At 46.2% G+C, this 65036-nt stretch overlaps 2 protein-coding genes across 5 annotated transcripts; one reads left to right on the top strand and one right to left on the bottom strand.

The window, feature by feature from the left end:
* Positions 1-32797: 32797 nt before the first annotated feature.
* On the bottom strand, positions 32798-42653 carry LOC123596360. Its single transcript, XM_045474919.1, has 8 exons — positions 42599-42653; positions 42376-42507; positions 41697-41916; positions 41497-41573; positions 40712-41205; positions 35420-35539; positions 34974-35013; positions 32798-34295 (listed from the first exon to the last, which is right to left on the bottom strand). Exons 1-8 carry the CDS (start codon positions 42651-42653, stop codon positions 34147-34149), a joined length of 1287 nt encoding a protein of 428 aa, XP_045330875.1. The 3' UTR covers positions 32798-34146.
* On the top strand, positions 42311-46058 carry HAND2 (heart and neural crest derivatives expressed 2). 4 transcript variants are annotated; one of them, XM_045462820.1, is made up of 4 exons: positions 42311-43826; positions 44071-44187; positions 44514-44570; positions 45187-46058. In XM_045462820.1, the coding sequence occupies exons 1-4, from the start codon at positions 43272-43274 to the stop codon at positions 45283-45285; spliced, it is 828 nt and encodes a 275-aa protein (XP_045318776.1). In that variant the 5' UTR covers positions 42311-43271; the 3' UTR covers positions 45286-46058. The 4 variants fall into 4 exon arrangements, with proteins under 4 accessions (XP_045318776.1, XP_045318785.1, XP_045318790.1 ...); XM_045462829.1 differs by lacking the exon at positions 44514-44570; XM_045462834.1 differs by lacking the exon at positions 44071-44187.
* The last annotated feature ends 18978 nt before the right edge of the window (positions 46059-65036 follow it).

The following is a 65036-nucleotide window of genomic DNA, read 5'->3' on the forward strand; positions in this document are numbered from 1 at the left end:
ATTGACTGAGTAGCACAGATAAAAATAAGACGAAAACAATGGCAAACTCCTGGGAAGAAACTAAAAGAATATCAGTAAGAACAGAAGGGAGAGTGTGCAATCCAGTCAACCGTCTTTTTTTTAGTGCTTTTATTTTTTTTTTAATTTTTTTTAACGTTTATTTATTTTTGAGACAGAGAGAGACAGAGCATGAACGGGGGAGGGTCAGAGAGAGGGAGACACAGAATCTGAAACAGGCTCCAGGCTCTGAGCTGTCAGCACAGAGCCCGACGCGGGGCTCGAACTCACGGACCGTGAGATCATGACCTGAGCCGAAGTCGGATGCTCAACCGACTGAGCCACCCAGGCACCCCCCCAGTCAACCATCTTAATTACACTACATCTAAAAGCCATTTTGATTTTTTCACCCTCAACAAAAATTTGGCTGAACTAATGAATCAACGGTCTCTTGTGGAAGCTGGCTTAAATCCTCCGGTAAACAAACAGAGAGAGAAAAAAGAACACAACGGTTAGGTAACATTACAGAATTTCTACATGATTTCTGAGAATCTATTTTTTGTATGAGACAGACAGTTTTTAAAAAATAGTCACTCCCAACATTTCTGTTCTGCAAGAAAATCACTGCTTCCTGTATTTCCCAACTTGCCCCCATACCTGTGGAATCAGAGAGACCTGAATTTCAATTCCTTCTTCATCATTAACAGGGGCTTCCATTTTCTGATCTGTAAAAATGGACTTGTGGTTATAGTAAGGATTAAATGAGAAAACATGCAAAAAGGCCTTGGAAAGGAGCAGACTGACACGCTCACTCACAAGCACACATTTCTAAACCACAACCCCACCCCTGTCCTCTGAGCTGGGCCCCTTAATATCAATATTAGTGAATATCAATGAATCTTAATATTCATTTGTATATTCTCCTACCATTCTTCGGCACTGGTGTATATTCAAGATTATGTCTAAAACACTGCACGTGTCCAAGTGAAAATGTGTTTCCTTATCTATTGTTCCTGAATTTTCCAAACCATTATTCGTTTGCTTAGGATGTTTGGAAATATGTAGACACAGCTTTAAGCTGTAAATTTCTAGAGAATAAGGAGCATCACACCAAAGGACGTGGCCTAATGGTCTTGTTTCTTGCAACTAGGAGAGTCCAGGACCAGATCTATCCACTGATGTTGGACAGCTCCTGGGAGTCAATCCCCACCTGTAAATGATGAGGGAAAGCTCTCGCAACAGGCAAAATTTGACATCCAGCAGTGGGTTCCACCCTCCACACTGCCAGTCAGTGCAATGGGGAGAAGAAGGCCAAATCTGATGCAAGCAAGGCACTAAAATTTGGGACAAGTTACCAAAAGAAGAACTTGAAAGATGGGGTCTTAGTCAAGGCCCTATGGTTACACATAACAGAAACCAACTCAACCCAGCTTAAGCAAACAAGATAGTTTCTTGGAAGAAACTGAGGTATCTGACGGAACCCAGACATGTTTCTGAGACTGGAAAGACATCAAGAACCCAGGCAGGCCTCCATTTCTCTCTATCTCTTCCTTTTTCTACCTACTGCCTTTCTTTGTGGTGGATTTAGCTGTCCAGAAGCAACTGTCATGTTTACGGCACTGAGGTACAGCCATTTGCAGAAACTAATTCCCTGGAAAAGATTCTGAAGGCCTTTGCTTGCATCAGATGATACTAACACGTCTGCCAGAGGCCCATGCCTGCACTGAAGTGAAGTTCTCAGGAAAAGAGGTCACCGGGAGGATGGTCACCATAAATATTCCAACTGCAAAAGAGATCACAAACTCTGGAACACACCAGCAATCGAAAGAAATGTGCTGAGCCTCAGCACATGGGGCATGTGGCAATAGGACCATCCGTGCATCATCTGCCTTAAGCAAAGCAAGTTCTTAAAACTGAGCCTGAGGGAAGGAGACCAGGTGACCCCAGCCACGGAAAAGGAACGATGCAGAGTTTTGGAAATCTAATTGGCATGCCCTTCCCAACATTTGTGGGATCCAGAGCAAGAGTGGAAACAAAGGCCCACCTATTATACGTATAAGTACTTAAAGCTATAGATCAAGCTTACAAGCCATTAAATGAAATATAGCTTATTCTCTGAAATTAACAAATATACCTTCCTAACGACTTAGGAAGCCAGGTGCCAATTTAGAATTCCCAGACTCCTCAGAGTTCCACACTGAGACATGACGGTAGGAGAGAGCTGGCCCAAGAGCCACGCCCCTTCCCCCAACTCCAGGCATCTGAGAGAGGCCTTACACAGCATGTGTGGACACCCCATCCTACACATCTACATTAGCCACCCCTTTTGCCCAGGGGATGAGAAGCACAGACCCTGGAAATAGGCTATTTAGGGAGAGAATTTCAGGGTCCTAGGAATCAAGGGCAAAGTTTCTCAAGCTTGGGACTATTGACACTTTGCCCTGGATAAGTCTTTGTTGCGCAAGGTACGGAGGAGTTTTTTCCACGCGTTATAGGACGTTTGGCAGCATCTATGGCTTCTACCTACTAAACGCAACTAGCATCCCTTGCCCCAAAATTGTAGCGACCAAACAGTCTCCTGGCATTGCCAAATATCGCCATAGGGACAAAATCACTCCCAGGTTAGAAGGACCATCCTAGAAAGGAAAGCTTTGTGCAGTGACACGCGGCAGGGCTGGAGGAGGGCTGGGATGAGGTGGGGGTCTCTCGAAAGTATTGGGGACCAGAACAGGGGTTGTGGGGCATCAAGCTCTATGTTGGCTATCTTCCCAGAATTATTTCCTCTGATCTTCCCAACAACTCAGCAAGGTAGGTATTATTAAGCCATTTTATGGATGAGGAAACTGAGGCTTGTGAATTTCACACATCTGGAAACTGACAGAACCAGTCATTCAGCCATCGGTCTCTCATGTGCCAGTTTGGGACTAAGTTAACATCAAGCCAAACTAGAATCTCAGCCATCAAAGTGACCTTAAATAGTCAAGTGACCCTACTCACTTCTCATTACATGTGGAGCAGACCTGTTGATACTCAGAAAATGGTATGTGATGATAAGGAATATAACAAGAAGTCTTTTCTCCTGTTTAGGAAAATACCCAAGAGATGAAGAGGTTATTCCTGACTTTAATACCAACACTATCTTTCTAAAAATATCATCTCTGAGTGGGAAAGAGCCACATCCCCATTCAAACTAATGAGGAAATGCTCTTTTGAACCCAGTAAGGATTTTGTCAGGTAAGATACATATAAATTAAGGTACAGAACTATGTGAGCAGGTGTATAAAATCCCTTAGGTACAGTTCTTTTAAAGCAGGAGGCATGTCGCGACGGGTTAAGCATCCAACTTCGGCTCAGGTCATGTTCTCACGGCTCATGGGTTCAAGCCCCGCATCGGGCTCGGTGCTGACAGCTCAGAGTCTGGAGCCTGCTTCGGATTCTGTGTCTCCTTCTCTCTCTGCCCCTCCCCTACCTGTGCTGCCCATCTCTCAAAAATAAACAAACACAAAAAAAAGAGCAAGAGGCATGTCTTCTTTATGTGACAGGTAAAATGCACTTAACAAATTCTGTTGAATGAATGAATGACTTTGGATTTCTCTAGATAATTTTGTTTAGTTCAAGAAACACACTTTCCTCCACCCACGGAAAAGTTTCCGGTTAATCACCTCAACTGTTTATTTAGTTTTAACTGCATAAAACCAATCTAAGAGAGAGCCTTGGAAAATAGGATATTTAAAAGTTTTAAAATAGGGGCGCCTGGGTGGCGCAGTCGGTTAAGCGTCCGGCTTCAGCCAGGTCACGATCTCGCGGTCCGTGAGTTCGAGCCCCGCGTCAGGCTCTGGGCTGATGGCTCAGAGCCTGGAGCCTGTTTCCGATTCTGTGTCTCCCTCTCTCTCTGCCCCTCCCCCGTTCATGCTCTCTCTCTGTCCCAAAAATAAATAAACGTTGAAAAAAAAAAATTAAAAAAAAAAAAAGGTTTTAAAATAAATTTTGTGCTTGGTGAAGTATAGTTCACATTATGCAGCATATCCAGCAACACTAAATAAGCACGTGTCATCAGAAAGCTGAAGCACATTAATAAACGCATTTGCATGCACTAGACCAAGGGTAATAGTACACAAGGGCAAAGGTTAAACAGTTGGAGGCCCTGGTTTAATAGCAGACCTGAACTGTTATTTAAATGTCACAAATGTCAGTGTTCGTCTTCAAATGGTATTACAGTAGGATTAGTGTCCTAAGCCTTGTTCCAATTTATGGAGAATCAGGGAGAATGATTCTCATCAACTTGGTCCAAAGCAGGAGAAGATTGATTTTCCTTTACCATTCAGTCTGCTTTTATGAGTTTTCCAGACCCTACCTCTCCCAGCCTGCCTCATGGATGGAAACTGCCAGATCTGCTTGGAGGCCATATGTGAGCAGTGAATCTGAAAGAGTTACGGCTCATTGAGAAACCAATGAAGAAAATCCTGCCACTATTGACCACCTCCCCCCAGCTGGGGCCCCCTGCAATTGTCCTAACCTTTAGTGGTTTAAACCCCCGGAACAAGTGTAAAACCCACCATGAGAAGGCAGAGACTACCAGAACCGGGATGGGGAAGCTCATCCTGTGTCTCCATCAGATCGTTTATCTTTGCTCAACCCCAAGAAGGTACATGATTCTGAAGCTCTTATAATCTTTACTAGAACTTCTGTTTGTTACGTTTAGTAGTAAAGCGCATGTATTTGAGCACCTACGCTGTGCCAAGTGCCACATCTCCCTTCATGTTCACAGAGCTGTAGGAGTTATTATTATTATGCCTGCTTAAATAATGAAGATAGGACTACAGGTCACACAACATAGCAAAGGTTACTTGAACCCAGGCACCCGCCAACAATTATATAAATGGAGCACCTTGCAGAGATGGAAAAAGCAAAAGATCTCAAGGCCGCAAAGCTTTATCCCTTAAAGAATTGCCCACCACGGACATGGGGCTGGAGAGCTCAAAAGGCTGTAGCATGTGAGGCCTCAGCCTCCATTAGGACACCCAGACTGGTACACCATTTGAGATTTCGAGCTGTCGAACAACCTTCAAATGAGAACACTGTCTGTCCTTGACATAGCCCTTTCCCCTTTAGAGCTTTGGATGTATCACAGGAGTGATTTCTCAAACAGAAGGTAGAGACTTTCCCACCACAAAGAGGACATAGGGCATGTCGGAGGAGGTCACGAAGACCGTACTGGGGGCCTCCTAAAGCTCTCAGAGGGGAATGGCAGAAAATGGCTGGCCAGGCAAACCAAAGGGAAGCAGCCATTTCTCTACTCCAGCCCTTTCCATCTCCCAGGCCTTTGAGATTTACTGTAATTTCAGAAGAGAAATGACTTTCTGGTTATGCTGAGGATGATGGCTGTGTGGTGGTGTGGGAAGTCTGCATGAGGTCCCAGAGGGTCCCCAATAAAAAATATTTGCACAAATAGCCACTGCAAGGCAAGGAATCAGACGTCAATCAAGATGTCCAGAGAAAAGGCACTGAGGGCAGCGAGGGCCGTCTCCACTCAGTTTGGAAAGAGGCGTACCATCTATTCCTTTTTTCATTTGAGGGTGATCAGGTGACACACATAAACAATAACATAGATACCTGTTGTTGAACTACATTGACTACCAACGAGATAACCTCAACATACCACAAGGTGGATGCCATGTTGCAAAAAAAAAAAAAAAAAAAAAAAAAAAAATATAGCTCACTATTTAATCAGTAATAATTAATCCTTTATATTCTGTGAACATGAAATGTACTGAACACTTACTGTATGTCAGGAATTATTAGGCACTTGCCCATACTCAATTTTTTTTTTTCTCACAACAGCCCTGGGAGGTAGGTGATGCTATTAACTCCTTTTGTACAAGAAACAATTGTGTCTCAGGGAAGCTACATGACTTTTCCGAAGTCCCAGGCTAAAAGATTCTGAACTGGGGTCTTCCAGTTCTAAAAATCTTGCTCTTTGCATTTCAGAACGCTGAGAGCTCAGCAAGGCAAACAGTCCATGTGGGCAGGTACAAAGAAGGGGGTTGTGAAAAGGTGATTATCAAGTAGAGATTTTTATTCTGACCAAACCTGGCCTGGGTCAGCTCAGGTTGCCAATATTGATAGTGTCAGGATGCTTCAAGGGGGATTCATATCAGGGCTGGAAGCCACAAACTGTGAGATCATGACCTGAGCCAAGATCAAGAGTCAATCGGTCAACCGAATGAGCCAGCCAGGCATCTCTATCTTCCTATTTTAAAAAGTATTATTGGAGCACGTGGGTGGCTCAGTCAGTTAAGCACCCAACTCTTAATTTCCACTCAGGTCATGATCTCATGGTCCATAATGTCATGCCCCACATCAGGCTCTCTGTTGACAGTGTTGAGTATTCTCTGCTTGGGATTCTCTCTCCTCTCTCTATCTCTCTCTCTGCTCCTTCCCTACTCATGCTCCCTCTCTTTCTCGCTCAAAATAAATAAATAAACATTAAAAAATTGTTCTTGAAGGAATTAGAACTTGGTACCAAGATCAATCAACCATCATGTCATTCTATATAATCCAAATTCACTTAATAATTATCAAATAACTCTCAATTTTGCTTGTGCAGATGTGTCTTCACTATGGTCATTCCTTCCATTAAAGTTTCTTGTTTTCAATAGTTCGTGCATACCTACAGACCCTAAACACTCACAGACACACACACACACACACACACACACGCACACACTAACAAATTAGATTTGAATAAGAGGAAGGAGGGACAGCAAAATTCAAAACAATTCTTGTTTGGCGTTTTCAAGGTAGCAATTATCCCATACTAGTTTCTTTAAGTCTACCTTTCTTGGAAAGCTTGTTTTTAAATTTAAACAAACTTGGAACCTCCTCTGGTAAAAAGTTTACACACACACAAAAAGAAAAAACTCAGCCCCAGAAATCACTGGGAAAAAAATTATAAGGTTTTGTTCTGGAATCTTATGCTACATTAGAAAAGAACTTACCGTATAGTATCATCTCAAATGATTTTTTTCCAAAAATAACAATATAAAAGTCTCTTTGAGCTGGAGTTCAGATTTGTGTTGTAAAGTGACCAGACTTTTATCCTGGTGTCTATGCCAGAAAACTTTACTTTGCTAAGAAACTTTAGCTCTCATCACTTTTAAATGTCTGCATCCCTCCTAAGATGTTTGGCAACCAATGTGTCCTAAGGAGTGAGCACATGCTATTTGACGGAGTAGTCACTTTGCTGAAGAAAAGTAGAAATCAAGAGATGGGGGACCCTCGTTCGAGGGCAGAGCAGTGCGGGCAAAGGGGTGGTAGGGAGAATCGGAATCCAGGAAAAAAATGTTCTTAGGCTACAAAAAGGCTTTTCAGCTTGTAACAAAAATCCAATTCAACTTACAAATTAACCTTTTCTTAGTTCACTAATAATCTGAAAATAATGTCTACATTAAGCTAGGAAGTAAAACCATTCAATTAAGGAATTAAAACTATCAATATGAACTAAGAACCTTCTGATGGTAAATGGTATAATAGCTCTTTTGTTAGTTTGTAAAATAAGTCCAGGAAATATTTTGATAGATTAATACTCAAATGAACAGCAAGTTAAATTTTTCCAGCACAGTAATACAGCCTGCTTTATTGAGCACCAAGCAGAAAGTTGCAAATGTCCCCGCTGGATAACAATCTCTACACTGTTAAATTTTAGCAGGTGGAACTCTGGCTTGCCAAAGACTCAAAATTAGGAAACTGCTCTTCCAGCCATGTCCAGACTGCCAACTCTCTATTTGGTGAGCTGAAAACTGTAGGAAGATTGTCCTTAAATATGTGATCAGATCTTGAACCAATCTTTTGTTTTCTATTACATTCCAAAGAGGTCTTTAGGCAGGGCAAATAACTCAACAGTCCACTATTAAGTGGATAAAGAAAGATGATGGAACATCAGTGAATGCTGATCATAAGATTTCTGAAGGCTGACTCTTGCTTCCACACACTTATCTAGTTTACCCAGAAGGCAGTAATGAGAATTACTAGACACATCAAAGAAAGGAGGCCCCTTTATTGGATAAAATAAAATAAAATAACTAAGCTACATATGGAGATTTACTTCACTATAGTATTTTCTTCCTCTAAGATGTCTTAAAATGTTTTAATTTAAATATTATATGCCATTTTATAAAGAGTTGTTTTATTGCTCCTGGACCCTAAAATAGTCATAAGTGTTATATTAACTCAGTGAGCCATGAAGAGATGAGCTGTAAAACCTTTCATACAGGACCGTGGTGGTTATCCACAACTGAATAATGAATTGCATGTCACACAATGCATGATAGTTATCTATGTTGCTGAAGTTATAGCTGAGGAATTATTGGTCTCTCTTATCTGAAAAACCAAATGTAGTGTGAGATCAAAGGAGGCAATAATTGTGCAGGAAACAACATCTTTAAAAAAATTCCTCTGAGGATGAGAAACTGATTTATAACGCTCAAGATTAGTAAATACTGAGCATCATTTTAGGTTACTCAAGTTGGATCAAACATTTTTAGCAATATGTCTAATGGATCATTTGCAGCAAGAAAAAAAAAACACACTACAAAGTTACAAAATTGCCAAATCGGGGATCCCTTCTGGGGACTGAACAAAACAGCGTATGAAGTTATTTTCAGCCCTGTACGTGGAAATGGAAAAAATCCATATAATACAACATAATTACATAAATGTCCTTCATTGGAGAGAGATGACCCTTGAAGCCCATTCCAGAAGCCCCACAGACCAAATCAGATCTCTGCAAAGGAGACAAGGGGGAATATCCGGGCCCTGCCAATTGAACTCACTCAATGTTTTCTAAACTGTCAGCCTCTGGTGACTCAAGAAACACCTGGTGCAGACTGATGGATGGTTCATATCAACTGCTGGTCAAGGAATAAGATACCAAGCCAGATTATTTAATCCATTTACCAAAGCACGCCAACAAAGAAAACTTTTGGAAGTCATTAACAACTGATTACCAAACATAATTTATTAACATCCTTAAAGGTCTGCAGAGATAGAAATGCTGAGTGTCTTTCCCATTTTGTTTGGGCTTCCCTAGTAAAAGTTTCTCACTCAAAAAATTCTCCATTCAAAACTTGATTTACGTGAAGTGAAAAATTAGGATACAAAACTTTCTATAATAACTTCCTAAACATTTAAAACTAGATGTTTGCAAAGAAGGAAAACAGGGATTGACAATGGCCATCTCTGAATGAGATTAGGAGTGATTTTTGTTTGCATTTTCATCTTCTCTTTCTTTTTCCTAGCTAAATACAATAAGCACATATTACCTTTATAAATTCAGACAAAAAAATTTTTTTTTTAATTTTTTTTTTCAACGTTTTTATTTATTTTTGGGACAGAGAGAGACAGAGCATGAACGGGGGAGGGGCAGAGAGAGAGGGAGACACAGAATCGGAAACAGGCTCCAGGTTCTGAGCCATCAGCCCAGAGCCCGACGCGGGGCTCGAACTCCCGGACCGCGAGATCGTGACCTGGCTGAAGTCGGACGCTCAACCGACTGCGCCACCCAGGCGCCCCCAAACAAGAATTTTTAAGAAACATCCACAATGTGGACTTCAACTTCAGATAATAGATGATTTTTCATTCCCCATTTTACTTAAGTTTTAATGCCTGCCTTTCCAAACACAATCATGTTTCTAAGACTTTCCATTTCTCTTTGTTGACTCTTTGGAATGTTCTACAAGCACTCAGGTCTCATTTGTTTTGCCGACCAATGGGGAAAAAATCCAGAAATGTTGTTGTGCAGTACTAGGTTAAGACTTTGGAAAGCCAAGTGAGGATTTGGTCTTCCAGCTATGCCGACAAGATAATAACAGCCAAAACTTTTCTCCTGATTCAGATATATAGTTTTTTATGATTATTTGCCTTTCTGTGATCTAACACAGATCTAGCCTTAATACTAATCAATTCTATACAATTTCCATTCTATAGTAAGATAATCTTGAAACAAACCACTTCCCTTTTACATTTTAAACAAAAGAACATGTATAATTAATACAGAATGCAAGAATACAAAAACAGCTATGAATGAGAAGTTTGCTTCATGTCAACCACTGCTAAGTTGGAATGACATTAATGTCATTTTTTTTACCTTCTGTGTTAGAGATGTTAATATAGATTAAGTCTTGTCCCTGAATGTTTATAGCCCTGTCTGGGATTTTGCTCACCTAGACCATATATACTACCTCGTACATGGACAGATACACACACACACACACACACACACACACACACACACACACACATTTCCTTTTTTCTCAAATTGATTGGGGGCTCCTTATGCCATTTTTCAGCTCCCTACCCCAGCAACCTCCCTCCTGACCTTGGTGCCTGGCACCAACGTTCAGCACATACTTTTGGCCTCTTGATTTGAAGGACTAAGCTTGACTTCACTTTCTCATCTTTAGCTATGTGCAGCCACAGTACTCTGTCATAACTGAGGAGGCAGAATGTGGGGTGAAAAGTCCAACAACCTGGGAGACAGGGAATCAGGAAGCCCGGTTCCAACTGCCTATCACCCATGTGCCCTTGGACAAGGCGTTTCACTCTCTAAGCTTTAGGTTCCTCATTTGTAAAATCAAAGTGCCAGACTAGGCAGACTAAGATCTATTCCAGCTCTTAGGCACTATGTTTCTACGTGTTTAGAATACCTAGTTTAGAACTCCACCAGTTCCAATGCAGCCACTTAAATTTAAATTAACTAAAATCAAACACAATAAATAATTCAGTTGCTCATTTGCATTAGCCCCATTCAGGTGCTCAAGAGTCATATTGACTAGTGACTACAGTATTAGCACAGATATGGAACATTTCTATCATTGCCAAAAGTTTAATTGGACAAATCTGATCTAAGGCGATAACATATATCATAGTTGTCCCTCTGGTGGTGTCCCAAGAAATCCAATTAACGTTTTAAGTATATTGCTCTCATTTCATTGCCAGCTTTAATACCGAATGCAATTCATACATTACAAATGCAGCATGTACATGTTTTAAATGACAATCACGTATGCTTCTTTTTCTTGAAAAAAAAAAATAGCAACAAATGTCTCAAGTAGAGTAGCAGGCTGGAAAACAGGAGCCTAGGATCCACCATTCCCATTCAAGTTCCCTAGTTCGCTGAACTGCTTCCCCACCCCTCACACTTGGCAATTTCCTGTGCGCATACCTTTTTTGCTTGTCCTGTTTCTTCCACTTGGAATGGTTTCTCTTTCTTCCCACCCCCCTCTCTAGGTCCAAATTCCTCAAGACCCTCTCCAGAGTTACTTTTGGCAAAGCTCAAAAGGACTATTCCAGATGCAGCCATGATAGCTTAGCAACAGGGGGCAGAATGGATAGTTTAAAGGGGCTGCATGAGGAAAATGCCTAGGCAGCCTGGTACTGTGCTTGCCTCAACTCTGTATCAAATATGCTAGTTTCGTGGCGCATGTGCTGACACTGGGACAGCCTGAGAAGGTGCAGGCTAAGCTCACCACAAAACACATGCTAAAAATGAGGGGACAGAATCAACCACGGGGGCGCCTGGGTGGTTCAGTCGGTTAAGCCTCCTACTTCAGCTTGGCTCACGATCTCACAGTTTGTGAGTTCCAGCCCTGCATCTGGCTCTCTGCTGTCAGTGCAGAGCCCACATCCCTTTGGATCTTCTTCCCCACCCCCGCCCCGCCCCCCCCCGCTCTTTCTGCCCCTCCCCCACTGGTGCACACGTGCTATCTTTCTCTCTCTCAAAAATAAACATTAAAAACAAACAAAAAAAATCAACCATGAAATAAGAGTCTTTGGGTCATGAGTTACACCTGAGGCAGTCTGCCCATCCTGTGCATCTGGAGAAACACCCAAAACAGCCCCACTGGACAGCATGGAAACAAATTATGCAAGTATGTAAAGTGTCAGCCCCAGCACTAAGGGGGGCAGCTGGCAGGGCATAGTCTTTTCATCAGCTCCCGACAATGTATCCAGTCAATGTAGACTTCGGATAAATCACTGTATTGTCAGTAAAATATTACATTGCATTTTTGTTATTCCAATTGTCTTGTGCTCCTGGACAAATGCCACTGTCTCTTGCCTACTGAAAGCAATGTCTTCCTCTTTAGAACTGCCATATTACATTGCATTTTTGTTATTCCAATTGTCTTGTCCAAATGCCACTGTCTCTTGCTTACTGAAAGCAATGTCTTCCTCTTTAGAACTGCCATAGCTTTCTAAAATGCTTTTATTCTCCCCTGTGCACTTCTTAATTCTCCTACAAGACTCTAAGGTATTTTCCAGAGTTTTAGCACAATGATTATCCACGAATAAATATGGAAGGTGACATGAGATAGATGAATCAGTGAACTGAATAAATTGATTTATGAATGAATGAAAACCCTGTAGTGAATCCTATTGCCATAGCCCAGAAATACACTGTCCTACCTTAACTCAGTCTTTCATCCATGACTTTCTTAACTTCTTTCTGTAAAGGTCACAACAACAAGAAATGTCCAACGGCAATTAACTACAAGGTTCAGCCATCCGTGTAGAGAGCAAGTTGAGAACTACTCAGGAAAGTACTGAGTACAGTTCTTTGGCTATACTCCTTGAATTTCACCTTATTTTCTACTTCTTATATCTTCATTGAAAATAGTTGTTAAAATTCTTCATTTCATACTTAATTGGATATCAAATAGAATTACCTGGAGATAGTCCATTCTTTAAATGGTACATGCTAGTAAGCACGAACTTGTTCTCACAAAAGTTCCACCTCAGTGACAGAAGAATTTTCCCCATCATTCGCAAAGCTAACAGCATCTAAAAATTACCCCTAACTGAAAAATATTATTCACAACCAAATATTTCACTCATGCAGTTGTCACGGGCTCATACTTTTTATGTAAGTCATTTTCTGTCATCTCAAACAGGCTATCTAGACTTTTTTCATTTTAAATTCTCTGCTTGGCTCTGGCATTGCCCAAAGGACACTTGTAACCCCCAGTCACACTATTCTAAAGCCTCTTCTTTGTTGGCTTTCCCTCAGTTCTTTAATTCTTACTATAGCTCTAGAATCCATTTCCTTCAAGTGTCTACACTATCATGTCAAGTGTAAAAGCAAAATAATTTATATTCTAATACCAGGAAAAAATGACTTAGACGTAGAGGTAACTTGGAACATTAAAATACTGAATGCGGAAAATACAATGTGGTAAGTTTTTCATGATTTTACCTCATTAAAGTTTCCATTTTTACCTGCAAATCCTACTTTGAGTTATTAAGTCTACCTATGTCCCTGCAGACATATAATACATGTATAAGGTTATTCATTTCAACATTGTCTATAAAAAAATGAAAAATTGGAAACTCAATGCCCACCAAGAGGGGACTGGATAAATAAATTATGGTATATCCATTCAATGGATAATAGGCAGATGTTAAAGAATAAGAATGCTTTCTGTGTAGTGCATTCCAAAATAATTTATTACATTGCTGTCTGTGATAGAAAATATTGGGAACCATGTCAAAGTCCATCAACAGGTGACTAGATAAATAATTTACAGTACATCGATTCAGTAGATGTACTTTACAACTGTGGGGGGGAATTAGACTATTCTGCATATATAAAATGGTCTCCAAGATATATTGAGTGAAAAACAAGCAAGAATAAGAGCAATGTTTATAGCGTGTTAACCCAGGGCGCCTGGATGTCTCAGTTGGTTAAGCGTCCAACTTCAGCTCAGGTCATGATCTCAGGGTTCATGGAGCCTGCTTCGGATTCTGTGTCTCCCTCTCTCTCTGTCCCTCCCCTGCTCATGCTCTGTCTGTCTCTCTTTCTCTCAAAAATGAATAAACAAATTTATTATGTATTTATTTATTTATTTATTTATAGTATGTTAACCTTTCATTAAAAGAGGGGAGGGTTTAAGATATAGGTGCATTAAAAAAAACTCCAGAAGAGTACACTGGAAACTAACAAAAATGGCCATAGAAGGGAGATAGAATTGGTACATGAGGGACAGAGGAGGAAGCAGAACTTCTCATAATGCGATAGTTTATGTTTTTCATTTTTAACCTTGTGAATGCATTATCTACTCAAAAAATTGCAAATATATATTTCCATTACCGTATCTTATTGTCTGTTTAATAATAAATGGATTTTAAGAGAATCTTCAATAATAGTATTCTCCATGTTTCTCTTGCCAAACTTCCCTGTGTACTCTGCCCTCCCCTCTTCTGTAACAAACACCTCTTCCGTGCTCATAAAGATCTGGCTGGGGAAAACAGCTGAGGCAGAGCACTTTGGAATGGAGTAGATCTTGATCCAAGACATGATGCGAAATAGTGAAGTAATTTGAGGGAATATGTGTGCCTAGGAATGAACGGTGGGATGTGTGGTCTGGGTAATGACCAAAATGTTGAATAATACAGAGTTAATTGGGGGCGCCTGGGTGGCGCAGTCGGTTAAGCGTCCGACTTCAGCCAGGTCACGATCTTGCGGTCCGTGAGTTCGAGCCCCGCGTCGGGCTCTGGGCTGACGGCTCGGAGCCTGGAGCCTGTTTCCGGTTCTGTGTCTCCCTCTCTCTCTGCCCCTCCCCCGTTCATGCTCTGTCTCTCTCTGTCCCAGGAATGGATAAACGTTGAAAAAAAAAAAAAAAAATACAGAGTTAATTGTAGCTGCTTCTTGCTAACGTTTTAATGGTCTAATTAGCAGAAAATTTAATATAAACGTTTTCATTCTTAAACAAAGATAATGATTTTTAACCACTCTCCGAAAAACTAAATAACGTTTTCTTTCACCAGCTTCAACAGGTTTTAAGAAAAAGGGGAAGGTAACTGAATACTCATACTGAATTTTTTTAATACTAAGCCAACTATTTAAATATTCAAGCCATTAATCTATATTTGGAAATATGTAATCATCTGAGGTTTATTTATTAAAAATAATTTACACCAAAAAAGCAATAATGCTTAAACTTGGTGTTCAAAAGGCCTTCTCAGCAAGAGGTATTAAAATGTCAACCTCATTTAAATGAGACATTATTGACCCCCATTAGTAGGACATGTGCATGGTTTGGCTTTCTCTAATGCTGGTGATGGATTTGCTCTTGTCCATCCACACACTCCTGCCATGTCGTCTTATGACCTGGGGCAGACATATGCTAGACAGCTGGCTGGACCAGGTCTGTGGCCACTGAACAAAGCAAACCTTTCTGGCCCACACAAAGATTGAACCTGTGACCTTGTTCTCATTAGCTCAATGCCCTAGCCACCTGAGCTAAACAGCCGCATACACACACACACACACACACACACACACACACACAAGTGAAGTTTGAACACTGTGTAGATAGATGTCTGTGTTTGGATATCAAAGCCAGGTATAATACAATATACAACAATGGACATAAAGCTGGTATTTAGGTATTAAAAGAGGGTATTATGGCTCTTATTAAGTTATATATCTTGTATCCCATTCCCCTCTATATCTTGTATCTCATGCCCCAGCAGCATTTTGCAAGGTGAGAACCAAAATATAATCACCTTAAAAGTTCTGTACCACAATTCAATATGGTACCAACCTTGAAGTAAAAAGAAATTGACCATCAAAATGGCACTTAACCAGAATGCATTAGGGGATCCCAGAAAGCAGTAGATTCCACATCTCATCTGATTTGTGTTCCGCTGAGCCTTGGACTTAAAGGAGGAGTAGAGATAAAAATAGTAGCTGACAGAGATATAGGTGAGAATAGGAGCCAATCATTTGTGGCCAGAAGACACAGAAGCTGTGTATCCGGGCAAAGCTTCATGAAAAAAACATCTGTGCTCAGCCAGTCTACAATTTTCCATTGAGTATCCAGGTGTTTTGTGTGTCACAGGGCCTCTGGTTACAGAGATCTACTAACAGGGAGGGGACTTCCACTTATAGAACATACAGTCATGGAGAGAGGCACTATGTCTAGATTATCAAGTTTCTCCTTAGCCCTGAATAGACAGTCATTCTGGTGCCAAGTTCCAAGGGTCACCATGACTGTAGACCCAATGCAATACTCGCTGAGTGTGGAAAATTCCAGATTAGTGAGAAATTTTACCACAACTGCCATATGAGTAGTTTCAGTGCCAAGGTTTTATGTCAAGGGATGAAATAAGGTTCCATCCATAAGTCCTTCCTCCTCCTTCACTTGAATGGACTCTCCATCAGGATCTGCTCAACATTACAAATACAACAAGCACAACATTAACCCCCAACCACTAGGAGACAACTGTACTCATATCTTGGGTCACAAGAAATATATTCCAAAAATACCATCCAAAAATACCATTTTAAAACTCCTTCCCTTTTGAAAGATATAATTCCCCTCAGCATAAAGTTCCAGTTCCTTACCCTGACATCCAACAGAAAGTCAGGGCTAAGTCTTCTTTGTCTTTGCATCTCCACAACTAACAGAGGGCTTCCCATATAAAATGAGCACAATAAATAATTGAATGAAGAAACAAGTGAATGACTAAATCTGATCCTGATTTATCTTTCCACATTATCTCATGTCACCCTCTTACTTCATCCTTCCTTCCAAGACTCCTAATAGTCTTCCCATTAATCCATGGACATAGGCGGCTCTCTCCTTCTTCTGTTTCTCTCCAATTAAGGGCATAGGCATTTATTATGTGTGTATGGTGTATTGCTTCCTGTATTTTATCTCATTTAAACCTGAAAACAGTCATTATACCCATTGTCCACAAGATGCTTAGAAAAGCTGAGTAGCTTCCCAAGATTACATAGCTACAGAACAACGGAACTAAGATTTGAACCCAGGTTTGAAGCCTGTCTGGCTCCAAAAAGAAACTCTTCTCCCAACTAGGGTATTCTTCCGCCTTCTTGTACCCAAATTCTGCCTTTCCAAAATTGGTCTTCCTCTCAAGGTTTAGTAAAAGCTGTAAGGAGAGAAATTCTTACCTGTTCACTCTACCCCATAACGGCCTTTCATTCACTTACCTTCATGTTATTAACACAATGTCTCAGATAACAACTAGAGACTACTTCAACACTCCATCTACTATTCCTTCGATTTCTCCTTTCAGCTTTTCACCAATCCAGTCCTTTTCAGCATAACTAAATTGTAAGCTCTAAGGACAGATTCCACAAGTTATAATTTGCTATATTTTTCCACAAGCATGGAAGGAGACCGCCATGCAACAAATGACTGACTGAAAGTGACTAATGTTGAAACCCCCATCCTCTCACCAATAATTTTTTTGCCAATTCCTATAGTCATGAAGAAACACTCCTTGAAGTATTCATCTCTTTTTTTTTTTAAGTTTATTTATTCATTTTGAGAGGGAGAGAGAGAGAGAGCACAAGGAGGGGACGGGCAGAGAGAATGAGAGACAGAATCCCCAAGCCGACTCTGTGCTGTCGGTGCACAGCCCGACATGGGGCTCAAACTCACGAACTGTGGGATCATGACCTGAGCAGAGTTCAAGAGTCGGATGCTTTATCCACTGAGCCACCCAGGTGACTCTGAAGTATTTATCTCTTAAGGCTATTGTAATTAAGATAGCCAACAAAGTTTGCAAAATTAAAAAAAAACTATGTTTGTAAAACATTTTAAGGCCTTTCATTATTAACCCTCTGGAGCATCTCTTCTTCTGAGATGTCTACCAAACCAGTGTTTGTGAGATCATCTTGTTAAGATTTCCTTTGTTTCCTTCAAATACTCTCATTTTCAAAGATTAATTACTTGATTGTAAAAGTGCACTCCAGAATGAAATCTAACCTATGAGTTCTTCACCTTAAGGTGAATGTTCTTAGCATTTTGTTTTGTTTTTGTTTTTTTCAAAAATAGAATGTCATCTGTTTCACCAATTTGAACACATTTTTATAGGAGAATTTAAAAAATAAGAATACAGAGGTTCCTGGATTGTAAGCACTTTTGAGTATTTGTAAAATACATTATGACTTTGATGCTTGAAAAAATATGAAGTGGTGCTTTTAGCTATAAATCAGCACCAGAAAATAAAGCTGAGCTAGAAGTTGGGATGTCTTTAGGACAAAATGTTTTTGATCATCCAAAATGTTGATCATTTGTGGGCCATAGAAAAGAAAGATTTATTATTTTTGAATGATATAATCTTCAGTAAGATAGAGTTGTATAATTTGAGAGAACATCAAACAGAATGTGGTTCTTATTAATATCACATAACCTTTCCTATAAAACTTTTCCTTTCTCCAGCCTAGCTCCCATTAGAACCAAACTAAACATGGTGACAGCTACAATTTAGGAAGGTGTTAGGCCAATAGTCTCCCCTTTTAAGAAACTGGATCATTAATTCAAGATCACATTACCAGTTTTCTTCATAAACCAAATACATGGGGACAGACTCAATTCTATAGGGTTTAATCACACACGAGTGACAAAAACCACAGAACACGGATCCTGATCAGCGGGGCCTTCAACCACAAATTCACTGTATCCACATATGTCACCTCCATTATCATTAGTATGAATAAAAAAAAAAACTCTAACTTATTTTACACATGTGGAAGAGGCTGGATCTCAGTGTTCGTGATTAGAAATATTCTTGTAGGGGCGCCTGGGTGGCGCAGTCAGTTAAGCGTCCGACTTCAGCCAGGACACGATCTCGCGGTCCGTGAGTTCGAGCCCCGCGTCAGGCTCTGGGCTGATGGCTCAGAGCCTGGAGCCTGTTTCCGATTCTGTGTCTCCCTCTCTCTCTGCCCCTCCCCCGTTCATGCTCTGTCTCTCTCTGTCCCCAAAATAAATAAACGTTGAAAAAAAAAAAAAGAAATATTCTTGTAAAAATTAAATTGTTTTTATTACCAAATGTGCTTATACATATCAATATGTTTTAGAATTTAATATCCTCCTCCTGAGTAAAATAAATAATTGTTTCCTGAACAATCTGTAACTTACTTATTTCCTATTAATCCTAAATCCTCATATAAATCTAAAGTTAACATTTTGGTCTTTGGATTTTTAAGAAAAGCAGTGAACTCTAGCATCTCAAGTTGGATTTGTTTTCGGTCTTGCATACAATAGGCATTCAATTAATACTTACTGAAGAATGAATTAATGAATCTCAATCACCTGAACTGGGGAACCCAACCCATAATCACAAAAGGGTGCACCCCAGAGGAGATCCCAGATGTTTTTTTTCAAAAATAGAAAGTTCAGTCCACGATAAAAGTCTCAAAAACTAGGCTCAGATCTGCTTCATGTAATCTATTCCACATAATTCTGAGTCTGAATCCCAAGACGAAATAATTTTAAGGTTTCCAAAAGATCCAGGCAAAATTAGTTGTGCAGAGATGAAAGATAATAGATGTGACTATATCTTTAGAAAAACTGGCTTGGACCTTCCTTTGTATAAAAGAAGAGAACTCTTGGAGTTTTCTCCTAAATCCCCTCTGGAAGCCATCTCTGAGTTGGTGAATGCAGAGTGATATTCCAGAGTTGTATGATTCTACATCAAAAATGGCCCAACACCAATGCATTCTAAGATCACCCTGCCCCCGACTTCCACCTCTACCGCCATTGTTACTGGCACAGCTTATATCCCAGTAGGGGACCTGCCCACCTTGCCTGTGACCTGAGATACACATCAGGGCACAGTGACGGTGCCTGACATTGAGGGGTCACATTTAAGTGAGCTGACCTTCCTAAACACTCAATGGAGAGCAGAAGGAAAAAGACAACCAAGGTTGTGTGGGAAGGAGTCGGGCTACCTATTTTTATTAAGGAGCTCATATGACAATCAATGTGCGATATATTTTAAATTTTTTTTTAACGCTTATTTATTTTTGAGACAGAGAGAGACAGAGCATGAACGGGGAAGGGTCAGAGAGAGGGAGACACAGAATCTGAAACAGGCTCCAGGCTCTGAGCTGTCAGCACAGAGCCCGACGCGGGGCTCGAACTCACGGACCACGAGATCATGACCTGAGCCAAAGTTGGCCGCTTAACCAACTGAGCCACCCAGGCGCCCCTCAATGTGCCATATAAATATTGACTAATACCTTCTCATAACATCAAGTACTTTATATAGTAAGTCATTAGCTTCACGGCCAATAGACTATAAACTCAAAGAATACAAACATCCATCTGGATTCACTAAAGTATCGCATACATAAAACCCAATGCCTGTGGTATACTAGATGTTTAATTAGTAAGTGGCAAGTGAACAAATGAGAGTGGATAAGAGAATGCAATCAAGAGCCAGTCTGCATGGGTTTCATTCCTTCCTGTTACTCAGTAGCTGTGTGACCCTAGTAACTTCCATGTGGTCTCGGTTTTTCATCTGTAAAATAGGGTCAATTGTATCATAGTAAAAATGAATGAGTTAATATGGGAAATGCACTTAACAAGGGGCCTGTCAGGGGCACCTGGGTGGCTCAGTCAGTTAAGCATCCAACTCTTGATTTCATCTCAGGTCATGAGGTCACAATCATGACATTGAACCCCTCATTGGCCTCAACACAGAGTGTTGGGATTCTGTCTCTCTCACACTATCTCTGCCCCTCCCGCCCCCCCCCTTGTTCTCTCCTTCTCTCTCTGTCAAAATAAATAAACTTAAAAAAAATAATAATAGGGCCTGACAACTATCAACAATAACCAAATTATGGAAAGAAACCAAATGTCAATTGACTGGTGACTGGATAAAGAAGATGTGGTACATAGATATACAATGGAATATTACTCAGCCATCAAAAAGAAGGAAATCTTGCCATTTGCAATGATGCGGATGGAACTACAGTGTATTATGCTAAGAGAAATAAGTCAGTTAGAGAAAGACAAGTACCATATGATTTCACTCATATGTGGAATTCAATAAACGAAACAGATGAACATAGGGGAAGGGAAGGAAAAATAAAATAAGATAAAAACAGAGAGGGAGGCAAACCATTAGAAACTTAACGATAGAGAACAAACTGAAGGTTGCTGAAGGGGAGGTGGTGGGGGGATGGGCTAACTGGGTGATAGACATTAAGGAGGGCACTTTTTCTGGGGCACTTGGGTGACTCAGTTAAGCACTCGACTTCGGCTCAGGTCATGGTCTCGTAGTTCATGGGTTCGGGCCCCACATTGGGCTCTCTGCTGTCAACACAGAGCCCGCTTCTGATCCTCTGTCTCCCTCTCTCTGCCCCTCCCCCTATCAAAAATAAATAAACATTAAAAACAAAAAGGAGGGCATTTGCTCTGATGAGCACTGGTGTTACATGTAAGTGATGAATCACTAAATTCTACTCCTGAAACCAATACTACACTATATGTTAACTAACTTGAACTTAAATAAAATCTTGAAAGAAAAAAAAAGAAAAGGGCCTGACATACAGTGTCATTACAATTATTATTCCAACCTCTAATTCCTTTTTTTTTTTATATGATCCGTATGCCCAACGTGGGGCTCGAACGCACAACCCTGAGCTCAAGAGTCCCATGTTCTACCGACTGAGCAAGTCAGGCACCCCCAACCTCTAATTCATGAGGTGGGGCAGAACAAGACCTTGACCAACTTCTAGGACTTCACACTCTCCTAGAGGTGCTCACTGCTCTGTGCAAACATTCACCCTGTAATAAAGCATCTTCCTTTTGCAAATGAGAAGACAAGGTCCACCACCCAGTAAAACGAATTCTCCAAAAGGCCTAATGTCTTATAACATTTAGAAATATTCTCCAGAGTAAGAAGCTTATCACCACTCTTGTCCTTAATAATTAAAAAAATAAATAAATAAAGTTGCATCCAAGTTACTAACCCAAAGTCTGCTGATATTAAACATAAAAAATCATTTCCCCACATGTGCATAATTTTCACAAAATGCCATCAGTGCAACTTTGACAGGTATGAGGAGACTCCCAATATTGCTAGCTGTTCACTGGGTTTAACCTCAGACAGTGATTCAGCTAAATGCTATATTGGATTTCATCGGTTCCATTTACACTGCCCCTGCAGTAATTCTCTGAGGGGTTTACGGTTATCTAGAAAGGCCCGAGTGCCTGGGTGTGTGCACTCGGGTCACTGTGGAAGGCCGTGTTAGTGGAACAGGAATGGGAACATCTTAAACCAAAACAGCTGCATCAGAAATGGTCAAGGCTTGGGAGCAATACGATAGCTGCTATTAAACCCCACTTTGAGCTTCCCCTGGCTTTGATGATCTCTTTCTTCCTCTCAAAAGTTGATCATTCTTTCCTTGACCTCGAATCAACCTCATAAAAGCCAAATTTCTGTTTTGGCTCATATGAAAGTTTTTGTTGTATTATTGTTGGTTTGGGGATTTTGACTGTGTTTGTTGTTTGTGTTTCCTTTGTCTATTTGGTCTGGGAAAACTATAAATTGAGGTGGACCAGTCATGCTACAGTCTCTTATATAGATATGGGATGAGGACTTTTTGTCCTCTGGCTTTCACCTGTTTCACATGGCCCCTGGCTCCCCTGGCACTTCCTCCTGGTAAGCAGCTGGAAATGTCTATGTGGGCCGCAATTTTTTTTTTCAGGCTGTGTAGTATCAATCACCTTTTTTTTTTAATATGAAATTTAGGGGCGCCTGGGTGGCGCAGTCGGTTAAGCGTCCGACTTCAGCCAGGTCACGATCTCGCGGTCCGTGAGTTCGAGCCCCGCGTCGGGCTCTGGGCTGATGGCTCAGAGCCTGGAGCCTGTTTCCGATTCTGTGTCTCCCTCTCTCTGCCCCTCCCCCGTTCATGCTCTGTCTCTCTCTGTCCCAAAAATAAATAAACGTTGAAAAAAAAAATTTAAAAAAAAAAAAAAAAAAAAGAAATTTATTGTCACATTGGTCTCCATACAACACCCAGTGCTCATCCCAACAGGTGCCCTCCTCAATGCCCATCACCCACCCTCCCTTCCCTCCTACCCCCCATCAACCCTCAGTTTATTCTCAGTTTTTAAGAGTCTCTTATGGTTTGGCTTCCTCCCTTTCTAACCTTTTTTTTCCCCTCCCCCTCCCCCATGGTCTTCTGTTAAGTTTTTCAGGATCCACATAAGAGGGAAAACATATGGTATCTGTCTTTCTCTGTATGGCTTATTTCACTTAGCATCACTCTCTCCAGTTCCATCCACGTGGCTACAAAGGGCCATATTTCATTCTTTCTCATTGCCACATAGTACTCCATTGTGTATATAAACCACAATTTTTTTATCCATTCATCAGTTGGTAGACATTTAGGCTCTTTCCATAATTTGGCTATTGTTGAGAGTGCTGCTATAAACATTGGGGTACAAGTGCCCCTATGCATCAGTACTCCTGTATCCCTTGGGTAAATTCCTAGCAGTGTTATTGCTGGGTCATAGGGTAGGTCTATTTTTAATTTTTTGAGGAACCTCCACACTGTTTTCCAGAGTGGCTGCACCAATTTGCATTCCCACCAACAGTGCAAGAGGGTTCCCATTTCTCCACATCCTCTCCAGCATCTATAGTCTCCTGACAATCACCTTTTTTTTATAGTTTATTTATTTTTTAGAGGTGGGGGGGGAGGGGCAGAGAAAGAGGGATACACAGAATCTGAAGCAGGCTTTAGGCTCTGAGCTGTCAGTACAGAGCCCAATGCAGGGCTCAAACTCATGAATCGGGAGATCATGACCTGAGCCAAAGTCAGATGCTTAACCAACTGAGCCACCCAGGTGTCCCTCAACTGTCTTTTTTGACATCTTTCATTCCACTGCAAGCTGGTTGAGTTGAAAGACTTCATTTTAGCATCCAACTACGGCATTCTTGAATAAATTGAGTTATACAGTATTATAAGAGAATAAGGGATTAAATACATCGTTAGAATAAAAAAATCTTTTTCAGTGTGACTGAAAAATTTAAGAATTAAATTTAAGAATTTAATGCACTTAGGGGCGCCTGGGTGGCTCAGTCAGTTAAGCGGCTGACTTGGGCTCAGGTCATGATCTCGCGTTCATGAGCTCAAGTCCCCTTTGGGCTCCGTGCTGATGCTCAGAGCCTGGAGCCTGCTTTGGATTCTGTGTCTCCCTCTCTCTCTGTCCCTCCCTCACTCGCAATCTCTCTCTCTCCCAAAAATAAACATTAAAAATTAAAAAAAAAAAAAAAAAGAAAGAAATGCACTTTAGGGGCTCCTGGGTGACTCAGTTGGTTAGGCATCAAACTTGGGTTCAGGTCATGCTCTCCCAGTTAGTAGGTTTGAGCCCCGCGTCCAGCTCTGTGCTAACAGCTCAGAGCCTGGAGCCTGCTTTGGATTCTGTGTCTCCCTCTCTCTGCCCCTCCCCGGCCCGTGCTCTGCCTCTCTCTCTCAAAAATAAATAGATGTTAGGGGCGCCTGGGTGGCGCAGTCGGTTAAGCATCCGACCTCAGCCAGGTCACGATCTCGCGGTCCGTGAGTTCGAGCCCCACGTCAGGCTCTGGGCTGATGGCTCAGAGCCTGGAGCCTGTTTCCGATTCTGTGTCTCCCTCTCTCTCTGCCCCTTCCCCGTTCATGCTCTCTCTCTGTCCCAAAAATAAATAAAAGTTGAAAAAAAAAATTAAAAAAAAAAAGAATTTAAAAAAATAAATAAATAAATAGATGTTAAAAAAAGAAAACAGAATTCAATGAGCTTTAAGTTCCTTGGAAAAGATGTGTGTGTTGTAGTAACAGTGATAGAACTGAATATATTATAAAAGAGCAGTTCTAGGGTCTTCTAATGCTGCAATGAGAGAAGTCATTTAAGTAAACTATAACTAACGTTCCCTGGATTAACATATGTTAGTTCCACCACTGTATTTAGCATTATCTTCTCTGAGGGTGGTATTTGATAAACCGTCACTTAGAGACTGCTCAATGATGTTGAAATGAATCCTGGGCTGACGTTGTCCAATTCATTGGGACTTTTTTCAGCTCCCAAAGACCACCTGGGACTCATTTCAATTCTCTGATGCCGTGTTACACATCAGCCACTCAAAGATACCTCTTGCTGTCAGCAAGTCCCCTGACTTATTTAACCCTTCCCCAGAATATGTCCTGAAATTCTCACGATGGAACCCCTATTCGCGGTGAAGGTATCTCCTCTGTGATGACTAAGTCACTCTCTGGCACTGGCAGGTGTTTGCAGAGGGTCCTGTGACTGTGCCTTTATCTTCTCAACAAATCATCGTTTTTTTATTTACACATAGAATTTCCATTATACCTCTCCAAAAATCAGAACATCCAAGCCTACTGCACGTAAGCAGTACTGTGTGGAGAATCAATATATCTTTGTATTCTGCATCTTAAGAATGACATCACTAATTCCATCTACAACATGTGCACTTATTGGATTTTTTTGATTAAATAGTACAGTATCGGGAAATACGAGTTCAAATGGAATACGGGGGAACAGAGAAAAAATAAGTTTAAAAGGACAAAGAGAAAAGAAGGATAAAAATAAATAAATACTCTTCTGTGACTTTAAGAATAGATGTGAGGGGCGCCTGGGTGGCGCAGTCAGTTAAGCGTCCGACTTCAGCCAGGTCATGATCTCGCGGTCCGTGAGTTCGAGCCCCGCGTCAGGCTCTGGGCTGATGGCTCAGAGCCTGGAGCCTGTTTCCGATTCTGTGTCCCCCTCTCTCTCTGCCCCTCCCCCGTTCATGCTCTGTCTCTCTCTGTCCCAAAAATAAATGTTGAAAAAAAAAATTAAAAAAAAAAAAAAAGAATAGATGTGATAATAAGACCCAATGTAACCTAGTTTCATCTTTTTAAGTTTATTTTATTTTATTTTGTTTTATTTTGTTTTGTTTTATTTTATTTTATTTTATTTTATTTTATTTTATTTTATTTTATTTTTAGTAATGTCTACACCCAACCTGGGGCTCAAACTCATGACCAGGAGACCAAGAGGTCCATGCTGTTCTGACTGAGCCAGCCGGGCGCCCATCTAGTTTCATCTTCTACTATGTAAGTGAGACAGCTGATGGACTAAAAAAAATAACAATGGTTTGCAAACTAGAAGTCCTACGATGAAGAGGTGACATTTTTTTCTTCCCCAAAATAGCAGTAAGAATTGCATGATAATCCATAATAAAGATCAGAAGGAAAAAATTCAGACCCAGTTTGAGTGGTGCACTGAAAATAATTCTTAAAGTTCACAACTCCCATTCTCAATCCCAACTTTCCCCTATTTTCAGGTCAGTTCTGGAAGCCACTGAAGGTCAGCCGACTTTCTTATTAAGCTTTTTATTTTGAGGTAATTATAGATTCTCATGCAGTTGTAACAAATAATAGAGACCCCTTGCTCCCTTTACCCAGGTTCTCCCTATGGTAACATGCAAAATTATAGTAAAATATCACAACCGGGATATCGACATTAATATGGCTAAGATACAGAACATTTGCATAACCACAAGGATCCCTCTTGTTGCCCTTCTGTAGCTGCACCCACTTCCTGCGACTCCCACTGCTGCTTAACCTCTAGTAAACCATTAATCTTTTCTCCATTTCTAAAACTTGGTCATTTCAAGAATGTTATGGAAATGGAACCATACAGGGTATAACCTTTTGTGGTGACCTTTTTTTTTTTTTTTAACCTGGTGTAATTCTCTAGAGATTCATTTGGGTTGTTGCCCTTACCAATAAGTTATTCCTTTTTTGTTGCTGAATAGTATTCCATGGTATGGATGTACCACGATGAACCCTACATGCTTCACTGTTAACGGAATGGTCAAGTTTGTTTATCCCTTGAAGGACCTCTGAGTTGTTCTCAGTTTGGGGCTGTCATGAACAAGCTGCCATAAGCTCTCACGTACAGGTTTCTCTGTGAACTGAAGTCTTCATCAATCTGGGATAAATGTTCAGGGGTCAATTGCTGAATCACATGATAGCTGCACATTTACTTTTGAAGAAACTGCCAAACTCTCTCCCAGACTGGCTGTGCCATTTTACATTCCCACCAGCAGCGTCTTTGTGATCAGTTTCCCTGCATCTTCGCCAGCATTTGGTGCTGTCACGGTTGATTTTTAGCCAAAGACAGAAAGCCAATTTGGGATAAAAACAGTTCACGAGGCTTTCAAATTTAATATATGTTGTTATTTCAACATTGCCCAGATACTGAAAATATGTATTTTTAATGGCCACTGTCTTTGGTTTGAACCCTACAACTTAAAACCTGTGCGCTTTAGACAAATTACTTAACACCTCTGAACTTTCATTTCCTTATATGTAAAACCTACCCCTTGAGGTAAAGAACTGTTTTAAAGGAATAGTGTGTGTAATTAGCACAGGGGAAAAATAAGTGCTCAATAAATGCGAAGTCCTTTTTTTACATTACTCCATTTGATCCTTATATATCCCAACGTACCTGCTTCCTCTTCATCCCTTCCCAGCACCACTTAGAACCATTGCGTCTGTCCAGTTTTGTAGCTCCATCTCCCTTCAGCTCAGACAAATATGAATACAATTCCAAAGTCAGTTAAGATGATGGGACAGAAACAGCATGATATTGCTTGCAGAAAACAAGTTCAAACACAGCTCTGCTGCCTACAAACTGTGTGAACTTGGGACAATTATTTCACCTCTCCAGTCAATGCCACCGACGGTTCATCTCTTCTATCTTCAGAATGGACAGAATCAGACCCTGTTTGTCGAAAACAAAGTCCAGGGCACCTAAGGGTCTCATTCATTCTGCTGTAGAACCTCAAAGGAGAGAAATGCCAGGAACCATAAGAATGGGGTGTAAGAAGACCATATTAGAAATTCTCTTTATGTATGTTTTTATGTAAACAATTAGAAATGAGTTCACCAACACCTTCACTTGGTCCTGGACATATATTCCTGAGGTGCATGTGGTATCCTTAGGGAAGGAGGAGGTCTCTACTGTGGAGGAGTTTATAGTGGCCTCCACACAAGCTCACATAGACCGAGATGTGTTATGGCTCAGTTAGGTGGACGCAGATTACATAATCCAGTTTTAACCAAACTCATCTTCACCAAATGGACAGAAGTTTTTGTTTTTGTTTTTTTTTTTAAAGCCCTACAGGGGTGCCTAGGTGGCTCAGTCATTTAAGCCTCCGACTCTTGGTTTCGGATCAAGTTGTGATCTCATGGTTCATGAGTTCAAGTCCCGCATTGGGCTCCACACTGGCAATGCTGAGCCTGCTTGGGATTCTTTCTCTCTCTCTCTCTCTCTCTCTCTCTCTCTCTCTCCCTCTCTTCTCTCTGCCTCTCCCCTGCTCTCTTGTGTGTGTGCATGCTCTCTCTAAACAACTAAAAACAACTTGAAGAAAAAGAGCCCTACAATGAACTTCGGATTAAAGATAATTCAAATACGGACATAAACCATCAAGAAAGTGGTAGAACAGACACTGGAAGAGCTTTAGTCAGCCACAAAACAAGGCAGAAACAATGACAACACAAATCAACCATTAAGTCAACCAAAGCATTTTCCAATGACCGAGACCACTTATAACGTGGATTTGCATCTACTGCCAATGATAAATGTATCTCCCCTGATGATACTGAATTTATCTCACCTGCAAATATTTAAACCTATTGTTCAATTCTTTATCTTGCCCATTGTTAGTTCACTTTTTGAGTGGGTTTATAATGTATATATCAGTAGAGTAGTGCAGATACATAATTTGCAAGTAAATATATACTTAAATGTTTTACTGTTAGAGTGCTCAATTAAAACAATGGGGAGACCATTGGGCCTAGAGTATTTCATTTCCTTCCTGTGTCGTTTTCCTCAGTTTAGACCTTTGTGTCAGGCACCCGCTGACCACACTACACATGGCCAAGATGGCAGTAAGCTAGATTTCCAGTCTGGCCATTGCTATCCCTAGGACCATCTTGCCATACCTTTCTAGAACTTCTGAAGACAGACAGAAGTCATTGCCTTTACCCTGTCGACATCGAGGTCTGCAAGCCAATGTAGGCTTCTCACACAAATCCCCGTGAAATCTGTGGGCTGTCAACTCAGAAAGGTACCTGTGGCATGCCACTTTTCAATGTTGTAGAGCTACGCCAAAACGAAGAGCTAATGTTTATTAAGCATTTACTCTATGCCAGACCCTCAACTAAGAGCCTCGTGGGAGTCATCTCACCACATGTTCATCATGACGCTGTAACAGTCTACAGTCATTATCCACCTTCTGAAGATGTGGTAACTGAAGCAGAGAATGGCTATTTTCCCAAGATCACACGCTGAAACATATTGTAGTCAGGATTCAAAACCGCCTCAGGGACTCCGGAGACTTGCTCTTAATCACCGTGTTATGCAGCTTTCCATGCATAATAATAGCTTAATTTCCATGTATTATTATGATGATTTATTAACAATTTACTCAAAATGCATTTTAAAAATTTGTCTCATTTTAAATGCGATTTTGCTCCATCTTGGGATCGAATATTCGCCAGAACACATCATTGATCTTGTAATAAACATCAAAATTAGTTACGATTAGATTTACAGGGATTACTTTGCCAGACTTTTTTAAATGTGTCTTTCCAATTCTTGAAAATATGGCTTTAGATTCTTTCTAACATGACGCAGGGCATAAACAATAATATAATAAAAGGTATATGGCTTACTATTTACTCATATGTATCTGAGATTATAAGCTAAAACTATTATTCAAGGCAATGAGAAAAATTCAGTGCGTAAACCAGTTGTTTCCACAGGTTCAGAGAGTGAACAACAGGACAAAAAACAGGAACAGCTGAGTGAGCTTTTCAATCATTAACGTAGCTATATTAATATCATATGATATTAAAGTATTTAAGGAGAGAAAAGCCCACTGAACTACAGCAACCCTTAAAATTCTGTGACTTTTAATAAAATATAGCAAGTAGAAACATGGCAGGGCAGGGGGTTGGGGGGTAAGGGAGCAGGCTGGAAATGTTCTTCTGAAGGCAAGTTTCTCTATAGGATTGTGTGCTCCTGCCTGTGTACCTTGAGGACTCCTGACGTTCCCTTCAAGATATCCTCATTACAAATACCTAGGTCACAGGGAATCAGGGTGACTCAGTCGGTTAAGCACCTGACTTCTTGATTTCAGCTCAGGTCATGATCTCATAGTTCATGAATTGGAGCCCTGTGTCAGGCTCCACAATGACAACACAGAGCCTGCTTGGGATTCTGCCTCTGTCTCTCTCTGTCTCTCAAAAAAGCAAACAAACAAAATAAACTTAAAAAAAAACAAAAAAAAAAAACCTAGGTCGTGATTTAAAGGCACTAAAATTTACAAAGTGCAGCTCACACCCCACAGATACAAATACTACTTTGGTCTCATGACTGTTTTACCTTTGACGAGCCATCATATTTATCGTTATAAACACTTCATTAAGTATCACTCTATCTGAAAAAAGAAAAATTCAGCATTCAAACAACTAAGCGCTTAAACAGCCCATATATAATTAATATTTGTATTAAAGCAAAAATAGTCACTCTATCAGATTCTGTAATTTTGTTGTTAATATCATCTTTACTTGAATAGTAAAAAAAAAAAATGCATAGAACTGAACAATGTTTGGAAAAACGAAAATAATTACTAGGAATATAAGGAGGCAGTTTCTGGCTCTATTTATCCCAGAATAATAAGAAAGTCCCCTGGTTTGTTCCTGGAAAAAAAAATTGTTTTTCAGTTTTTTTCTCAGCAACTTGGGAGTTTATGAAAATCATCTCATGGATATACTTCATTATTCCAGTTTAATACCAGTTTGAAAAAATTCGCTGCTTTTAGACATGTATTCCTTAAGAAAGAACAACGATACAGTGGATTAAAGGTCTTTATATTTTAAAGCAATATTTAAAAATCATGGAAGCTAGCGTTTTCCCATATACAAAAATCTACATATATCTCCTTAATTGGGCTTCTTCATCCGGTGAAAAATCTACTCTAAAAATCACCCAGTTGAAGAAAACAAAAACAATCTATTTCATTATATGGATCCGATTCATCACCCTCCTGTTTATAGAAAAAGAGCCAGATCCTGTCTAAGGAAATTATCTTTTCCAGATTTTATGTTTCTGCATTCCCTTTTATATTTTTCATCCCCCTTATCAAGCCATCATTCATAAAAGTACTCAGAAAAAGCACTCACTCGATTTTCCTGATTTCGCATTTTAGCAGAATTTCTTTTAGATGGACCACAAATGAACTCAAAAACTTCATTTTCTGGTAGATCCCACAACGGGTAGGCAGTCTGTCCATCCCACTGTCCATTTGTCACCCCACACAAATAGGGAATCCTATTACCTACAAAGGTATTAAGAAAGTGCTCCCAGCTGAAAGCATTTATCCAATTCCAATTGTTGTTTGGAAGTCTAAAATACTAAGAGTGGTATTGTTCCAGGAGCTACTGTCTAAAACAATGCAATGCCTGTTTAGAGCGAAAATTCAGTACTTGAAAATCTGAGTTGGTTTAAAAAATAATAACTGTGCATCCAAAAAAAGAATTCTTAAAGAAACATTTATATGCCAGGCACATGTTTTCAATTTTAATAACATTGGCTTACCTAAATAAATATGTAGAACCTAATAATTGTTCTCTATATTTTGATATTTTTTGTATATTATTCTATTTTAGTGAGTTTTCAAAGAAGCTAATGAATAACAATGTTGAAAAAATATGTATCTGTCAGCACAAAGTTGTTGTGGTTTATAGATACTGTGAAATGCAGTGTTGAAAAAAATTCTATTAAAAAGTAATTGAAAACTGCTCTGATTTAAAGAGAAATGAATGTAGCCATATCCTTATAGGATAATGCCAGATAAAAAGTAATCATGTTCCCTCTATAATTGTGTTTGTTGGCGTTTATATTAGAATAATAATGCTTTAAGGTTATTTTCATGGTTGTTCACTTAACATGGGATTAACATCAAAATCTTCATAATTATCTGAGATCACCCATTTGAAAGCAGTGTGGTAAAACATGTTAATGGTTAAGACATAGCAGTTTTAATACTAAACAGATTAACACACATGAAAGTAATATTATAATTTGTGCATTGGATAATATGCCAGACCAGTTTTGGGGTTTTTTTCTTTTGTTTTTTTTGGGTTTTTTTTTTTTTTTTTTTTTTTTTGGTGAAGACAGAATTCTCATGAAATGGTACCCTTTCTAGCTACTGCTTCCTATTTCTTGAGAGAGATACACGGGCGTGCATGACATATGAACTTGAAATATTATTGTGTGGCTTTGACATTGCACAACTTTATGAAGCCATTATTTCTGAGGTTTGCTTTAAATAAAACTGAAAATGAAAAATGTTACCATAGGAGGGTGATCCTGAAGAATGACGCTACAATCTAGGTGGGATTATAAACCAAAAAAAAAGTAAAGCTTTAAAGAGATTGCTGATTAACTAGAATAGCCATGAATTTATTTTATGCCCACCAGCAAACAAATGTAGGTCCATACCTTATGCATTTTGACATAATAATAAAGAAGCATATTTTAACGTGTACCCCAGAGTCCCCTAAAAATATTTCTCTGCCTCAACTCTCCCACCTCCTTCAGAAGCCAACAGGAGAGGAAAATGGGTAGTCATTTATAAGGTAATATGAAGTCATAAAATAATGACCCAAGTCATGTGCACCTCTCTGGAATCAGTGTGGAAATGGGCTTCCCATCCCAGACCTAATTATTCCATAATCCTCGTTGCATTTGCCTATGTGGGTTAGGGTGGGGTGTGAAACCTCGGAAACGAAATCGAATGTCACAAATGCAGGTGCCGCCCCCCAGACCTGAAGACTGTGCGTTAAAAGACAAGTATCTGTACAACCTCAGCTGTGCCTGAGAGGAGGGTGAAGGCGTCGGAATTTAAATCACGTTGTTTCCACTTATGCAGGGAAAATCCATAAAAAGAGATTTATTATCATATTTTCTCTTTGAAATGTATTTGTTTTTGACTTTAAAAGTGCTCCTCAGTACAGAGCAGAGTAAATATTACAATTTTGTTCAACAGCAGCCAAGACTTAATTGTCTGTGAAATACAAGGCTTAGGACCTGATTTGAGTTAACTACTGTTCTGCTGATACAAACTCTGCTGGCCGGCGCGGTGACCGAACGCACGCAGCGGCAGATTTACACCAGAGCCATCCCGCAAGAACTGGAGGGGGGGGGGGGGGGCAGGGGGGCAGCCAGGCGCCTGCAGGAGCCCATCCAAACCATTTGGAGCTTTGCTCTTCCTGCAGCAGATTTAAAGCGCCTTTGCACAAGAAGTCAAACAAGAATAAGCAGCTATGGAAAACATAACAAATCATGCTTGCAGTTTAACAGCAAGAAAGAAGGGGAAACCGGTAACCGCTAACAAATACCGAAGAAAGATGCAGTGGAGACGGAAGTGAGGGGCAAGGGAAGAGGGGGGGGAAAGGAGCCGGATAAGGACGCGACACTGGTTTCGGCAGGCGTACCGCACGTTTTATTGTTACTGTATGTCTCGCAGGGGCTCGGCCAGGAACCTGAGAAGTCCAGCCTCCTTCCAGGGCCGGCGCCCTTCGCACGCGGGCTTCGGGAGGGCTCCGCCGCCCGCCCCTCGCCCTCGCGCCACCTCCTCCAGCGCCACCCCCCTCCCTCCCGCGGGGCTGCGGGTCGCTTCCTCCGCCCGCCGAGGGTGCCGAGGAGAAAGCGGGCGGCTGCAGATTTGCCCCGGTGGCACCGCAGCCACAAGCCAAGCCGTAATTGCAAAGCAAACAAGGCTGAAATATTGGATTGGTCTCAATCGTGACAAGATCTACGCTTTTGCCGCCAATTTGTTTGTGCAGCTCTATTTAAAGGCACTTGATTGAGGAAATGTTGAAAATAGCGGTGAGGGTTTCCCTAATGAGACCTCAGGAGGGAAGCGGCGGCCTTCGCCCGCAGCCCAGGGCTCTGGATTGGCCGCGGGGGGCGGGGGGAGGGGTGCTCTTAACCCCTTCCTGCCCGCCTCCGGCGAAAGGTCCTCGGAGACGAGCTGGGGGAAGCTGGGGATCCGTCCCGCCCCAGAGCAGTGACCTCCCCTGGCCTAAGGTGCGGCGAACCGGCCTCCTTGGTGGCGGGCACCCCGGGCGGGAATGGGGAGCAAAAGGAGAACTTAACCAAGGTGAAGGAGGCGGCCCAACAGCCAAGGCAGGGCTGGAGGGCCGGCGGCCTAAATCCGGAGCAGCGCCCCTTGTCCCCCAACATTCCCGGGTGGCGGCCGCAGCCCCACATCTCACTCTCCAGCGCCCACGGTCCTGCGAGGCCTGAGGCCCTTGCGATCCCCGCGGAACCGCGGTTGCTCTTGGCTCGGGGCATTCAGGCAAGCGGTGACCTCCGACGCCACCTGGCCCGTCGCCGTCGTCGGGCTAGGTCTTGAGGAGGCTGGAAGGGAGGGGAGGAAGCTGAAGAGGCAGGAAGAGACAGCACATAAGTAATTATTGAGCGCAGCCTGTGTGTCAGGCGTCTCGCTCTCCAGTGCATCTTGATCTCATCTAATCTTCCCTACACACCCTCAAGGACGGTGTCATTAACCCATTGTTCAGATGAAGAAACTAAGGGTTACAGAGACGGATGACCTGGTTCGAGATCATGCAGCCAGTATTTGGGTGCCTGAGAGTCCACCCTGCCCAGCTCTGACTCTGGCGCTCAAGTTGTTGACAGGGGTTACCCGGGGAGGTCCGGGCTGGGGCTGGGTTTTTCATTCTCAGCGCTGATGCTGATGGCTCAGACCCACTGCAAGCGGGATCTATCCCGAGGAAGACTTTCCTGGTTCTCCCGAGAGAGTCTGGAGATGAAGGTCCGTTCCCTAAGGTCCACCTCCTAGCTCTGGTCGCTTTCAAAATAAAGAAAAGCAATCCACTTGCAATTGGGATACGCAGAATTCACCCACTGTCTCTAAGTCATCCCTTTGACACGAGCCGTTAAATCCCAGGCTGGGCCCAATGCATTGACTGGACTCTCAAGGAACCCACAGTCACTGGAGTCTACCGGAGAATATGTGAGGGGGGTGCACCGGAGAGGGGACTTAATGTGGGGGAGCAGAGAGAGGGAAAGCAATACCTGGAAAAGCTTCCTGGAGGAGGTGGCATTTAAACTGGGCCTAGAAGAAACAAAGTGAAGTGTGGATTCTTTAAAATGGGACAGACATGGATTGTTTGATAGCTATGCTAGCAAGTCAAGGAATGCCAGACTTCAGTCCGGGACAATCTCAGAGTCACAATTTCACCACCTGCTGCTGTTTCAGGACTGCCCCTCTAACTTGGAGAACTGTGAGTTGTTCAAGCCCTGAGCCAAAGTTCCAACCTCTCCTAGGATTGAAAAGCTGGGGCTTGGGCTTGACACCAGCAGCTAGACCTTGACCCTTCCGGAGACCTGGACTTGGGCCAAAAGGGATTGTCAAAGACAGGGGCAGCAAAATGGCACTAGGGACACTCTCACCAGAGTTCTGAACAATTAGAGTCACGCATTCCTGAGCTTTTCCTAGAGGGATCTGGTCAGAGATGTACCTTGGCCAATCTGAAGTCTCTTTCTGGAGTCACAAGCAGATGTAGGCTGGAAAACGAAGACTCCAGAGGGCAGGGGAGGGCTGGTTTCGGTTGGACTTCCCCGAGAATGATCTGCACCTTCTGTCAGCAAAACAAAAAAGCATCAGTCATACCAATTTAGTGAACCCTCTAAATGTGTTTTGAATGGAATGCTGCTTTTTTTTTTTTTTTTTTGTATGCAACCAATTCCTTCTTTTGAAGTTGGATGCTTCGCAAGCAGAATGCAATTCCATTTTTTGTTCCTCGAGGTTTTGGCCTGTGTTAACTTAAGTGAGCACTCACACAAGTACTAAGAAGAAAGCCATTCTTTTCTGGAAAATAGAACAAAGTAGCGCCTCTCCTATCACGGTGCAGATATATAATCTGTAACAACAAATTAGCCTCCTCGTGCTGCGCATTTCCAGCAAGCATCCTGCCTTCTCTGTTTATATTATAACTTCTCTGCCTGCAATTATTTTTATTTTAATTTTCTGTCACTTTAACAGAAACCAGAGCCTTCTCTTCTAATGTTTTGTACACAGCATGTTCATTTTGATAAGATGTTCTTTCCTATCCTCTTTTAGCTTGCCTTTCCTTGTTTAGAGTTCTGTATCAGGAGTTTCTAATATTTCTCCCTCTTTTTTTTTTTTTTTTTTTTAAGGAACTTGTCCCTGTCTTGCTTTATTTGTTTGTGTGAAATTTAGTTTGAAAGGAGATCAGAGAGAGCAGGAGGGGTTTGTAATAAGAGAATGACCGAATGACCCAAAGGCTGATTATCTATCATTAACTGGAGACTCGGTGTACCCAAATTACCAGAGAGACCTCAGTCTGCCGGATCCTTACCCAGCCAGAAAGGCAAGTGTGGAATGCACACAGCTGAAACAGGTCTCCGTGGCATTGCAAATGAAGACAGTGTGCTCACACATTTTGTTAAAGGCGTTTCCTTCAAAACTCAACTCAGGTTCAGTGGACGAATTTATTAGCTTCTGACACGTTGTGCACAGGTAAAATCCTTGCCGAAAGACTAACTTTAACATTTTGGTAACTAACATTTTTGTGTTGTTTCGTTCGACGCAAAATTGCAGCTAATTGTCTAAGCTCCGGAGAATATTGAGAAATCAAGCCAAGCTGCTTTTGATCTGCTCGTGCCGCTAAACCTAAACCTTGTAAAAATCGAGGTTTGCCATTAATATTGACAATAAAAGGGTTTCTTTTTGTTAACCTGAAACCTAACCATCCTGGCTCAAGTCCCTTGTCTAGAAGCAAAGGCCCTAGAATAAAGTAGAAAAGGGTTGCAAGAAACTGCCAGGGCTAAAAACAAAGCAAAACAAACAAAACAAACAAACAAAAAAAAAAAAAAAAAACGACATGAATTTGCAAAGGAAGCTTCCGAACAGGACTTCCTAAGAATTCTCGCTACACTGCAGTTACAACTGGGAATGCATGGGGCCTCCAGTCACAAACAAAACCTTCGCTCACTTAAATGGCTTGTCCAAAGCTCCACATTTTAAGTTGCCATTCGCTTTTGTATTTCATTCTGAACCCTCTTGCAGACTAGTTGAAGTTAACGACTGCTTATTTTCCCATAGACCGTGGATGCAATACAATTGCTTCCTCATCATCTGAATGTGGAGTGCTTTCCTTCTAGCTTGGAAGAAAATATTGCCAGTGTGTATGTAATTTGCTTGAAACAAAGTAGTTAGGAGAAATCCTGTGGCATGTATTTTCTCACACCACTGGTGCTCTAAACTATCTATGCTTCACTAGAAAGCAGCAATGATCAGATCTACCTTACCTCTTATAACAACATCAATAGCACCTCCTATATACACATCTTGCTGCCTCTAGGGAGGCCCTTTCAGGTGCATTCTCTTTTGTTCCCTTTTGTCGGAATAAGTATTTTAACTTGGATAACTGGCCAGGTATCAGTGAAAACCTCCCACAGCAGCAGCCCATCTGCCTGTTAATATGAAGATCTCGTCAGGGACCGTTTGAACAAAATGCAAATTCCCACTACGTGTAAGACTGGACAGTGACATTTTTCTTGCACATTGTACGTCTTAAACTTACACAGCGTTATTTGTCAATTATATCTCAGTGTTTTACAAAAATACTTATTTTTCTTAAAGGACGAAAGGAGAAGCCAGTATCTTATTCTTCACCAGTTTCAGGTTCAATGACCTGAAGGGATCAGAAACCTCAGAAATCCAAGCACTGCTCAAAGGCAAATTTGAAGTGGGGGGGGGGGGTAGAGAGGAGGAGGGAAGGAGGGAGAGAGAGAAAGAGGAAAGGGCTGGGAGGGAAGAAGGGAATATGAAAGAAAGGCTAAATGGAGGGGAGGCACCAAACAAGTCCCATTTTCTCCACTGACTTAAATGTTTCCCAATCAAAACTGGACTGAAAACAAAAACAAAAACAAAAACAAAAACACTGGACTGAAGGGAGTCGTAAGCAATCAGCCCCTCCACGGTCATTGCAGCTGAATCAGCCCCTCCCCCCCCCCCATCTCCACAGATCTGCTCTGGATTGGAAAGAAGAGGGGAGAGGAATCAGTCCCCAAATACCCCACCCCACCCCAAAATGCAAAAAGAAAGTGCTCAGAACAAATAAAATCTCATAAGAGCCATGGGCAACTTCTTGTGAAACAGATATAAGAGTCCAATCGAACGTGATCCTGCATTGTAGAAGTATCCTCTGAGCACCCCCACATTTCTGGAGTCACTGTCACTTGCCGTGTCTGTAGACAACCATTTCCCAAAAGGCAAACCAGAAAGGGAGGGACTATGGAACCCGAGTTGGGAGATCCTTTGCCGCCACTCAGACAGTATGCCTTATTCTCCATGTCCTGAAGGTTCTAAGACCAAGTGGCTAGCCTATAAAATGACTCAATCCCACCCTAATTCACACGAAATGCAAAGCCATCAGGGTGTCATAAGAAACAACTTCCTTGGCACAGGTGAGGCTGAGGTTACTTCTCCGAGAACACATTTCTTTTTCTGCCATCTTCTGGGTCTGGTGTTCTTTCTGGAGTTCTCGGCACTTTCTGGGGTTCACCTTATATAAGAGCGTTATAGATATTTAAATGAATGCCCCATCGCTCCAACTATGTTGGTCAGGAAAATAAGGTAAAACGAGATTTGAAAAACGATGAAGGGAATTGAGCCATAATTCCCGTAAACATAAAATGTGTGTTTATGGCCCTCTGGCCTGGTTCTTTTCAGGTCCAGTTTATTTTGAGTTCTCATGAGCAAACCATAAGATACAAACTGCCCTTGCCTTTGTAATAATAAATACCTCCGAGAGATCTGTATTTTCCCTAAAAACAGACTGAAGTTTTTTAAAAAAATATTTAGTTTAAAGCAGATTGATTTTAAAAGGAATATCTCACAAGACCAAAACGTTTGCAAGGGAGTTAGTTCTCAGCTTCTCCCAGGCTCTTTGAGTCTTTTCCAGAGGAAGGGGTGGGAGTGAAGGGAAAGAGCCAAGAGACATGGGCGCAGAACAAATTGTTGAACCCGGTTCTGTCTGTTTAGGTGGAGGCGGACGTATCGCGCGGTACAGGGGTAGACCATCAGCTACAGTGGAGACTGGACAAGGAATCACAGCATGTCTCCAAACGGGGGGCTGCCCACCTGGGTAAGACTGGTTGCAACTCAGCCCATGGCCTCAGAAAAGGAGAGGCAAGTTAGTACACCCTCACTAGGATTCCTCCTGCGGGCACCCAGGGTGGCCAACAGCCTGCAGCATCTCAGATGCTTGCGCCCTTTGAGTACTGGAACTTGTGCCCTTAGGGGGACAGCTCAGCACTGGAACTTGTGCCCTTAGGGGGACAGCTCAGCAGCGTGCACATTAGTGCAGTCCCTGGCTGACATCTCAGCTGGGAAATTCACCCTCCTCCCTTTCTTTTCCCACTGTTCTCCTCCGTCACTCTCCCCCCTCCCCCACTACCACCAGAAAGCAAAGACTGTCTAATCATCTAAACTGGGGGGTGGGGGGGGTGGGAGGGGGCAAACTTGAGGTGGATCTGCCTCACAGCTTTCCAAAGCAGCAGACTAACCCAGCACCCCCACTAGACCCGCAGCAAAAGGTACAAAAGAGGACTCTATGAGAAAAAAGGGGACTCGTTTGGTTGTGAATTGAGAATGGCCCTCAGCCAGTCTGGTCTCTGTGAGTTAATAACTACAGTTAAGGACCCTGGAGTTCACTCATTTGTCCCCTGCCTCCAAATTGCCTTTCTGAGGCTGTATGTAGTCGCTGGGTCTGGCTCTCCGAGCTACATGAAGCCCCAGACTGTTGCACAGCATTAATTAACTGATAATGACACTGTCAGTGAGGACTGATGCTCAGATTAGCATCTTTTACGACTTTTTTTTTTTCTTTTCTGTCCCGTGTTCTCCGTCTCTTTTATCACTTGCCGTGATATCTGGGGCCATGAGGAGATTTGCCCATTTTTGGTTTCAATTAAAAGAGCATGAGAAGGCTGAAAGTGGCCAATTCTGATGGCTTCGACACTGAGGCCACTCACCTCTGATGGACAGGGCATCCCAGTCCCCAACTCAGCCATTCTTCCTTTCAGTTCCCAAAACTCCCTCTGGGTCTGAAAGCAGCCTACCAACTTCTTTCCCTGAGCAGTTATCTGTTGCTAGCCTGGGTGCCACCATCATACTTTGTCTACCTGCTTCCAGGGCCTAGATGTGTTCTTATAAACAGACTTAAAAAAAAAAAAAAAAAAAAAAAAAAGAGTATCACATGTCAGAGGATTGAACTACCAGTATTTACACATTCAGGGTTTGCCTCCCTGGTGAAAATGTAAACAGAACCCCATCACACTACCTATATTCTTTCCTTGAAGAACAAGGTCTTTAAAACACCCTGCTTGTGCTAAAATCTCAGACCCATCCAAGTTGGGGGGTCGAGAGCTTCTAGCTCGCTATTTTGATCCATGCCCAAGTGGCACTTTACCAACAAATCTGATTTCAGCTTCTCCCCACCCCCTGCTCTCTGCCTTAAAATGCTATGCTGGGGGCATCCAGGGAAATTGACCCCTTGCGGAGGGGAGGGAAAGGGCCCGGAACGGACACTTCACTCCCACACTGGGTTTCCTAGCCCCTCTCCGAGGATCTTCCCTTGTCCTAACGCCCAGCCACGGAAATATCTGAACAGTATTTCTCCACACTGCTGCCCAGGGCTGCAAAGGCTGAGGGAGCCGGCCCTGCATCCCCCTCAGCACAGGAGGTGGGCGCCCCCACCACCCCTCCCGCCATTAGCACTGACCTCACTTTCCATCCCCAACCGCGGACTCCGCCGCCGAAAGCGCCCAGCGGGAGAGGAATGGACTGTCCTTTCCGAGTCCTTGGGGTGGGGCTCCCTTTGTGGGGTGGGGCTCCCTTGCCGGCCTGGGGCCTGACTCTGCCTGCTTCCAAAGTACAATATCCAAGGTGGAGTTAAAGGTCTCCCCTGGGTGACCCCAGCCAGGCCCAGTGGCGAGTCCCAGGCCGCCCTGGCCGGCCCACGCTTCTGTGCACCCTGCCTTGGGCTTCCTCTAATTGACGGCCGCGTGGGGTCCTGGTTGACACCCTTTTCCACACCAAACTCCTTCGGGCCGAATCCTGATCTGCATAGCCGGCTCCCTTTGCGACTCCCAACCAAGTCCTGAGGATGTTTCAGCTCCTGCCCCTGTCCATCCCCGCCCCAGCCGCTCTCCAGCTTCCTCAAGATGCTCACGCCACGCGGGCGCCGCGGCCCTGGTGCCCCGCGCGGCCCGCTGACTTACAAATGGAGATCCATTTTCCGTTATAATGCGTTCAAGATCACTAAGGCCAGCAGTCTAAACATCCACGAGCCGTCCTCCCGCTCTGCCTCTTAAACTGCTGTTTAATGGTTCCCCTCCGATAACTAAACCTGCTTTCCACAGATGCCCGCTTTTATGGGAGAGTCAGGAATGCAGAGATATATTTATATGTTTGTTCATAAAAACTGGAAAATAAGCTCTGAACACGCTGTAAAAAATATTCAGTTACTTACCAAACAGGCTAGTTAAACCAGGGGAACAGTGATACCGGCCACACCACGAATTCGGGGGATCGAGGTGCCTGCGCGTTGAAATCGTCCAAGGTCGTCGCTGGGGCTGGTGTCCCTGAAGAACATGGAAAGAAGGGTATTTACAACCGGCTTGACCGTCCGTCCGTTGGTCTTAACCATGATCCTCAAAAGCAGCCACGATAACAGGAGCCACCTCAGACGGCCCTGGCCAGGGTACCGTGGTGGGTAAGTAAGGAGACCTCGAGGCGGGCACTCCCAGCCTGCGCCCACGTCGGAGCCGCAGCCTTTCCGCGCCGCGCCCGCTGCGCGCCTCGGCGAGAAGACAGCGCCGGCCCCCAACCGCCCCTTTGCAGGGACCCCGCCGCCCTCCGCCTCTGCGCTCGGCCCCCGCGCAAAAATAGCACGCGGCTGCCTGCTGATTTTCTTGCCTCGGTTACCTACAAAAACACCTCCAAAAGAAATATCTGCGTCCCCTCCACCTTTTTTTGTTTGTTTGTTTTTAACCAGAAAAGAAAGCAGAGTGATACTATACCTGGTTTGAGATTCTTCAATATTTGAGACGGGGGGGGGGGGGGGGGGGGGGGCGGGATAATTTAATAGGACAGCATCTGTTAAACACTTGCATTAACCTCTAGCTGATAAAAAAGTTTTTTTAACCCTGCCCCCCCTCGTTTTAATTATCTTATGGTTATGAAGGGGCAGCCAATCCTGGAAGAGGACTTCGACAATTAGCAACGAGAACATCAAAAAGTTTTATTGCGGAGAGCGAGAGGCACCGCCCCTGCCGCCCCGGGATTGGCGTGAGGAGCCTCTGACGACATATATTAACCCGAGCAGCCCTAAAGATGTAGCTGTACATGGAGATCTTGCTGGGAAAATCCGCTTCCTCCCCTCACGCCGTCCAGCCCAGGAGAACCGCCGCCGCCGCCGCCACCCAGGAGCTCCCTCGGCCACTGCGCGGACCCCGCCGAGAACCCGAGCCGCCGCCTTCGCGCTCCGAGGCGCCCGCAGGGCCCCAGATCCTTCCCCTGAAGGAAGGAGAGGATCTGAGAAAATGGATGCACTGAGAGCTCTCTGAAAACCCTCCGAGGGAGCCCGGGAGGAGTGAGGACACGTTACCCGCTGCAAAAATCACATTTCCAGGACCAAAAACAACAACAACCAAAAATTTCATTAAAACAATAAGCGCCCAAGAACCCAGACCGGGCTGGTGGGGGGAGGGGAAGGGGCGGGAAGGGGAGGGTCGCACGGAGGTAGCTTCACAGTGAGCAGCCGACCCCGCCGCCTCCCTGCAGAGCCGGGCCGGCCCTTCCACCCGCGGCTCGGACTCGCCCTGGGATTCCGAGTTAGCTTCGGTGCCGGGATCGCGGCCGCGGTGGAGGCCGGCAACTCCGCGAAGCAGCCTCGCGGGAGCCCGGGCACCTTTGCATGAGCACGAGAGGATTCTGCCTCCCCGCAGCTGCCCGGGAAGCAGGAGCCGGCGAGCGGGCCGGGGAGCCAGGCGGGAGCCGGCGGCGGCCGCGGCCAGGGGCGCACGGTGCCGGGACCAGCTCGCCGCGCCCTATGGGGAGCCGGCGACCGCAGTGCTGCTGAGGCAGGCCCGGCGGGCCAGGCGGGGGATCGGGGCCCGGGCTGCAGCAGCCCCCTCTGCGGCTGCCGGGCCGGCCCGGGCGCCCGAGGGCTGGGGGGCGGGGGGTGGGGGAGGCCGCCCAGCGCCGAAGCGGGGGCCCCGGCCGAGGGCGCGGCGGGGCTGCGCGCACGCTGGGGCGCGTGGAGGGGCGCGGAGGGCGATATGAGTCTGGTGGGGGGCTTCCCCCACCACCCGGTGGTGCACCATGAGGGCTATCCGTTCGCCGCCGCCGCCGCCGCCGCCGCTGCCGCCGCCGCCAGCCGCTGCAGCCACGAGGAGAACCCCTACTTCCATGGCTGGCTCATCGGCCACCCCGAGATGTCGCCCCCCGACTATAGCATGGCCCTGTCCTACAGCCCCGAGTACGCCAGCGGCGCCGCCGGCCTGGACCACTCCCATTACGGGGGGGTGCCGCCGGGCGCCGGGCCCCCGGGCCTAGGGGGGCCGCGCCCGGTGAAGCGCCGGGGCACTGCTAACCGCAAGGAGCGGCGCAGGACTCAGAGCATCAACAGCGCCTTCGCCGAACTGCGCGAGTGTATCCCCAACGTGCCCGCCGACACCAAACTCTCCAAGATCAAGACGCTGCGCCTGGCCACCAGCTACATCGCCTACCTCATGGACCTGCTGGCCAAGGACGACCAGAATGGCGAGGCGGAGGCCTTCAAGGCGGAGATCAAGAAGACAGATGTGAAAGAAGAGAAGAGGAAGAAGGAGCTGGTCAGTACCAGGGGGCAGGGGGCAGAGGGGGTGCGGGGTTCGGGGGAGCGGTACCACCAGGCTCCTTCCAGTTGGGCTGAGCAATGACATCCCCCCTCCTTTGCCAGCATCCTAAGCCAAAGTTGTTAAAACCAGGTTATGGAAAGAAGCTGAGGAGATGGGGGAGGACGGCAGCAGGAGGAGGAGGTTAAGAGGGATGCTCCGCGCTGGTGATCTTCCCTCCGGGTTACCGCTGTTCCCACAGGCACTTTGGGCATGCCTTTCGAACTCAGGGTCCCTCCTGATCTTTCGATTGCACTGGCCCAGTCATTCCGTGTCTTTTAGAGCCTTCGTTTGGCCTCCAATCCGATCTTGCTTTCAGGTATTTCTAAAATAAGTCGCCTGCAAGCGCTCTAGATCCCAATTATTCCACTATCGGCCCCTTATCCCTCCCTGGAGAACTAGGCCACCGCTGATGGTAAGAGAGTTTTAAGGCTGTTCTCATCGCAGTGCCCAGAAGACATAGAGGTAAACGTAAATAATAAGTACTCTTAACTTCAAAATGCAGCTCAGGTTTCTCTTTGGCGATGAGGTTATACTGAAACTTCCCAGATGAGTGTACTTCGTGGGTCTTTCTTGTTTTATTCCCCTGAGCATTTTAAGACAAACAGTAAATACTAATATGGTCGCTGTCATTGTTGTTATCAGGAACACAGAACTATAACTGAAAAGCAGTTTTCTCCAGTTCCGACCAAGTGCCCACAGGTTGGTGGTGTTCAGAGCAGGGCTAGTGCCATGGAGGACCTGGGAAATAATCCCATTTGTCTAGTTTTTCTTCTTTGGGGCCTGTGGCGCTTTAGTCTGTGCATAATCGAGTGACCTCTGGAATAACTGGGGATTTCAGAGGCCTTGGAGGAGAGGCACTGCCGAGTTGGTGGCCCAGAGCCCCTTGCCGGCCAGCCCAGGCCAGGGCAGAAGAAACGTCTCCCCCATCTACCCTAGAGCTCGAATCTGGGATTGCGATTGAAAACAGGGAAACCAGATTTAGCGCCGACCCCCGCTCACGCCCCTACATCTGGAGTCAGAGAAAAGGCCCCCAGCCCCTCCATAAACGACTTGGAAACGGCTGGTTGTTTATAAGCTTGCCTATCCGGTAGTTGAGCGTTGCAGGAGCGTGGAAGGCCTGGGCGGTAGCTAGGGCTGCGCAAACCTTCGTCGTTTTCCTGCCGGGGCTGACTTGAAACCATCCCCTTCTCATCCCTTACTCGTTCTTTCATTCTCTCCTTTTCTCCCCGGAAAGTGCGGGGGGGTGGCGTGGAACCAGGTCTCCTTTCTGAATTTCTCTTTCCACTTTTCTCTCCTTCGCCTCTCCTCTGCCCAGAACGAAATCTTGAAAAGCACAGTGAGCAGCAACGACAAGAAAACCAAAGGCCGGACGGGCTGGCCGCAGCACGTCTGGGCCCTGGAGCTCAAGCAGTGAGGAGGAGGAGGAGGAGGAGAGCGCGAGTGAGCCGGGGCCCAGGAGCCGGAAGCAGACCCAGGACTCCGGGCAAGCTCTCCACGCTCCGCTCTGAGGACTTCTTGCATTTGGAATCATCCGGTTTATTTATGTGCAATTTGCCTCCCCTCTCTTTGCCCCCCTTTGAGGCATCCGCTCCCCACCTCCCCCTCCAAAAAAAAAAAGTGGATATTTGAAGAAAAGCATTCCATATTTTAATATGAAGAGGACACTCCCGCGTGGTAAGGGATCCCGTCGTCTCGTAGATTCTCTTGTGTGTGAATGTTCCCTCAAGGCTGTGTAGACACCAGCGTTGCTCCCACCCCACTTACCCAACCCCTTCCAGATAAAGACAGCAGACAATAGTGTGTATGTAAAGTGTATCTTTAATACTTGGCCTTTGGATATAAATATTCCTGGGGATTATAAAGTTTTATTTCAAAGCAGAAAACGGGGCCGCTAACATTTCAGTTGGGGTCGGTATCTAGTGCTGTCTTTTCATCTGTGGTCGTTCCCTATTCGAAGATGTTTCCAACAGCTACTTGTTTTGTGCACTTCCGTCCTCTAAAACTAAGTGGAATTTAATTAATATTGAAGGTGTAAACGTTGTAAGTATTCAATAAACCACTGTGTGTTTTTTTTACAAAAACCCCAATCTTTTAATGGTTGATACCTCAGAAGAGTTTTGAAAACAAAACTGTTATACTTGTTTTCATAATATTTAAAATATTCAGAAGTAAACTAAATTATCATGATTGCCTCTAACTTTATTTGAAAGAGTCAGTAGTTCCGATCAGTCATCAACGTGAGCTCCCGCCCTCCCAGGGAAGTGGCCTGGGTGAAAATCCTACTAAAGGACCTGGGCTCCTTCCTACTCCTCTGGTCTGTAGTAGGAAGATCTGGGGCCGAGGGACCTTGGCAGTTCGCTGGAAAGGTAGAAAGTTGTCCTTGTTTTCCTGAAATCAACCAGATGCCATTCTGTGGGGACTTTGGTTTTTGTTTGGGGGGCACCTTTTAGGTGGAGGAGGTTTGAGGAAGATCCCAGGCGCTATTGCAGCCGCAGGAAATAGTCTTAGAGTCTTTAATTCAAAATATAAGGTTTTCATCTAGGAAAAGAAAAAAAGAGGAAAAGAGGAGGTTTTTGCTTGTAGTCTTCATCAGGGGGATTCTCCTCTGAGCCGGCCAGGGGAGGAGAAGAGCTGGGGGGGGGGGGGGGAAGGTGCATGATTAGGTAACAAGGAATTTTACGTCAAGTAAGAAATCGCTAACACAACCAAGGATTTAAAGGGGGGTGAAGGGGGGGTCTGGATTTACAAGGAGCTACAAGGAACTCAATATTAACTGTGCGGTGACTGAAGTCTTCCCGGCCCCAGGCCAGCCGAGCAAGAGGCTCCCTCCCTCGGCTACCAGCCGCGGGGGACTTTACCCGTCTGAGGATTGGTCTCCAGGAGTCCCAGCACATCCCGAAAGGAAGTCCCTGAGGCCTCCTTTGCCCGTAGTCTCGGCTAGAGCCGGAATCTGCTCTAGGAACCAGAGAAACTGAAGTGCCATAAAGGACTCCGCAGGCCAGGGAGGGGAGGGAGGAGGGGAGAGATGAAGTTGGGGGGGGGGAGTGGAGAAAGGTGAAACGTATTAAAAAGCGGTTTGTTTCATGAAACGCCACGTATATAAATCTGGTGTTAGGGAGGTTTGCCAGAGGGTTTCCATCTTGGAACCCATCCTCGGGGTGATGTTCGCACCTCGGCTCCAGGCACAGACCCTCCCCCCGATACCCCAGAGGTTCCCACGGCTCGCGGGCGCCCACTTTGAGTCTGCCGCCTGCAGCGGGCAAATTCGCAAGTGCTGGGAGAGAGACGAGCAAGTGGCTCTGTGGGTTCCTTCTGCGGGCAGCTGACAACGCGAGGGCGAGGGGTTAGAACAACTCGGCCAAAGCGATCTGAACTTTCTCCCCTCGGGTCAGGCGGCGCTGGGCGGACGTGGTGGGCGCGGGATGTGTTTACAGACACTTGCCTTTGTTTATAGCACGAGGTGGGGGGGCGTAGGGAGGCGCGCCCTGATTTTCTATTACTCTCGGGATTCCTGATGGTTTGACTGAGTGGCTCTCTCCCTTCCCTGTCTCCAGCGGCCTTTTGCATCTTTACTATAATCCGTTCGAGAGAGAGAGAGAGAGAGAGAGAGAGAGAGACTTCAACATCCTAGGGGTGGAAGAAAAGAGATTACCAAAACAGTGGAGTGAGTGGTGGCGGAGGTGGTGAGGTTTTTAAAACAGGAATTGGAGAGAAGTTATCTTCAACACGCAAGTGTGCCTGCGCTTGCCTTTACATCTGGGTCTTAATGCACTTTTGCAGGTCTAACACTTTTTCTGGTTTATTAAACACCAGCAGAGGAGATCCAGAAGACCCTGGCAGCGGCATCGCTATGGGGCAGCTTGCTGCTACGCATGCTTTAAAACCCGCGCTGCAGAAATCCGTCCTCTTTGTCTGGCCCGGGCCAGGCGCTGCCCGCCTCCTCTCCTGCCTGCCGGCGCAGTTCCTCTGGCCCAGCAGCACCCGGCCGCGACACCTCAACCATCTCGACATTGCAACCTGTGGGAAATCCCAACCGGCCAGACGTCCAGCAGACCCAACGCCTCCGGGGGCCGAAACACTGACCGGATGCACACCCTAAGTGTCAAGACACCCCAGATTTTCCATCTGCACGGTCGCCCAGGACATCCCAACCTTTCCAACGCTCCCCGCCACCCAACATCCCTACCCCACGTTGTCAAGTACCGGGAAGTGAGTGCTGTGCTGGGCAGGAGTGTCTTCCGAGTTTCCATGTTTTTCTCTTCTACGCATTCATTTCTCTTTTAACTCCCTTTCTTCTTTGCTTAAAGAAAAAAAAAAAAGTTTCCAACCTCTTGCCTTGCAGAATCGGCTAAAAGGCCTCTGTTTTAATTGCTCGGATAATGTGGTTGCTGCCATTTTGTTAAAAGCAATCACTCCTGCAGCGAAATCACAAGCTCTCTAGACAGGCCGGAGCCGACAAAAATGCAGGATTTGACGTTAAAAGCTAAATGGGAAGCTGGGGCGGCGGAAGGTAAATTGATGGTAGATCTGGCTGTCAGGGGCCGGCCCCAGACCGCCTCGCAGGCCGAACGCCTGATAACCCTTGAGCCCTGGCGGGGAGAGGGCTCGCCCGCTGTGTGTGTGTGTGTGTGTGTGTGTGTGTGTGTGTGTGTGTGTGCGCGCGCGCGCGCGCGCTCGGGGGGGGGGGGGGGCGCACGCGCGTGTTCCTACAGACCCATTCTCAACTTCTTGGGAAGTAACCTGGAAAACTCAACAGAGTGGGACCTGAGCACACTCCTTGCTCCCAGTCACAATTTTCCAGGACTTTCACCGCCCCCTCCCCCAGCTGGGACACCGACGGCAGCTTTAAGAGCTTTTTTTCAGGTCGAAATTATGAAAATAAGACAGCAACGTCACTAGTGGTTCTTCCTGCCTTCTAAATCCCCGCCCGACCCTCTGGGGGCTCGGTGGGAAGCTCTAGAATCGGAGTGGGTTAGCCCTTAGGTCTGGGCACCTAGGGAGGGTGGGCCTCCTGGCCTAGGCCGCCCATCTCAGGACCAGGTGGTCTGGTCGTCCCCGCGACGCGGTGGGTGCAGCCCTGTCGCCAGAGAGGGTAGCAAGTGGGCGAGAGTCTGGGTGGAGGGTGGCTCGATCCCTTCCTCCTCATCTATGCCACTACTGGCTGCTGCCTGCTGCTGGCGAGGATCACAGAGCTGGTATCCCACCGGTTGATAAGGAAGCTGGAGGGGGGAGTTGTGTGCGGATTTCGCAGGAAGGGGTGCCTAGGGTGAGAGTGAGCTCAAAATCAAAGCCACCGGGAGCGGAAGGAGGCCTGTAAGCTACTTCCGAGACTTCAGTTTTGCAGAGAGAACCCCAGCCGGTTGCAAGGGCTTGAGGTGTGCGCGCAGACGACGACGCACTGGCCAAAGGATGCCACAATAGCCAGAACTGCATTTGCGCTACGGGTCTACAAAGCGCGGGAAACCTCTCAACTATTCCTGTAGCTTTAAAGAAATGCTGTGTCTAACACTGCGCGTGCGGATCGCAATTTTCTCTTCCACAGCCGCCTTTCGTTCTCTCTGCGCGCGAGTCCCACCCACGCGCCTGGATTTGGAAAAAGAACTGGTGGTAGGTGCCAAGCGGAGATGATCTGCAAAGGAGGCTTACGGCTTAGGCCTCGTGGAGGGCCGAATCTGGACCCTTGGCCTTGCTGGTCTTCTCTGGATCTGTTGACCTGAGGAAACCCATTCCTTCCACGCAGCCCAACACCTACGGTCCATCCCCTTGCGCGAGGAATAGGCACTAACGAGTCTCAGCGACGCACTGGATTCCTGGCCTGTAGCAGCCCGTGGATCCCTCGGAGAGAAAGACCTTAGAGCCGCCCTCAGACCTCGGCTCGAAACTCCCAGTATCCCCCTTCCTGAGCAAGCTCAACCTTGGTGTAGGGTTTATGTCTACAGGGTAGCGGGGAGGGGGGTGGGGAGGTGGGAAAAAGAAGCATTTTTTTTAACTGTTTAGGAAGGGGAGGAGGGGAGAGGGGGTAACTCCAGGAGAGGAAACGAATCGCACATTTCCGGGGGCTGGACAGCTCGGAGCGCGCAGCTCTACCCTCCAGCTTCTGCCCCACGCGTACTTTCCGCACAGCTACTGTCTGCCGGCTTCTAATTGGCCTCTAACAGCTCCGCGGCTTCGGCCAGTCAGGCTCGTGGAAGTTAAAGTGCACTGTATCTGACTTACACGCGCACAGAAGTTCGACTTCTCTCCCTGTTCTCGCTCCACCCTGCCCAAGTCAGTTTCCTTCGAGGATCCCGTCCCCCGCCTCTCCCCTAAACGTGACCCCCCTACGCACACATTCCCTTCAAATTCTCCCGGCATTTGGGCCGCTTTGATGATCAGATGGTAGAGCCCTGATTACAAATTTATTCCCGGCCGCTCCGTCCGTCTTTATCTCCGCTATTAGGGACATCTGGGAGTGATTAGCGCCGCGCCCGCGCCCGGCCGCGCTGCCTATCTCGCCGCGGCGGGGCCCGGAGCCTCGCTGACGTCAGGGCAGACGGCTCGGAGCCATCCCAGCCGAGCTGGGTGTAATCGGCGGCCGCGCGGCCAAGTCCTCCCTGGGCCAGGCCGGCAGCTGGAACGCGCCGCCTGCTTGCGCACAGGGACTTTCTAAATATGTATTTTTAGCCCAGAAGACGTTTTTGTTTTTCTTGTTGGAGGTAAGGAGGGGCCAGTTACAGTTTCTACTGGCCCCCTCCTCACTTTAAATGTTCCAACTCGCTGCGTCTGGTGCTTTCAGCCTGGAAAAGCCTCCCACAGAGGGCCCTGACTTGCGGGCGCTCCTCTCTCTCTGCCCCAGGGTGCCGCTCTCCTACACCAACAGCTGCGGCCAGGGCCGCGGTGCCCGTGCCGGCAAGAGGCAAGAGAGGCGGCTCTTGGGGCTGCCCTTTCCGCACCGGTACCCGCTTGGGCCCCACAGGCCTCAGGCCAAAATAGTAGGAGTTTCTGCCTACTGAGGTGTCCGGACAGACGCTAATTACCAAACAGGCCACCTCTCCGAACCTTTGTCTCTGCACCTGCTGTTAAAGGCCAATGGAGCCAAAGGACAGAGACGCTAAACCTTCTTCTGTCCACCCTCCCGCTTTCCCCAGTGCGAGTGGTTTGGGCTGAAACAAAGACTGGCAGCAGCTTGTCTCCTACTGTGTCCCAGTGCCCAGAGCAGAGGCTGGTTTCATTTGTACCATTCCAGAAGGGGAGAGGACCCCCTGGACCTCCGACTTTAGCGTCCTGCGGCACCGTCTGATCTCTAGGATGAATCCAACTCCAGAGCACTTTAGGTCGGAGCTGATCACAGTAGTTACCCAAAATCTCTGAAGAACTTGATAAAATTATAAATTCAGGCCTCATTTTCACCCCACCTTTACCAGAAATTCTGATTCAGCAGGTCAGGTCAGAGAAATGAAGGCTTCAGCTTCCAAAACTCCCTCCCCTCCCCCCCCACCTGGTGTTCAGGAACCACTGCCTGAGGCCACACACACCTACGGCATGCAGCCGATTCCTCAGTCTGGGCTCTCAACCACCGCTGTGAAACACTGGACCCTAGGGATGAGGATGGCTTTATCAAGGATGGGGGAGGGGAGGGCAAGGCCTGCAGGATTCAGAGTCTCCACAGGGAGAGAACTGGCCTCATCATGGATCAGTCCTACATCTCGATTGAATCGGGCAATGCAAGGACTCAAAGCAAACCCAGAAGATGTTATTTATTTACACACAGGTTGCAAAGCCCAAGCCAGTGCTTACAGTGAATTTAGCTAGAGGGAAAATAATTCATAGCCCATGATTTGAAGGTAGTGACAAGAAGATCTGTTGGGGGGGGGGGAGGGGAGATATCAACAATAAACAGGGAATCTGGTAGAGAAAATTTCCCAAACATTCACCCCTCTTCAATTCTTTGAGGCAACTCAGTACACTAAATTCCAAAGTGTCTTCGTGTAATCTACAGCGGATGAGGACCATTTCCTCCTAAGTCAGTGAAAATGTCACATTTGAGAGAGTTTGGCTCCCCCTTCTACCCACCCTTATCCCTGGCAGAAGGGGAAGAAAACATTGAGCTGGGCAGTGAGTGGGAGAGTTTGGGGGCTAGGAATGGAGAAAGGGACTTTAAGACAACTGAATCCTTAATGACTGGAGGAGGAGGGGCCTAACTGCTTTTAGGGGGGAGGGGCAGATAATAGCTGCATACTGTAGTTTGCCACGGGTGCTGGTAAGTGGCTTCTCCAAGATCTTCCTTAATGATGGAGTACTCAGACAAGCGGGCAGTTTTCCGAATCATACAGACCATTAAAAAACAAAGCTAACAACAAACACCCACATTACTTTTGCCTATAATACCTTTTTATTAATACTTTCTTGCACACAACTCATCATGAACAACCAAGCCCAGCCTGATGCATCCCTGTGACCAGATGGAGTGTTTCAAAACATCATTCCTTATTGTAGAACGAAATCATCATGGCAAACAAGAACTAGACTTAGGGAGACCTGCAGATTTTTCTGTAAGAAGTGGGGTCATTCGCTGTTCACTTGTTTGCTGCTCCAACAGCTGACAGGATTTGAAACAAACAGTTTTTTTATTTACTCGGGGGCAGAGTTTTCAACTTTTATTGTAAGTCACCTACGGAAGAGCCCAAAAAAAAAAAAAAATTCTAAACCAAAGTGGTGGTTAATAGCTCCTTCCTGAAAAGATGGAAGCCCATGGCCACTGAGGCCAGTGCCTGGTTGGCTTCTACCCAAAGTGGGTTGTGGTTGCTTTATGCTGACCTGTTTGCCTTTAGGATAAGGCAGAAACGCAGGAACAGAAAAATGCGTGTTTGTTGCTTTTATTTTTAAAGACGAACATGCATCGCAAGTCTGTAACTAGAATTTGGCGGAGAAGAAAGCTGGTGCGGTTTTAAGGGGAGAAAGTGGCCGCCGGGCCGCCTGACCATCGCCTTTGCTTTGCAAATCTGGTTTTCATATTCTCGCTCAGTAATTACCCAAAGCCATAACTGTCTCTGAAATTATTCATTAAAGTCATTTTCAGGGATTCTCACAGGATGACTCTTTTACGTTTATGATCTTCTGAGAGCAATGACATCAGCCTCTGTCTCCTTTCCGCTTTTAATTAATGTGCTAGTTAGAGGAGAGGGGCCGTTGCTGTGTCCGTGGGGAGGGGGGCGGGCGGGGGGGGGGGGGGGGTTGGTGGATTTGCTGGCCGTTCTGCTCCCGGCGCGGTCAGCTGAGCTCCGGCGCGCAGACATCCTTTGATTAAGGAGGGTATTTCGGGGAGTGCAGGCTGTGCAGAAGATCACGTCTGTGCCCTGTGGTGCTGTCAGCAGTGACAGATCCCAGATGGGGCCGCTACTGTATGGCAGATTGAGTTTCTCAGCAGAAAACTCACCCTCCCTCCTAAACGTCTTCAAAAACCTTCTCCAGATACTACAGGTCGCTTCGTGTGAAACTGAAAAAGTCCATCAGCAAAGTCAGTTTTGCGTGCTTGTGTATGTCAGCCCCCCCCCCCCCCCCACTTTTCCTTCCTCTTCTGTTTTCTCGGCACTTCCTCCTCCTCCGAGCATCTTGGACACGCTAGGCTACCCGGCTGCTAGGAGCGCAGATCTGGTGGGCCTGGTGGTTCCTGTTCGCACGACCCACGGCGCCGCGCGGTCGACACAGCACCGAGGGGCCCCGAAGGCAATCCGGTGGGTAGAGGCACGGCGTCTGGGACGTGGGGGCAACGTGGAGCACTCCAGGCAGCTGGGGTGCGCCGCAAGGCCGAACACTCCCTGTGGGGAAGGGATGGGGGAGAGGATTGACTCTAAGGCGGTAGCAGAGAGTACCAGCTCTTGGCTCCTGCCTCCCCGTCCTTGTTTTCCACAGCGGAGCGCCGTCCCGCCAGCTTGGGCAATTTCGAGGGGCAGCGTCGAGCCTAAGAACGGGGGGTGGGCGGGGGGGGGGGCGGGTGGCGCTGTCTGCAGGGATCGCGAAGCGGTGTGAAGGCCAGGTACTGGAGCCGTCCGGGGCCCAGCCAGATCCGGGATGGGGAGAAGCGGGACATGAAAGTCTTGGCTGCGACCCCAGCCGGGAAACTGGACTAGGGCATCTCCAAGGTGAGAGGGGGCGCAGGGAGACCTGGGGTTCTAAGTAATAAACATCTGCCCAGTTGAGACTTGCCAGTCTGGGTCTCGAGGTTCGCATCCCTGGGCCCACACGGGGTTGGAAACTAAGTTGCAGAAACAGTTGGACTTATTATAAGCCTTTATTTAAAAAATAAACAAATGCCGCGTGTCCCTGCTTCCTCGAAGGCGACAGAGTCCTTCTCTCCTCCCTACCCTTCCCGAGGATTCCTAGGCCGGCTCCCGGGAGCAGTAGTGGTCGGGAAAGCCGGGATGAAAGGCGGAGAGGAAGGGCGCAGGACACTCTGATTCTGCTCTAAATGTCTAGATCCTACCCATTCATACCCCCACGGTATGGGGTATGGAATTTGGCGTGTTCCCATGGGCCTGGGCCGGGAGGGGGGTGAAAAAGAGAAAAGGCAGTAAGGACAAAAACCTAGAGACTTTGGCTTTAATGTAAACGTAAGCAATTTTTTTCCCCTTCAAAATACCCATGCAGCCGCCTCCACCTACTCCCACACCCCCTCCAAGTGAGGGCAGTTTGGAGAGCCTCCATTCGGTTTACAAAAGAGCCTCTAGGGAACCCAGAGAGAGAAGCTAAAAATACCGCAGACGCGAGGCCCAAGTCCGGGAGGAGGTAGCCGCCTCCCCCAGCCCTACCCTGCCCAGGAGGGGACCGGCTGTCAGGTCCCCTTCTTTGAGCCAAGGGCCAGAGCCGGGCTTGGCTGGGCGCCCTCCCTGCAGCCGCCCGGCCAGTTTCGCCTGGTCTTTGCGCCCTGAGCAGGCTATTTTGTAGCCATGCGGTTGCTCTTAGAGAAGGATTCCAGTCCAATCGCCAGTAAAAATGAGATGTTACACTTTCTGACGCTTTCCATTCCGCCTCCTCGGCAGACTCAGTTTTAAAGACTCACTTTTAAAAAGAAAAGAGGTGAGACCAGTGGATCCCGCTTTACGTCAACAATAATCCGGTCACGCGCGTATTGTCCCCCAATCTGTATAATGATCTATATGGACGCATGCAGTTGTTTCCAGTTTGGGCACACAAGCTAATTTGGGAGAAACCTGTGAACTCCTGTTGCAGCCCTCTTCCGAAATAATAATAATAAAAAAAAAATCTAGCAGTTATTTCCCCCACAGACCCCCCTAGGTTATCAGGTAAAACCACAAAACTCTTTATATAAAAGCAAAACACACACTAAATTTCAAAACTCCCGCTCGCCCCCTTTATAAGGCAGCTTTTATTTTCACGGCCCACGCTGGATGAAAGTGGTTTATTTTGATTTTTTCCCCCCTTGTACCCACACGCCTTGTAAAAAGTTCCTGCGCACTGGCCCGGCCCCCCTCTGATGACCGCAGGGCCTTGCTTCCAGACTGCAGCCCCCCGCCACTTGGTTTTTAAGTCCTCGCCTGGAGCCGAGGTGTAATTGTGACCCCGCCCGAGCAGCGAGCCTCCCGGGGGGACGTTTGGCCCGGCCTGCGTTGGGGCCGGGACCTCCCAAGTGGCGGACCTGGGAGCCCAGAGCTGCGCGGTACTCTCCCTCCCTGCCTCCTCCCTCACTCCCTCCCCTGCGGATTTTGCTGGTTTTCTCCCCGGCTCAACAGCTCTCCTGCGCCACAGCGCAGAACGTCTCTTTCCCATTGCTTTTCTGGTTTTGTCTCGCCCGATTCCTCTCTAGCACCTTTTTACCGCTCTCTCCGTCGCCTTCACGCTGAAATCCCAGGCCCAGAGAAGCAAAGCGAGGCTTTGTTGGAATCTGGGGGAGCGAACTAGGAGCCTCTGGCCCCTGGGCGCCGCGGCGGAGTCGCAACAGGGCGCGCTTCTGCGTAACGTCAGCGCGCTGGGTAATTTACCTTCCCTGGGCGTCTGTCAATATGAGTAATTTCCAGCGGGGTCAAAATGCCTTTCTCCGGCAGTCCATCTTGGAGCGCTCTCTTACGCAGCAGACCGGGTTAGTTGTTTTGTTTCCAGCCCTAGGAATAAATACTCCTGGGGGCGTCCCTGCCGGGGCAGCCGGAGAGGAGTAGCGGAATATACACGGTGTCAGACGCAGTTTTGCTTGAACTACGAATTGTGATTAGGTCTAAACGACAGCGACCTGCTTGCTCTTTAGTTCACATTACCTAACTCGTCCTTGATACCAATGCTTTCTTTAGAAACAGGAAATCGAAAAAGAGAGCAATAATTAATTGTTCCAGTTTTTCTCTGTCGCGTGTGGATCCCATAGAAACATCGTCTCCGCATTTCGGGGTGTGATTTAAACGTAGAATACGCGCGTGTGTCTTGCTAATCTGGCCTAAACAGACAATATATCATCCGGGTGGTATTTTACAATAATTTCGAAACTTCTACAGCCTTCTAAGTGTGAAATCAGTGCCGTGGATTTAAGTATTCCCTGGGACTCGATACAGGCTAATGATGCTGGTTGCATAACTCCGACTCACTCTTGAGAAATGTGCTGGAAGAAACCAACGTGGCTAGCTAAACTGAGGCAGGGCAAATCCCAGTCTGCAACGTTCCCTCCTGACTGCAACAGGGGCCGCAGACGAGGCGAGCCCTCGCCTTTGAGAGCACGGAGTCGGATCTCTTGGATGTTGGGGGAGGTAAACTTTTCCAGTCCAGGAATGGGGTCCAGTGGGAACCGAAAGTCGTCAACCTCTTTCCCTGCCACCTAGGCTCAGGTACTGAAGCCCCAACTAAAAATCTTCCACGAGTTAAATGTGTAATGAACTTCTGAAAACTTCTGAAAATTTGTAATGAACTTCTCCCCCATCCCACTTCTTGTGGTCTTTAGGCAAGCAAGTACTTGGACTTGGGGCAATTAGGCGCTCCGGTGGAACCCAAAAGAAATGTAAGAACTAAAAACAACGAAGCAGAATCCCTAGGAAGCCTCACGGAGGATGGTTTCTACTCGCCTGTCCCTGAACTCTGCTCTCCTCAGGGGTGGCATACCCCTCCGCCCCAAGACCCTACCTCCCAACCCCCCCACCCCCGCCCCGCCGCCGGACTCGCACGCGCGCGCGCGCGCGCACACACACACGCACACACACCTCTTGCGCTCTCTTTCCTCTGTTGGTGCATTTATGACCTAATGAAAGTATATCCTTTAGGGAAAATTCTGTCTATAAAACGTGAAATATGAAGAACCAGTTTGGATATTTCCACTCCGGGCCAGGCCTGATCTTGAAGTTTTTTAGCATGAACACCTTGACTCCTTCTGCTGCTTCCATAATCACTATTATTTTCACTAAATGATAAGAATTGGTTCTAAGCGACCTGTGCCCATTCCACTATGGAAGGAAGAAATGTCTCCAGCCTGAAGATGTATCTTTATTTGGGTAAAGGCATGCCTTAGGGGGGAAAATTTTTACTGCCTATCCCTTGTCATCTTTGGAAAGCCCTGGCACCATATGTTCCAACTTCTGGGAACAGCTGGGGAAACCAAGGGCTCTTTCAACTCCCTTCCCTTTCCTTCCTACCCCCTCCCCTTTCCCCAAATGCCACCTTTTGGGGTTTCGCAAACATTGACCAGTTCTTTCTCCTGGTCCATCTTCTGAAATCTCTCTTGGTTTCTAATAAAAGAATACCTCCTTGGAAATCACGTAGTTAACCACCTGTTTTTGTGGGAAAAGGTGATCTGATTTTGTGTTTCGGGAGGATTTGTTTATCAACACAGGTGGGTAGAGCTAAGATTATTCCCTATTCGTTTTCTGTATACCATACCTTGAAATAAGAGTTTTTAAAAGCCCCTTTCGTTTTGCAATTTGACCTTTGCCATGAGATTGGTTTCGGTTGTTTACTAGCAGGGGCTATGCAACAAGAAAAACCGCAGGAGATGTAAACACTAATGTTAGCTGATGAACTGCATCCCCCAGTAGGGTGGAGTGGTTTGTTTGAATATTGTTTAAGGAGCATGGCAGTTTGGACTTCAAGTCTTTATGGCGTTCAAGGGCCATCTAAGGACCTGGGGGTGGATTGGGTTGGTTGTGTTAACATCACTAAAGGAATTTATACTCTCCTTTTTTTTTTTTTAATTTAGCCTGAAAATATTGTTTCCTGCGTAGAATTTGCCTAATAAAAACTTTTGCACCTGGCTAAAGCCTAGGGAAAGGAGCAGACATCCTAGGACAAGGTGTTTAGCCCACCTCAGAAGACTGTCAGGGTGTGCTTGGAGGGGGAGCCACCGAGGGCAGCCATTTTCAGGGAAGGATCTTGTCCTCTTCATCCAAGGGAGGCAAATGGTCCATTTTCAAGTGCCTATTAGGAAATTTCAGTCTTTTTTCGGTTGTGTTCTAGCTTAACCTTTGTACTTAGGACTGAGGGCTCAGCCAGTCCAACAAGTATGTGAAACCTGACTTAATGGGAGGAGCAAATAGCTTTAAACTGACAAATATTCTCATCTGGGAACAGGAGAGGAATATTTGAGGAGACGAGTACTGTGCATTTTGCTCACCTAAAGTTTTATACTTCTGCATACATCTGCACAAAATATTATTTTCTAGTCCTATTTCAAGCTTATGACCCATGAAGCAAAACAGCAAGTTTATTGCATGTTTTTCTAGATCTCCTCTAGATCCTCCTCCCTAATATGTGATATTATGTCTACGTATATTTAGCATCTAGCATCTTTCATATATGTCCTGATCAGGTTAATTTCTTTTTAAAAAAAATTTTTTTTTTAATGTTTATTTATTTCTGAGACAGAGAGACAGAGCATGAGTCGGGGAGGGGCAGAGAGAGAGGGAGACACAGAATCCGAAACAGGCTCCAGGCTCTGAGCTGTCAGCAAGGAGCCTGACACGGGGCTCGAACTCACAGACGGCGAGATCATGACCTGAGCCGAAGCTGGACGCTCGACCGACTGAGCCACCCAGGCGCCCCCGATCAGGTTAATTTCTAAGGACTATGCAGTACATTCTCATGGTTCAAAAATATACCAAAAGGCACATGTGAATAGTCTTACTGTCAATATCTGTCCAGGTGCTTCTCCCATTGTACATTTCTTGCATATCTTTCCTGAGCTCCCCAATCCATAGAAAAGCAAATAGGAATATAATCTCTATGGATCTAGAATGATGCAAGTTGCTACATATGTATCCGTTTTGCTGATCTGGAGGGCTTGAGATGGGTGGGGTGGGGAGAGATCCCTGGAAGCTTTGAAGAACTTTGTGTTTTTAAGTTTATTTACTTATTTTGAGAGAGGGAGAGGGGGCACACCCGGAGTGGCAGAGAGAGAGGGAGAGAGAATTCCAAGCAGGTCCCTCACTGTGAGCATGACGTGGGGCTGGAACACAAGAGCTGTGAGATCACAGCCTGAGCCGAAATGCAAAGAGTCAGGCACTTAACCGACTGAGCCACCCAGGCGCCCCTAGAAGCTTTGAAGAACTTTAAAGAGGCTCGAACCAAATACAATCTGGCCAGGGTGTAAGATGCCTCCTGATTGTAATTAAAAGTATCTGGGAAGGAAAAGACGGGGCACATGCAGAACAAACGATTTCTAAAGCTCCAAACTGGGTTGTTTTTTCTCTGTGGCTGAGTCCAAAGAATAAAGAAACAGGAAAGAAGGGAAGGAAGAAAAGCAAGCAGAAATAGTGAGGTTATAACATTCTAGAGTTGTGGGGATATGGCTCCTCATCGTTGGAGGAAAACACATCAGAACATGAATTGGAAAGGACTAAATTGTTACGCGTCAAATTAGTAATGAATTCCTTCCCTCTATAAGAGAGGTTTTGCCATGTTCTAGCCTGTAGATATTTTGTATGGATTATAACTAATGGGGAAAGGGACTGACACGGGCACACATATTATAAAACAACAGATACATGTTGCAGTGTAATAAGTAAGCAGATGCAGACTTGAGAGACCCCAGGCATTTTGTCCTTTACAATTCAACAAGAGACGATGATAAAGCCAGAGGTGATCGCTCCCAATACAGAGCAGAGATATATATCAGTGCAGTGCTCAGAGAGCCTAAGAGGTCTTGCTGGCTGGCAGTGACTGACCTTGACCGTGCTCTATCAAGGAGTCAGATGTGGATGGGGTAAAAAGGACACCCTTTGTAGGAAAAGTACCATGCGTGGGGCCCCCTGCCAGGGATGGAGCCAGTTCTGCTATCTAGGATGTTCTGTGACTTTCTGGTACCTGGCCAGAATTGTGGTTGCTAAATTGGCTCAAGCCTACGTGCTCCTCCTCACCAAGCCTTCCATTATCCTTGTAAATGGGGTTGGAAGCCTCTTCAGGTTTTTGATAGAGTCATTACAGTGTGTGTGTGTGTGTGTGTGTGTGTGTGTGTGTGTGTGTGTGTTCAGAGAGAGTGTGGTTAAGTGTATAAATGCTAAAAATTTATTTTCTTTCACTTTGGGCTTCCCCTGCCTTCTCTCTCTCTCTCTTTCTCTCTCTCTCTCTCTCTCTCTCATAATGAAACCAGATTCAGTAATAACAAAAAAGCTCACTACTGATTTTCTTTATCTTCTTTGAACAAATTCTTGCCTGTCCCTTGCAGGGACCCACTGCCAGGTTTTACTCTTAGTGACCGTGGTTAACTTTCAGGGGGTTGGCTTTCAGATCACCCACCATGTTCAGCTGATGCCCTGGCAGGACCAAAGGGCATTGGTAGGTGAAAAGGACCCCAAACCCTTTGCCCCCTGAAGTCCTGGAGCCGTTCATCAGGCTGCAAGCCAAAGGCCCACATAACTCTAATTAATGTGTGCATATGTTGGCCAGCCTCTTGGCTGGTTTTATGGGGTTTCACTGGCGTGCTTGAATTGGCAGGGTCAGATGAGGATTGAGGTTCCTAATGAATCATGTGACCACAAGTGGACTTAGACGTTGGCTGTGTTCAAGAGACCTATCCTTGGTGTTCTCTTTCTGCACTCAGAGGGAAAAGCTGGTTTGGGAGGAAGCAGCCAAAGAGGGTACCGTCAGAAGTTTAAAATGTCCTCTTCGTCTGCACCTTGTCACAGAACCTTCCTGGAATGTACATACGTGTATATCTTCAATAGTTCAGAAGTAAGAAGAAACGTTGTGTCTGAAAAGTATTGAATTTAAGAGTGGAAATCAGCCTTTAGAATTTATCTCTTCTAAGCATTTCTTTCCAGATGAGTAGACTTGGGCTCAAAGATGCTCCTGGTACCTAGCCAGCCTGTGCCCCTAATTGGTGAAACTGGGAGTGGTGAGAGCCTCTCCTCTGGTTTGGTAGTTATTTCCAGGGATCTCTTCTTTAAGATAAAGGCATAAATAAGGAAGAGGCTGCGTTCGGAAAAGTTTTAAGGAAAAAAAAAAAAAATGATGCAGAGGGCCAGGCAAGAGCAGAGGTAGCCAGAGAAATGACAGTCTGGGGGATGGGTTACTTGAGCAGGCCTATCTCCATCATTTCCTGAAAGTCTTTACTCCACTCCAAGACAACTGTTAAAGGCTGATGTTTTCACAGCACAGATACTTTTCGTATGTGTGTGTGTTTAAACCAGTCCAGGAAAATAGATCCTTTTCTCTTGGGGAAAGGGAATGGTGTTTTCAAAAGGGAAGCAGCTCTCATCAAAAGCCCTCGTGGATCTGGTGACAACACGGACACGCGCTTCGCCTGGAGCCTGGAAACTGTCAGGCGGCGGAGGTGGGGGTGGGGGACGACTCGCATTGCGAGGTCCCAAGGTGAGCGGGCGGGGGTTGGGGTGGGGTGTGGGGGGGGGGATAGTTCTACGCTGTACCGGGGAGCGCGCGGCCCCAGGCCTTCTGCAGTGCCTTTCTGGAGCTCCGGGCTGGCCGCGTCCCGGGACCCGACAGAGGCGGTGGCTCGGCTAGGGAAGTAGCGCCGATTCGCAGGGAATCGCAGAGGGAGGAAGGTGGGTAGATCGCTGCGACGACAAAGATGAAATGGGGGAGAAGAGAGCGCGGGAGTGGAGGGACTGAATAGTCACGAAACAGGGCTTCCGGATCTCTACCGGGAGACAGTCCACGCGAAGGGCAGCCCCATCCGCTGTGGGGCCGATAGTGTCTGGGCTGGATGTGCCCCTGTGTGTGTGTGTGGTGGGGAACCACCGAGGTGGCTCTGAGTTTTGCACAATTTCACGCTTTAAAAAAGGATGGGCTTTTTAAAAAAAAATTCTTTTGGCGTGAGTGTCGGTGGGATCTGAGGCTGAAGGCTCTCCAGCCTTCGGCTGTGTTTTCTTTCGCCCCGGAAACAGAACTGGACAAAATAGAAAATCAGCCGGGGAAACTAAACAACAGCTTCTCCCCCCCCCCCCCCCCCCCCCAACGCCATCCCACAACATAGCTGGGGAGCAGTATTCTGGCTTCAGCGCTCAGGTTCGAAATCCGAATAAATGGAGCCAGATCTTGGATTACACCCCGGGGACAGCACTTTAATGTAAATGTAAAATATGCTTGTAATAATCACTTGTGAGCCCTGAAGCCGCTCTAGAATCTCTGTTTAATTATGGGGGCAAGCGAAGAGAATTACCAGCTAATTAAACCCAATCCTATTTGTAATTCTCCCTCCGCTGCTGCCGACTTTAAAATGCGAAGTTGCTTTTTCAACGTGCTTGCATATGAATTTTTTAACGCACGTGAAGACTAAAGGAGAACAAGGGGACGAGGAGCGGGGGAGAAGGAAAGAAGACAGCCGCAGGCTGCTGGGCCCGAGTCAAGGCGGTGTCACGACGAATCTGCCCGGTCGGGCCTCGCTCTCTCGGCGCTCCTGCCCGCGCGAAGTCTGGCGACGGATGAAGCCATTTCCTCTCTTCGCAGAGGTTTCGACCTCCCCTTTCCTGCTAGTGGAGCTTCTCTCGGCTCACGGACGTCGCCTCGGGGAAGGACAGGGGCGCGGAGAAGGCGCCGCGCCCGGAGTCTGTGCGCCCCGCCGCTGCGGCCGGCCCGGGAGCCGGTTCCGGCTGACGCAAGGGAGCGGCGCGGGGAGGAAGTGAGCTCACTGGGGAAGGCAGGAAAAGAAAGGCGGTTTGGCCGGCCGCCGCCAGGCCCGAGGCGCAGGCAGGGGTGCGCGGGGCCCGGGGGAGGAGCTGAGAGCTCCGGTCGTGCCGCCGGCGCGGGTGGAGGAGGCCGGGGGCCGAGGCTGGCGTGGCCGAGAGCTGGGGCCGCAGGCATCGACTCCACCTCGGGCCGCGCGTTCTGTCCTTCCCGCTCCCGGGAGGAGGAGCGCGGGGCTCGACTCCGGAGTTTCGGGGGGCAGAAACCTGAGGCTGGAGACTTGCGAGGGCTTTTTTTCAGGCTGACGAGGTCCCCAAGTCCCGGTGCTTCCCCGTTCTCCCGCCGCGCGAGCGTTTGTCTGTCCTGCCCCCCCCCCTCCCCCGCAGACACCTACCCTCCTCTCTCATCGGTGCCCCTCTCAAAATCAGGTCCTGGAACTTTGATTTACGATTAGAACGTTGAATGATGTGCATGAGAAAACCAGGGTGACCGCGGCCACCGATTCTGGAATAGGCCTTAGTACTGGGGAATTGGAATTATATGCTGGGGTCTGTTTCCAAACCTGGTACTTACTATCTGCGGCCAATTGCACCCGTCGCCCAACTGCCCCGGTGCAGTCTGGTCTGCGGAAATGTTCTCAAAAGGGAGGCGGGCTATGTCTCCCGACCCCAAGCGTTTCCAGACTAGCAATGCGCCCCACAAATGCAGTGGTACCTGTCCCAGAGGGAGGCATTGGCACTTCGGCCTCCCGGGCTGTGAGTGCTACTCCAGCCAGACGGCCCCGAGCGCAGAGGCGTCACTTGGGAGCAGAGTTCACGTCTGGAAAAGAACCGGAAAACGGTCCAGAGCCCGGTTCGGGGCGAGTTGGGGTGGGGGTTGAGAGGTAGTTCTACGTTGTACCAGGGAGACCCTTGTCCCAGGCCTTCTCTAGTGCTGTCCTTGGAGGCCCCGCTCCCGTCCCAGGGGAAGTCGCTTGGGCACCAACCTAGCTCGGGGGCGCGGCCTGGGGTCTGGCTCCCCCTGTTGCCGTTCAGTGGTTTGGGAGGCCTGGAATTTGGGATTGCCGAGGCCTGGGAGGTGGGAGAGTCTAAACCCCTGTGTGCGCCAGGATGGGGGATTATTGTCAGACGGCGGCGAGGAGGAGTCCTTGTCTTCCGGACGTAGTGTAGGGATGCTTGTCGGGTTTGTGCGCTCTCGATCTGGAATTGGAGAAATTTCCATCAACGAGGACCTTTCCATTTCACCTCCACTCCCACCTCCTGCAGAAAGCACTCGCATTCTTCTTGTCATTTTTACTCAGTGGATTGATAGGCTGTTTCATAAAATTAATTAAAAAATTAGTAAGAAGTCCGTCTTTATCGGTGCATTCGGTAGGGAGGTGGGGGATTTCTGAGAAGCTGCCAGGGGTCTGCCTCCTCAGCCAGGCAGGGAGAGCCAATAAGACTTTGCCTAGGTTTCTCCCCTATGCTGCCAGCTTGACTCCCGACACACCTTCCGCCTTTTGTAGACTCTCCACACCACCCCGCTCCTCGGGTCCTTAATCTCTTGTCCACAAGTTCCCCCAGTGGTCTCAGGCCAGTGGCAGCGCCTCCTGGCGCTGCACGTGAGGCAGCAGGGACTCTGAGCCTTCCAGGCCGGGCAGTGGAGGGGCCTCGCTCCCTGCTTTGGAAACTCTCCATTTTCCCACACTATTTCACATTCATATTCCTTTTCACACCCTGTTAGGCAGTAATAGCACCGAACCTGCTAAATACTTCCATGCACCAAGCCAGCCCTCCGGGCGACAGCTCCAGATCATCCGCCTTCTCCTAGTGATAGGAATGAATATTGCTCTCTCATCCTGAAGGGCAGTTTCCTTCTTCTCTTCCTTCCTAGATCTACCTCCAAACGTTAGTAAGGTGGTGCCCACGGCGGTTGCCGCTGACTGGGGCCCTCAGGTGTGGCGGGGCGGTCGTGGGGGAAAAATAAGATTTGGGGACTGTTTTGGCTTTTGGTAATTGTATAGGGTTAGGGTGGCGGGTTTTTAAAAAAAAACAAGGCCTGCCTGTAGCCCTTAAGCAAGGAGGAGGGCCTGGCTTAGGTAGTAGGCACCACCTCCTTGCCTTTGCTCCTGGACAAGCA

This window comes from Leopardus geoffroyi, chromosome B1 (genome assembly GCF_018350155.1).
Source record: "Leopardus geoffroyi isolate Oge1 chromosome B1, O.geoffroyi_Oge1_pat1.0, whole genome shotgun sequence".
In the NCBI taxonomy this organism is placed as follows: Eukaryota; Metazoa; Chordata; class Mammalia; order Carnivora; family Felidae; genus Leopardus; species Leopardus geoffroyi.

Bases quoted from the DNA above. Each gene is read 5' to 3' on its own strand.
- LOC123596360 (XM_045474919.1), bottom strand. From the start codon at position 42,653: ATGAAATTTTTGGTTGTTGTTGTTTTTGGTCCTGGAAATGTGATTTTT. The intron at 42,508-42,598 runs GTAACGTGTCCT...TCCTTCCTTCAG, and splicing joins AAATGTGATTTTTGCAGCGG to GGGAAGGATCTGGGGCCCTG. The intron at 41,206-41,496 runs GTATCACTGTTC...TCCATTTGTAAG, and splicing joins CCGAATTCGTGGTGTGGCCG to TCAGCGGGCCGCGCGGGGCA.
- HAND2 (XM_045462820.1), top strand. From the start codon at position 43,272: ATGAGTCTGGTGGGGGGCTTCCCCCACCACCCGGTGGTGCACCATGAG. The intron at 44,188-44,513 runs GTATTTCTAAAA...TGTTGTTATCAG, and splicing joins CAATCCGATCTTGCTTTCAG to GAACACAGAACTATAACTGA. The intron at 44,571-45,186 runs GTTGGTGGTGTT...TCCTCTGCCCAG, and splicing joins TTCCGACCAAGTGCCCACAG to AACGAAATCTTGAAAAGCAC.